This window comes from Epinephelus lanceolatus, chromosome 14, assembly GCF_041903045.1.
Source record: "Epinephelus lanceolatus isolate andai-2023 chromosome 14, ASM4190304v1, whole genome shotgun sequence".
In the NCBI taxonomy this organism is placed as follows: domain Eukaryota; kingdom Metazoa; phylum Chordata; class Actinopteri; order Perciformes; family Serranidae; genus Epinephelus; species Epinephelus lanceolatus.
In genome coordinates, this window is record NC_135747.1 from 33,604,101 (window position 1) to 33,665,048 (window position 60,948).

Consider the following 60,948-nt stretch of genomic DNA (forward strand, 5'->3'; position numbering starts at 1 on the left):
TAAAAATCAGTATCACTTTTCAAACACTCATTTTGGTTAAACCTGTTACAAGTGGCTCAGCATGGTGACAACATTTGTACAAAATAGTGTTGGTGAAATTATAGGCTTGTAGATGTAATGTCTTGTTTGCCTTTGATTCTTGGAGCATCAGGATAGTTTCTCCTACCTCATTCACCAGGCCATCCTTCCTCATACATTACCTGACATCCCTTATTAATTATTTACCTGCGACTCTGTCAGAGAGTCAGGCTTATTACATTTAACACTCACTCATAAAACTGTATCTCACAGGGCAGTGATACAGTCATTTATATGGATGTGAACATTTCCTCCACAGCTGAGCTCACTGAGTAAAAGGACAGAGGAGATAAAGGACAAGTGAGCAGGTCGTTCTTTGTTTTACTGCTTCATCAGTCGAGTTTCCACAACAAATTATCCAAATTCAATTCTGTTTTTCTGCCAGGAAGTAAAAATCTTTATTTCGGCTGGGCATTTAACATGAGGGTCTGTGAAGACTGACTTGCTTTTGAGCCAGCCTCAAGTGGCCATTCAAGGAACTGCAGTTTTTGCCACTTACATGTTGGCTTCATTTACCAACCCAAGATGTTGCTGCTTGATGTGAACGCTGCGCTGTGTTTGGTAGTACTACTTTAAAAGCAGACTGGACAGCCCGTGCATAAACGTGCTGCCGGGTGTTTCTGTTAATCAGCTTTGTCAATATTCCCCAGAGAAATAAGAAGGTTTTCTTCCACGGGGAGTGGACAGGTGATCATCGCCTGCTGTCATTTTTCACCGACCTACAAACCAAACCAAAAGCACCTCGGGCCTCGTGACAGACTTTTTTTCCCCGCTAGAGTCAATTTTCTTTCTCTAAGGAGAAATTAATCACCTCTTGGTGTGTATGCCTACTGTATGCTTGTGTGTGTGTAATAAGCCTGTGTGCAGACTTTCATAACAGTGTGTGTGTGTGTGTGTGTGTGTGTGTGTGTGTGTGTTGGATGAGTTAATATTCAGGTTGTGGAACGAATGCTAATTTAATCAATATGCTGTAAATCCGACTGGGTGCTTACTCATGCTGGTCTGAGAGTCCCAGCGGGGGGAAAAAAACACAGAAGTAGTGTGTTCAACACACACACACACACACACACACACACACACACACACACACACACTCAGTTCAGCCGCTATCAGATCTATATATAGGTCTTCCCGTCTCCTATATCTGTTGTCTCTCTGGTTCACGTTGTTGCTGTGTGTGTGTGAAGATGTGAAAAGGTTTCCTGGCAGCGAGTCTCCTCCATCACCTCAGACTCAGACAGACTAAAGCCTCATTCAGACAGGATTTATTTCTCCAGGGGAGGTTGTGATTTAATATTGCATGTGCTGATCGCTGATTTTAATCCTGTCCGAAGCACATGTGTGTGGGATTTTTCTCCCCTTACTCCAGTGCTGATAAGAGTACAAAATATGTAAATAATTCTTTTGCAAGGTCCACCAAAATTTTAAGCACCAGCAGTGATTCTGCATGTTTTAGCCCATTTATTTAAAAACTCACAAATACTGCAGCTAATCACCAGTTTGTAAAGTATGCTGTTATGTTTTAGGTCATAGATAGATAGATAGATAGATAGATAGATAGATAGATAGATAGATAGCTGAGCTGGGCGGAAACAAAAAGTCTTTGTTTCTGCCCATCCAGGCTAAAACAGGGATTGGCATACAATCATACAGGAAGCGAATCCTGACCTCCCAGTCGAAAGTTGGTGGTTGTTGGACCCATCCATCACACCCTACTTGGACTTCCACCCTCTTAACTTACATTGTTGTCCAGCTGTGTTTCCCCTTGACACCACAGGACACCATTAAACAATAACGGCATTGCCATATATCATACCGACGTGAAAGGATGTCTTTTTTCATCAGTGTCTGACACCGAATGTCACTGCCTTAGCGCCGGTATTCGACGACTTCGGAGTGAAACCGAGTTAGTCATTGACTGAAATCAGTCTAACTGGCAGTATAGCTCGGTGCACAAGAAGACAAACAGAAATGAGGAACGTAAACAAAAAGCTTAAGTCAAGAGGGCGTGAGATCTAAGGCAACTGATGCAACAGTCAGCCTTCATCGCTACTAGTTCTTTGATTCCAGTTAGGAGTGTCTGGGTGTTTAACGGCACCTGACCAAATATTGATATCAGATAAGGACGTGCATTCATTTGCTTTGTTTTTTCCTGATATTTGGGAATTATTTGGAAAATTTGCACAAGATGTGGATGCAAACCTGAACAGTCAGTATGTTTACATGACACTTGAAAAAAACGAATTATTGCCTTAATCCGACTATAACTGGACAACTGAAGTGCATGTAAACGCGTTAGTCCGACTAATATCGGAGTTCTCCAACTCCGATTAAGACACCCAGATAATGCGATTGGAATTCCATTTTCTCCGGCATGTATACGCCTTAATCAGAGTTAAACTAGACAATGCATGTGCACATGCTCCACACCCCCTGCGCTGGCGTATGACCCCGGAACAGACAAGACATGCTATTGTTGTAGCCCTCCAACAGCATACGGCGTTCTTGTCTGCCTCTCGAAATCACCATGACCACGAGGGATAGCATGCACCTTATCTGCACAATCAGTAACGTGTACATTACGTACAAGATGAACAAAGTTGTACGATTATCCATCTTGCTGTTGTTCGAAAATGCCGGTCTGCCGCCTGACTGCAGTTATTTATTATTAAGTGACGTAATAGGTCAACCGGAAAGGGGGCCGTATTAACCCGCTGCAACTACACATATCGCCACCTAGTGTTGAGGAGGAGGACACGTTCCCGTCAGTAATTCGATTTTCTCAGTTGCATGTAAACTGGGACAAGGACAGAAGTCCAATTAGACACCAAAATCGAATTTTGAGCATAGCTCGATTAAGCTGTGCATGTAAACATACTGAGTGTTTTCCAGCAGAGTGCCCTTGTCTCTCGCAGAACCATCTCCTGCAGCAGCACAGAATACTAAGTCTTTTCTTTAACATCCATTTAAAAGAAAATGAACCACAAATTTTACAGAGTACTTTACAGGGCAGAATGAAAACGCACACAATGAATCACACTATAAGCACTGCAAGATTTCACAGTCTCCTCTCAATTCTAAGTTAACAAAAGCCCAAATAACCTCAGGTCACTTCCCTTACCGACTCGCTGAATGAATCCATAGCAACAGGAAATGAACTGAGCCGATTCATTCTCCTACAATTATATAAATGGAGGTCAAGACGGACTTTACACTTCCTGTCATGGATCTGTCTCGCTGACTAAAAACCATTCTTCATAAATATGGCAAAAGGACACATTAACCTGAGGAGGGTCAGTGACCTGTGTCTGACTGTGTGACACTGTTATTAGATGCTCATTAAAATCAGATTTGTGTAAGAATTAATGTGAATGTGTTGAACTGTATCGGCGCGAAGCAGCAGCTCAGCCGTATGGTTTGTAATTAAATACTCCAACTGCCACGGCCCCTCCCACTGCGGACACACACACATTCACACCTGGACACACACATACACAGATGCATGCTGTAGGGTCAGGGGTAATGGTGTCACCTCTGTCTGTGTGTGTGTCCAGGTGAGGTGTTAAAGTGTGTGTTGGTGGAACCTGCTGTCACCTCATTACAGGACACCGCCGGCAACAACTCACGCTGACATCTGGGGGCCGTATTCACAGAGTATTTTATTTCACCACCAGGAGTTCTTCTAAATGGCACCGAAAAGTTCTGAGCTAAGAGTTTTTCCTCTTAAGACCCATTCACAAAGCTGCTGGGAGCAACTTTTACTGAGGAATGGAGAAAGCTATTAAAGACAGTGCAATAAAAAATAACTTTCACCATGTTTTTATCTCTACTCTCTCAAAAAGCAATTTCTGAGTATTTAAAGGAGCAGTGTGCAGGATTTAGTGGCATCTAGTGGTGAGGATTGCACATTACAACCAGCTGAAACTTCTCTCGTGCGCCAAGCATGAGGTCCTGGTTAGAATTCGTTCAGTGTTTGTTGTTCAGGAGGTTTTTACTGGGAGTCGTATTATCCACAGAGGTCTTCTCCTCTCCAAAACAAACAGACCTGGGTACTCGTATTATGTGTAGGAGCCATACTGAAAATGTACGTACAAACAAAAGCCAAAAAATGGTGCATGCCAAAAAAGATCTGACAATTTCTACAATCAGGCTTCCACCTCAACATCTGCATCGCCAGTTTCTGGTCTCCAAAATGTTCATAAGCATGAGTCTCTCCTATGAAGTCTGTTTTAAAACATCACAAGTTTTGCATGGGAAGTGGCGTGGGTCCATGTCATTGGTCCGACATCCCATTAGTCCGACGGTCCGCAGTGCTGAACGGCTCCTGGCGGGCGTATTTCTGCCTTGATGGTGCGCCGCGACCAGCTCTGGGTCTGCTGGGAAAGGCTTGAGGCGAAGCAGGCTCACAGCTTATGTGTTTGCCACTTTCTTTTTCATTTTAACCCACACCATGATCTTTTCCTAACCCTAACCAAGTGGTTTTTGTGTCTAAACCTAACCAGACCTTAACCACAGGGCATCATGATGATTTTGGAACAATGGGACTTCGGAACAATGGGTTTAATATGGTCGGACCAATGGGATGTCGGACCAATGGGCTATTGGACCAATGGGCAGTTCCCAAGTGGCGTACGCCTCTGTCAGGCCTTCCTTAATCCATATGTAATGTTAATAAATGAGACTCTAGGTGATTAAAACCAGTAAAATCACCTAATAAAGCAGTTTCAAGTTAAAAATCTGTGTTTTTCTGATGCTGTTCAGCTCGTCACAGAGGGGCTGCTAAATACAGAGGCTGACACGAAATGTGAATGGCCCAATCTAGAGCCAGAGTTTAGTTTGTCCATTTCGGAGTACTAGAGACACGGTGGTGCAACATGTCAACATCCATGAACAAGGACCCACTCCCTATGTAGATATAAATTATTTGAAGGTAATGATTGAAGGTAATTTCATGTGATTATACACCAAAGAAAACACTTATATTATATTCCCTTTCTGCCAATATATCCCCTAAAACCTACACACTGGGCCTTTAAATAGCAAAGTCCCTCTTTCCCTTCTTTTCACTTCCTGTATAAAGTTCAATAAATTTATTATCCAATTAATCAGATCAATCTGATTGTGGACAAGGTAACCTCTTGCATGGTTAAAGCCCGGTCTTCATGGGCAAACCAGTCACCAGAGGGAAATGTTTGCATTGAACGTTTCTGCAAAACACATACATGTTACACTTGTATGCTTCATTCATATCATGACAGTATCTTAGGTGACGTAGTACATGAGCTGAATTTGTCATCAGAGGGTGGAGAGCATGTTGGAGGTGGGACACCTAAGCAAACTGTTAGAAATCAACAAACAACAACACTAGTTGTTTGTTGCCAACACTTTGAGATGTTTCCACCAGTATTTGTGGCACCAAACATGGATGTTTTTCACTGACACATTACTGCATTTCCCAGAGTCATTTAAGACATCAATCTGGGTATGTTTCAACGACATATCACAGCGTTTCACAGCAGCATTTGAGCCACCGGATCTGGGTGTTTTTCACTGACCCACTCCTGTTTTAATAGCGGCTTTTGTGCCATCAAACTTGGGTGTTTAAAGATGAAACATGATCTTTTTTAAACCATAACCAAGTGGGGTTTGTGCCTAAACCTAACCACAGCTTCACCACAGCATTTTTAAAATATGTTAAGTTTCAACATATCCACTATAAAATCATTTACAAATGTGACAATCAGTGGTTTGCAGAAATGTACAATGCAAACATTTTTTGGGGTGATTAGGCTGTCATGGGTCCATTTGGTTCCCAGAAACCAAGGAACCAAACCCCAACCCAGACCTGATTCAGGCCTGATCCAGTTTATATTGTCATGAAATGGCTCACGTGGCTTCCTCCTTCACAAAGAAGGAGGAAGAGCACGCATGTGGTTTCAAACACAAGTAAAAGATCACTAATTACTTAAAGCAATATTCTGTGTGCAACGCATGCATGGACAAATGAAGAGTGTTATATGCCAGAAACTAAAAAGCAAACCAAACAAAGAGCACCATGCAGGAGCTGAGAAAGCGAGGGACTGCAGAGGCCAGCTTTTAAAGGCTTCTCAGCTCAGCAGCCCAGGTGAACCTACTCTCACTAACGACCTCCTCACAAGCAGAGCAGGTCATCACCATAATCAGTCTAATTAGGTCAGAAAGGATCCAGCCTGAATGCATGTGAATTTTAATGTTCAGGATTGAGGACATGTATTGCTGCTGTTTTAACTGCAGCTTTTCATATATTGATCATCATGCTGCTGCCAGATCAAGTGGGTTTTATTAACATCAGTGTTTGCACGTCAGGTTTGGGTAGGTTTTCCTTGGGTTCCAGTCAGATCAGGTCCAATATTTTGAGACCAAGTAGAACTTGTGTGCATTTCCTAAAGTGTTGTGGATGCACAGCAGAATGCCCCGTCACACCACAAAGCGGCAGAGTGAAGCTGGAAGCTTAGTGATATAGTGACTACTTGTGTTGCACAACATGACTAATATGATATCTGTCTCCATTCTTTACCCTCCAGTTCTCTCACTGTCCTTAAAGGTCAGCACTGTCAAGACAGCTTGACTTGTCAGTGGTGCAAATTTGTTTCTTACTATTAACCAAAGTTGAACTCTACGCGGAGGCAGAGTGTGAGTGTACTTTACCTTAAGCAAATACACTGATCATTGTAATTCAATTGAAATTAATAGATTCTGGCACAAAATGTTGCTGTTTTCAGTGTCGGCGTGACAAAGCCAAAAATACTGGATTTATTCATGTCTTCCTTCTGCACCACGTCCTTATCCAACAACATGGCTGAGGGAGGTGTGGCTGGAGGCGAATACCAAAACAGCTGTGGTTCTCTGGAGACTTGATAATTTATGCCCACATTTGAGCAATCAATCAAATTCCTGAACAGTTTCGTCAAATCCTTCCCAACACTATGATCTGTCCACATATCAGTTTCACTCAGTCATAAATGGTTAACTGCCAGTTAATATGTTAACACGTTAGCAAACAGCTGCCATCTTACATATCCAGCAGACTGGGTACAAAATTAGCATTCAGTTGGGTTGCATTTTTGTCCTCCTTGTAATGAAAAACCATTGTACAGGCGCTGGACATCAGGAACTGTATTACGCCTCGTTTCACCAAACTTAGCTAAATCCTGGACAGCACCATTCAACCAGGAGGCTATTTTTCTATCTGTTGATCTTACAGAGCAGAGGACTCTGGCGAGAGAAGGAGAGAAGGAGGTCCCTGCCAACACTGGTGTGTCGGTGGGAATGTGAGATGCTGTCCTGTTCCTGCGGCTCCAACTAGAAAACAATGTTTTGATGCATTGGATGTGCTGAATGTGCATATTAAGGCAGTACAGGAGGAGGTGCACATTAATAATCCTCCAGGACTGTAACATGCTCATGTTTAACCCAAACAATGTGTCATGTGACTGAAGTTGGTTCAGATCCAGGTCGGAACACATTCTCACCACAAACGAACCGCACCAGAGTTCATTTATGACCAGACTGGTCCGGTTGTTCTGGTGCAAACCTGAGTGTGATTGCTGTGTTCACACCTGCTCAAACGAACCACACTTTGGGGGAAAATGAACTTGAGTTTGATTGATCCGAACCAAACAGGGCAGGTGTGAAAGCACCCTAAGAAGATGCAAAAAAGGGGTCTAAATTGAAACGCACAAGTTAAAGCAGCTGATGGGATCACTGGAGGTGCACGTTCTATAATTCCATGTGACAAATAAATGATTGAAAAGCTTGGGCAATCAGTTCCAATTGTAATTTCATTCATTCTTTATATAAAAATATAGATTTTTGGGGCTTTAAACTGTGTAAATTCTCACCCAACCCTTTTGGGATTTAGTGATCTATTGTGTAACAACTGGGTTAGTGTGCTGTTGATTGTACATACATGTTCCGGTGTGCAAACATGTGTTTGTGTGTGACCGAAAGTGTAGGTGAACATGTTAATGACACAGAAGCTCGTGTTACTAGGCAGGATACACAGTGATTCCATTATCATTGATTAGGTGACAGAGTGTGTGTGCCAAATGCATGTCGGTGTGACACACACTGTAAAAGGATTAGAAATATGGGAGCCAAGGAGTGTGTGTCTGCGTGTGTGTGTATATGTGTGTGTGTGTGTGTGTGTGTGTGTGTGATGACAGAACATTAGTCAGAGTGCTTGTCCTATCAGATGGGGTATTACTGTACTCATGATGGAGGTCAATGGAACGATGAGTCTGTGTGTGTTTGTAAGTAAAGTGCCTCACTGTCATCTTCGCCACTCATATGATCATCTGCTCATATTAAAGGTGCAGTAAAATGTGACCACGTCTAATGGAAGCTGTGAGCTACAACTACACTGACACACTGTACTCTACACTGGGATTAGAGGTGTCCCAATATACCGGTACTGGCTATAACCGTGATATTAAACAATGAAATACTGATATCATGTTATTAATAGACATATGATAATATCATGCAAATAATCCAGCGCCTCTTAAATCATTTCCTTGTCTTTCTGTTGTCACTTTGTCTCCCTCCCCCAGCGCCATCTGGTTGCCTTTTCATTAACCATTAAGCGTAATTGCTCTTATTGTCGCTTCTGTGCAGTTATGGTCACAGACTCTGTCTCCACCTCCCTACACTCTGATTTTGAGCTTAATTCAGTCAACAAAAAGAGACAAAACACATAAAAAACAAAGTTAAAGGTGACTGTTGTTTATAGATACTGCCATAATATCGTTATCATGGGCTTTTTTGCTTAATCATGTGGTGAAAATCTGATATCACGCCAGACCTAATTGGGATTTGACCAATATTAATGTTCATTAGGGTATCGATTCATTAATCCAACACTTCAGTTTACTTTAAGCCCGGGATACACACAATTTTGGGCTGTCTCAGATGAGAGATGACCACCATTGTGGTTGGTCCTTCTTTGTGCAGTAAGAAGTTCACTGACTGCTGTTGTTACGGTCTTGTGATCAAAGACAGCCTGGAATAAAATTTTGGATGACCATCTCATTGTGTGACTGCTGTTACGATCTACGACTGTGAACCAAACTAAAGAAATGCTACATGAGATGACGCACTGCCGCTAAACCCAAACAAAAAGACGGACAGCAGCTCGCCATGGAGGCAAAATGCACTAAAAGAAATGTGTGGGATTCCAGCAAAGAGGAAAACCTTATCAAGTTGTGTCAGCAGAAGCCTTGCCTGTATGATGTGTCCTCCACCTCTTACCATGATCACGTAAAGAAAGACGAAGCATGGAAGGAAATAGAGGTGGAGTTGCAGCTGCAAGGTTAGCAAGCTAGCAGCTAACAAACACACATACACATAATGTGACCCTCTATGTTGCTTCACAGTTGGAGAAGTAATAACCAATGTAGTATCATATGTCGTAGTCTGTGACTCAGTAGGCACTGTCATCGCACAGTTTGCATACATCAAACTCGATGTCGTACCAAAGTTTATCAGATCCATGTCACACAGTGTAGCTGCACTAAACTTTTAAGATTGCTTAAATCTCACAGTCTGTAGGAGGCTTTATAGCCTATAAGGATTGGATGTCGAAACAGCCTAAACACAAGCACATCTACACTCACCAGAAACATGGCAAACATGAAAGTCAGATTCACTAAACAGTGTTCAGCTCTTACTTTAAAGTTTGGATTCTCTGAACTTCATATCGCCGCCACATAATGCAGTTTAAATATACAGGACCAGGCCATGTTTCCTTCATGCTTGTTGGCCTCTAAATTATAATTTTTAACCTGGAGGAACAGACATTCTGGCCACTTGGAGGCAGCAGAAACAAAGTTTATATGTCACAGAGTGAAATTGGCATTCATTTGGAGTCGATTTTAAGACAACCCATCACATTCTCACTCAAATTTCGTCACACATCAACATTTGGTCATGGGCTTTTCACGTCCAGATACAGAATCAGAATCAGAATCAGAAATACTTAATTGATCCCCGAGGGGAAATTATTTATGTTACAGGTGCTCCTTGCAAGAGAGGAAAGATACATGAAAATATAAGAAATTTAAACAATAGTATTAACAAATATATAGTTAAATAAACAGGAATAAACATAAACGTAAATAAATATATATATATATATATATGTACAGTACAGGCCAAAAGTTTGGACACACCTTCTCATTCAATGCGTTTTCTTTATTTTCATGACTATTTACATTGTAGATTCTCACTGAAGGCATCAAAACTATGAATGAACACATGTGGAGTTATGTACTTAACAAAAAAAGGTGAAATAACTGAAAACATGTTTTATATTCTAGTTTCTTCAAAATAGCCACCCTTTGCTCTGATTACTGCTTTGCACACTCTTGGCATTCTCTCCATGAGCTTCAAGAGGTAGTCACCTGAAATGGTTTCCACTTCACAGGTGTGCCTTATCAGGGTTAATTAGTGGAATTTCTTGCTTTATCAATGGGGTTGGGACCATCAGTTGTGTTGTGCAGAAGTCAGGTTAATACACAGCCGACAGCCCTATTGGACAACTGTTAAAATTCATATTATGGCAAGAACCAATCAGCTAACTAAAGAAAAACGAGTGGCCATCATTACTTTAAGAAATGAAGGTCAGTCAGTCCGGAAAATTGCAAAAACTTTAAATGTGTCCCCAAGTGGAGTCGCAAAAACCATCAAGCGCTACAACGAAACTGGCACACATGAGGACCGACCCAGGAAAGGAAGACCAAGAGTCACCTCTGCTTCTGAGGATAAGTTCATCCGAGTCACCAGCCTCAGAAATCGCAAGTTAACAGCAGCTCAGATCAGAGACCAGATGAATGCCACACAGAGTTCTAGCAGCAGACCCATCTCTAGAACAACTGTTAAGAGGAGACTGCGCGAATCAGGCCTTCATGGTCAAATAGCTGCTAGGAAACCACTGCTAAGGAGAGGCAACAAGCAGAAGAGATTTGTTTGGGCCAAGAAACACAAGGAATGGACATTAGACCAGTGGAAATCTGTGCTTTGGTCTGATGAGTCCAAATTTGAGATCTTTGGTTCCAACCGCCGTGTCTTTGTGAGACGCAGAAAAGGTGAACGGATAGATTCCACGTGCCTGGTTCCCACTGTGAAGCATGGAGGAGGAGGTGTGATGGTGTGGGGGTGTTTTGCTGGTGACACTGTTGGGGATTTATTCAAAATTGAAGGCACACTGAACCAGCATGGCTACCACAGCATCCTGCAGCGACATGCCATCCCATCCGGTTTGCGTTTAGTTGGACGATCATTTATTTTTCAACAGGACAATGACCCCAAACACACCTCCAGGCTGTGTAAGGGCTATTTGACCAAGAAGGAGAGTGATGGAGTGCTGCGGCAGATGACCTGGCCTCCACAGTCACCGGACCTGAACCCAATCAAGATGGTTTGGGGTGAGCTGGACCGCAGAGTGAAGGCAAAGGGGCCAACAAGTGCTAAACACCTCTGGGAACTCCTTCAAGACTGTTGGAAAACCATTTCAGGTGACTACCTCTTGAAGCTCATGGAGAGAATGCCAAGAGTGTGCAAAGCAGTAATCAGAGCAAAGGGTGGCTATTTTGAAGAAACTAGAATATAAAACATGTTTTCAGTTATTTCACCTTTTTTTGTTAAGTACATAACTCCACATGTGTTCATTCATAGTTTTGATGCCTTCAGTGAGAATCTACAATGTAAATAGTCATGAAAATAAAGAAAACGCATTGAATGAGAAGGTGTGTCCAAACTTTTGGCCTGTACTGTATATATACATATATATATATTGTAAACAAAATTTACACAAACAGAATATATACAGTCAGGGTGAATGGGATTATTGCACAAGTTAAATTCAATTATTGCAGTGTGTGAAAAAGTCTCAGGGCCACTCAGAGGGAGGAGTTGTACAGTTTGATGGCCACAGGCAGGAATGATTTCCTGTGGTGCTCAGTGGTACATCTTGGTGGTATGAGTCTCCCACTGAAAGTACTCTTGTGCCTGACCAGCACATGGTGGAGTGGGTGTGAGACACTGTCCAAGATAGTTCGTAGCTTAGACAGCATCCTCCTCTCTGACACCACCATCAGAGAGTCACACTCCGTTCCCACAACGTCACTGGCCTTGCGGATCAATTTGTTGAGTCTGTTGGCATCCGCCACCCTCAGCCTGCTGCCCCAGCACACAACAGCATAGAGGATAGCACTGGCCACCACAGACTCATAGAAAATCCTCAGCATAGTCCGGCAGATGTTGAAGGACCTCAGTCGCCTCAGAAAATAGAGACGGCTCTGACCCTTCCTGTAGAGAGCGTTAGTGTTCTTAACCCAGTCCAGTTTACTGTCAGTGTGTACCCCCAGGTACTTATAGTCCTCTACAATGTCCACACTTCACTTCACTTCACTTCACTTCAACTTTATTATGTCCCAATATGGGCAAATTGGGTTGCCGCAGGCACAGGCATTATAAACAAATTGCAGAAAGTACATTTGCAAAAAGTACATTTGCATGAGAAACAAAACACACAGATAAATAAAAATAAAAACCTAAGAGCATACGTCAGTCAGACAAGTATTTTTGCATGGGGGTGGGGGTGGGGGTGGGGGACAGAGTTCATAAAGTGCAATTCAAAATGCTATGTGCGATTTGCATACCAGTTAGAGAGAACCCATGGATCAGGCTAGGTCTCTCCGAGATCTAACGAGATCAGGCGTGATCAGTATCAGTGACCCCTTGGATGGAAACAGGGGTCACCGGTGTCTTGGTCCTCCTCAGATCCACAGCCAGTTCCTTTGTCTTTGCCACGTTGAGCTGCAGATAGTTCTGCTCACACCATGTGACAAAGTTATCCACAACAGCCCTGTACTCATCCTCATCACCCTTGGTGATACATCCAACTATAGCAGAGTCATCAGAAAACTTCTGAAGATGGCAGGTCTCAGTGCAATAGCTGAAGTCCGTGGTGTAGAGGGTGAAGAGGAAGGGAGAGAGGACAGTCCCCTGCGGGGCCCCGGTATTGCTGACCACTCTGTCTGACACACAGCGTTGCAAGCGCACATACTGTGGTCTGCCAGTCAAGTAGTCTACAATCCAGGACTCCAGGGGGACATCCACCTGCATTGCTGTCAGCTTGTCACCCAGTAGAGCTGGACGGATGGTGTTGAATGCACTAGAGAAGTCAAAAAACATGACCCTCACAGTGCTCGCCGGCTTATCCAAATGGGCGTAGACACGGTTGAGCAGGTAGATGATGGCGTCCTCAACTCCAAGTCGGGGCTGATAGGCGAACTGGAGGGGGTCCAAAAGTGGCTTGACCATGGGCCGGAGCTGCTCCAAGACGAGTCTCTCCAGGGTCTTCATGATGTTCTTCATTGATACGACGTGCAAGGTACCCTGTGTGTGTCGGCTGTAGATGTTCTGGGACGTTTACATACAGTCTCTTTCAAAATAAAAGCACTACCTTTTTACAACACTGCAAATTGATGTTTTTTCCTTCAAGAACTAACGCACATGGTTGGGTTTAGGATAAAAGAACAGGGTTTGGCTTTATAAACTTACAGGATCTCTTGGGTGAAAGTCTGTGTTTGTTGGACCTATCCAACACCCCTCCTGCCCGCCCCACTCAGACTTCTGCCGCCTTAACTTTTGTTCTTGTCCTGCTGTCCTGCAACCGGCCACCATGCCAATGTGAAAGGACGGCTTTGTTCGTCGGTGTCTAACGCTGCAAGTCACCGCTCAAGTGCTGGATTTCAACACCTTCGGAGTGAGACCGGGTTGGACAACCATATGACTGTAAGTTTGATATCAGCTCCTTTTAGCTCTGATTTTGGTCTCCACCATCTCCTAAAGGAAAAATATCTTTAGCCACCCAGGCTGTTCTCGTGCACTGTTTGTACATTGTATTATATGCTGATTTTTCCATTTAATGCGCAGACACTTTAGTTATGTCAATTAGGCCTGAAATGTCTGTGGAAAAATATTAAAATACAGATCAGGCCTTTAATAAAACACTACATACAAGTATGGTCTCTTAACATTTTAAGACAATCATAAAAAAGCCAAACTTATCCAATGTCTACCCATTAGGCATGTACGTACATTTTTTGCTATGGCATACTTTAAAAAAAGATGATGCAAAAATTTTTAGTTTAAAAATTCAAGTGGCTATAATCAATATTTTTATATTAGCAATGGATAACATTACTACTGGTATTTGACAGGTGTTGCTCATGGTGATAAAACAACAGTCAAACAACAGTTCGTATGATTTCCTACGAATTAGCACCCCTCAAATGACATCATGAAATTGACGTAACATTTAGGAGAAACATGGTGATGACAGATGTTAAAACAACTCAAAGATCACACTGTTTTGAACACCAGTCTCTTGGTTATGTGGGATTTGTACAAATTTTGATGTGTTACTTTTTATGAAAACCACCAACTCCTAAAGAAAAAATATCTTTAGCCACCCAGGCTGTTCTCGTGCACTGTTTGTACATTGTTGTTTTTTTATAAAAAGTAACACATCAAAATTTGTACAAATCCCACATAACCAAGAGACTGGTGTTCAAAACAGTGTGATCTTTGAGTTGTTTTAACATCTGTCATCACCATGTTTCTCCTAAATGTTACGTCAATTTCATGATGTCATTTGAGGGGTGCTAATTCGTAGGAAATCATACGAACTGTTGTTTGACTGTTGTTTTATCACCATGAGCAACACCTGTCAAATACCAGTAGTAATGTTATCCATTGCTAATATAAAAATATTGATTATAGCCACTTGAATTTTTAAACTAAAAATTTTTGCATCATCTTTTTTTAAAGTATGCCATAGCAAAAAATGTACGTACATGCCTAATGGGTAGACATTGGATAAGTTTGGCTTTTTTATGATTGTCTTAAAATGTTAAGAGACCATACTTGTATGTAGTGTTTTATTAAAGGCCTGATCTGTATTTTAATATTTTTCCACAGACATTTCAGGCCTAATTGACATAACTAAAGTGTCTGCGCATTAAATGGAAAAATCAGCATATAATAATATGTAATTTGAAAATATGTATTTACATACACACTTGGTATGAAAAAACATCTTTGTACAGCACCAGGAAACATTAATTATGATGTTTATATGTGTGAGTCTTTGTGTTTAAACACCTGCCAATCAATTTGGAAATGACGGCACGTTGCTTCCTGTGTTCTGATTTTCATTACTGCGGGACTGGATTGGTTATTTGAACAAATCTGAGGTCTGACTGTGTTTTGAATGACTCTCTTACTTTTAAATAAAATTATGAAATATAAAAATTCACCAGTGAGTGGTACACGCACACACACATCCAGTCCACTGACTACTGATCGGCTCTGCAGTGGTCAGCTCAGCACCTACCCACTGCTAACCAGACACCTCCTGCTGAGATCATTCACTCTCTCTCTCTCTCTCTCTCACACACACACACGCACACACACACACACACACACACACACACACACACAAAGACAGCTACAGCAGCCAGTCAGCTCTGGACTTTGAGCTGAAGCCACATTGCCCCCTGCTGGTTGATACAAGAACATTTCCTCTCAGCATCAGAGGTACTTAGAACCTTTACTAAAATAAAAATAACTCTTAGAATAATGTAGCTAAATAAAATATAAGATACTCTCCTCTGAAATGTTGTGAAGTTGAAACAAATTTACATTCATACATTAACAATAAAAGTACAAGCATCTCTGAATTTAATTTAATTACAGTGCTTCAGTAAATGCAGTTACTTTCCACTGTTGTTTACTGGTGTCTCGCTTGATTTCTTTTGTGTGATTGCTTTTTAAAATCTCCCACCATAAGGATTTGCTTAACTCTCTAAGAAAATAAAGTAATTTCAGGGCTCTGCCAAATTTACTTTTATATTCCCCTCATACACGTCATGTGCGTACATTATATGTCATTGTCTGTAGAACAAATTTTACACCTGTACTTTATCTGTGTGATCTTAATGTGGAGGGGACAATTATCACTACTACTTTTCATTCCTTTTTTCAATTACTATTTTTTCTTTTTAAATTTAGCTTTTTCTCACCAATAGGTTTGACAATAAACACTTGTTTGGGTAATTTCTGAATATAATGTGTATAAATGTTACATACAGCTGTAAAAAAAAAAGGTAATGTATACACTGTATTGTTGTTGATGAAAATTAAATAAAAATAAGGTTCTAAAAAAATTAAGTTATTTCATAAAGCCTGTTCCCTGGTTTTACTGGGAGTCAGAGCAGCAGCAGCTCCCAGTCGCTCCAACTATCTGATGTGTCTTCAATTTTGTTCTGTATGATAAATCAGGAAAGCTGAGTAACAGCACACACGAGCTGCAAAGCTGTTGCATTCTTACATTTCTACAGTTTTGTGTTAATAATTCTGCAGGTCAGTCAAGATCCAGCCTTTTCCAAACTGCTGCCACAAAGTCAGAGGCCAACTTTTTTCTGAAATATAATCGTATGTACGCTCTAGCACAGTGGTTCCCAACTAGTGGGTTGCAGTACAGAAGTGGGTCTTGGTCCATTCTAAATCAGTCACAAATGACTCGCAGACATGTCAAGTTTGTAAAAAACACTTAATTTTGAAGTGCAGCGAATTTCTGGCACAGAGCTTTTATTTTGAAGGGATGTTTCCTGCTGTGGACTGAGTGAATAACAGACTGCTACCTAAAAGAGACAGCAAACTAGCTCAAGGACATGGCCAAACGCAAGTATGACAATGAATATATTAAACTGTGTGGATCTTAAACTAATGACTAATGAGATATCTAGACCCTTTGGCTGGACCAGTTGGGAACCACTGCTCTAGCATAAAGATTTCTCCTCCATTTCACAGAAATGGAGCGACTGGAGACAGAAATACAGACCAACAGAAGAAGCCACATCCAGTGAGGATAGCTGAGTCATACTGGCTCCACAGGCTCCCTCTCAACTGGTATTGATTATACATTTCTCATTGACTGTGCACATGTTGGAGAGTGAAACTGCAGAGGCCTGACGACAGAGAGAAATCTATCATCCATTGAGTACGGTGACATCTGAACTCCTGATGTCCTGACGCCAGTTAATGAAAGCAGATTTAACAAAAGTATGCATGTGTATGTATGTTTATGTATCAATTTGTATTATTTGTAGTCAACAGGTTTGAACGATACATGCATTTTGCCAAGTGGATATGCTAAACTTAGTCGTCCTAACATAATCACCTCATTTCCAATCAACTAGTTTCTAGGTTTGCTAGCTGGGTCAGTATCCTCCTCAACAATAAAACCTGGTGAGCATATTGTTTCCTGATAGGAACATTTCAGAGGTGGAGAGGATGTGTAGGAGCCATATTTAAGTTTATTTGTAATCACATAATTTACTGATATGTCTCCGTTTGTTGCTATATTATCACCAGATAATGCCAAAGTCAGAAATTCCATAGCTAGAATAGCAAGAATAACAGTCTTGACTGGGGTCCTGTGGGACCCAACACAAATCTCACAGGGGTGGTTGGTTTTAACTTTGTCGCAGGTAGGTGTGGGCTGTCAAAAACTGAACTGCAGGTCCTGCCATTTGATGGAATACAACAAGTCTGTCTCTTCATCAGATGCACAGGAGGAGGCGCACATTAATAATCCTCCGGGACGGATGAAAAGTTAAGGGATCAAGGAAGTCACTTCAATTCATCCTGAGGGAGACATGAATGTTTGAACCAGAGTTCATGGCATCTTCTAGTTGTTCCACTCAAAACCACAAAAACCAACCTCATGGTGGCGCTAGAGGAGAGGTCAGAGGGTCACTAAAGTCAGTAGTATTCATCCTCTGGGGACTACGATTATACATCCTAACTCTCATGACTGACGATCCGACAGTTGTTGAGATACTTCAGTTTAGACCAAAGTGGCGGACCAACCAACCAACCAACCAACCAACCAACCAATCATAAAGGCCATCCACAGAGCCACGCTGCCAGCATGGTTAAAAACAGACTTTTACCCTTTGCTGCAGACCCAGCGACAAAAGATTTCACTCTGTATCTTCTTTTCTGAGAGTGTTGACGCAGCTCAGGGCGTCCCCAGGCTTCACCACTGACGTAAAGCTTAAAGATAATTTGACTCTGTGGCTCATCTGTAACTGAGTGAAGATTCATTTGGGAGGTGGAGAGTGAGCGAGTGTTTTAGTTTTAGAGACAGGAAGAAAACACTTCTGTGAGTCTGACTGTTAGAGATAGAGTGTGTATTGTGGGCCCCAGAGGGTAGAGTGGAAATGACTTTGTCTTTGACAGCAAAGTACTGTTGAACAGCCCGAGGCTTCTTCCTTTTCCCGTCTATCTCTCTGCTGCTCCGCGCTCCCTCTCTTTCATTCATCTTCTGTCTCGCTTCAGTTTTGTTACACATCAGAGGAAAATAAGAAAACAGTCTGATTAAGAAAACTGGCAGAGCAATAAACAGGAAGGGATAAAGGAAGGATGCAAAAAAAACACTTCACTGTGCTCAGATCAAACGTCTTTCAAGATTTAAAGATGTTTGGATTGGTTTTAGTTTGTGGCCACTGGTTGCACTGGACAGCTCCCAGTTTGGAAAATGTCCCACAGTGTTTTAGCTAATTAAATGGAAAATTAAAGACAATTAAAATAAAAATGTGAGTCACTTACATGACTTTATTTCAGTGTGAAGTGGGTCCAAACTACATGAAACAACAACATGTAATGAAGGCTACACATGTAAAAATCATGCTTAAAAGAAGCACTCCACCGATTTTACACATGTAGGTCAGTTTACTGGTCATGGTTTAGAGTTAATGACCCTATTGGTTGCATTATGGGAAATGTGGGATCCAGTGTGTTTGGAGCTTGACCCATACTAGGGACTAGATGTTAGAATATCTCACCCTCTGCTTCACAGATTTTGACTGTTGCACACAAACAAACATGAAGCTCTATTAATAGCTGCAGCTACATGCCCATTAGCCCACAGCGTCATTAACAGGCGGCTCGCTCAGTGTGTGACGTGCACTTGTAGATAAAATATAGGCCTATATTAATGAAGGTTCATTAGTACGGTTTTGTATTTCTCTGTAATGTAGCACAGTGTTAACAATGTTACTGATACTATTCTTCCTCACACCTTCAACTCAAACCATTGTGTTGCCCCGCCCAAAATATGTAGTAATTAAATTAATATCGTAAACATGCGGGCGACTAGTCGACTAATGGCCCTAAATGACGACTATTGGTTGACTAAGAAAATTCTTAATCACGGGGTTAGCCCTACTAACCGGAGCCAAAAGCTCACAGCTGCAGCTTCCAGTTCATGTTTATGTAGCTAACGTTAGCTTGAGCCTTGAATCACAGTGTGTCCTCCACCGTTTTCCGTGTCGCTACAGACCACCTCGCCAAAGGAGAGTGTGCAGCAGTTCCAGAGATGGGCCACAAGTCAACAACCGCAGCAACCCAAATCCAGCCTGCACAAACACCAGGACCAGACAGCCTCAACTCCCCACCTGATCAGCAAACTTTCTGTTGCTGCCGTTACACAGGTTAGACCCAGCACTGTCACTGGGCACTAGCCCACTGTGACACCCAGCGCCGGGGCGTTTGCACTGGCCGAATTCGAGCCGCTACAGCCTCCAATTGAAGCGCCAGTGCTGCCGCCTCCTCTCCTCCAGGCAAAGAAGTCCACAGTGGCGGAGAACAAGGTGGAGGGACCGTGGGGTGGCTAGCTAATTCTTGTCTCATTTGTAGTCTGATAAACAGAAAAGAGTGCGGGAAAAGAGGGGGGGTTGAATGAATGAGCTGTGCGACTCAAACATTACATGAAAAAATTTAAATTAAAACTAAATAAAACAATGTATGGTAAATAAATGGTTACTGTATGAAGCCCTTGCGTATGTCTGTGGTCTGGTGGGAGGAGCGGGATGTTTGTTTGTTTTTTTCTTTTTTGTCTTTTTGAGATTTTGGTCTACCCCACATTTATATGTGTCTTGGAAACCTGACAACCTGGGACATTTGTATGAATGATGCTTGCGTCATCTACAATATTTCCATTTGCCATAATTTTGTAGCAATAAAAAGGTTTCCTCCCATGTTGGGTTTGAATATTTATGTCAGAATTTGAGTGTTAAAAACCCAGCAAAATAATAAAATTTAAGGAGAAAATTAAGTTTACCTGGTCAATAATGTTCTCATAAGGTGGGACAGAAAGACAAAACACTGACAACAAAACAGGATTTTAAAGTGAGCATAAACAAAACGTATTGGGAACGTTAGGGGAACCTTGTGGGAGCCAAAAAACTGCTCTGTACTTCTCCTCCTCCCTCCTCCTTCACACCCCAAACTCTGTCTCCATTTCTCTGCCACTAATTACTACAACCTGTCAGCCTCTCCCGGTTGCTGTGGCGACCGGCCGTTGTCATGGCAACCCCAGTGGTCTGTCTGGCTGGGTGAGGGAGGGAGGGAGAGAGAGAGGGGAGGTGGGGGTGTTATCAGGCAGGAAGGTGAGATAAGAGAGTTAATTTCTCCTTTAGTAGATAAAAGAGCGCCTGGTCTGCGTCTGTGAAACATTGAAACCAGCGGCGACACGTAAAGACCGAGACTTACTGAATATTTGCTGATGTGAATATTTCTGTCAGTATTGATTTTTGTTTTTACGCAACAGTCCACAATAAGCACTAAATACTACATTCCACGATGTAATAAATCTGCTAAGGAAAATATGCTTGAATGAGGAGTGTATTAAAGGACAAATGATCCTTTGTTAGTTCTCCAGGAATGAAGAAGCCTCTTGGATGAGAGGTGAAACGACTTCAAGAAACTCAAGCAAGTCCAGTTGCCTACGATATAACACCAAGATTACCATGACCTGGATGACTGAGAATATTCACCGTAATACCACAGAAGGCCCTCCTCTCAAATCATCCAACTGGACAATGTGAAAAAAAGAGATGACGTGAGTGGTTTTGCACTCTTTGATGAGTTCAAAGTCTTCAGGCAAAAATGCCATGCACCTAGAGCTTGTTGAAACGCTAAAACAGCAAGCGAAAAGCTTCAGTCTCATTAAAAACAATTTCAAAAGAGCCGCCTCCAGCTACTAAAAAGCTTTCTGGCCTTACTCAGTTTTAGATTTGCCCTGATATAGAGACTCTGTATCTATGGATAGCTGTCTAACAGAACTTCAACATCATGATTTTTATTTTTTTTCAAGGAAAGAATGCTGAAAATATGAACTCAATAGATACTAGGCATTTTTTGTGGTGACAGAAAGCACAGAATGAGGTCATTAAAGTCGGCACAAGCCATGTATAAATGATGCAGGATTTCTTCCTCACTCAACAACTGGAATTGCTGCTCAAAAGCAGGGCGCTCAGAGACGTTACACAGTTGAAATTCTTGAAGGAGAACAGCTGAATCTCTTCCACCGAGTCTTTCATGGGCCCACAGGAGAGAATAACTTGGCCATATTTAGACCCATGCTCTAAAGTGTGGACTAAAAAGGAACAAAATTAGTGAGCATTGCTGAAAGTGAAATTATTACCAACTCTGCATTGGTGCAGCTTCAGTAGTGTGGAATAAACTGTGGCGTCCTGAATGTTTTATGAACAGCCCCGGACTTCTCAGACTCTTTTAGTGACTTACCGCTCAGAGGGAACTCATTCAGCGGCTCCTCTGGCAGCAGCACAGCGTCTCTCCCTCTCCTCTGTCGCTGTGTCATCAAGTAATTTTGTCATAAACCTTTCGTAATGTAAACCTATGTGATGCTTGAGGCTAAGAAATTATATATGTGTGATAGTTGTGGTATCATAACAGCCTGTCACAGGTTACAGCGTGATGATTAGAGGAGAAATGGCAGAGCATAAAGGTCCAGGTGGAAAAAACAATCATTTAGGATTTTACTAAAAGAAGGAATCACCTGTTGATTTATATATATAGATCCCAGGGGACATTTGTTGTATTTGGGAGCTGCTTAAATGTGTAATTTGTGGTAGATTTTATTTTGTTGAACTATTAATATTGTATACAGAATCTGAATCTCAGATTTTTGGGGGGCGTATTTTTGCCTTTAATCGATAGGAAAGTTAAGTGTGAGGTAGGGAGAGAGAGGGAGTGACATGCGGCAAAGGGCCACGGGCTGGTATCGAACCCGGGCCGCTGCAGCAACAGCCTTGTACATGGGGCACCTGCCCTATCCACTAAGCCACTGACGCCCCGATTTCTGTTTAGTTTTTACTGAATATCCGAAGGCAAACTGTAAAACTATATCACTTATTTTGTTACAATTCTTTTTTCTTGAATTAATAATACATATTTTTTTACTAATCTGTCATATCGTCAAGAATATCGTTATTGCAAAATATCGTGATATTATTTTAGGGCCATATCGCCCATCCCTACTGAAGAAAACTTCAGTCCTTCAGTGTGGCTTTATTACATTTTTTATTAACATCAGCTGTCATATTAAAAATATGTCAAAATTTCTGTGAGAACGAACGATTACAAATTCTTTAAAAGCATCAATTGTAGAAATATTGTACAAGAAAACCTAATCTGACAATCAGAAAACATTTAATCACAGTAAGAAAATAAGACTTTGGAGCAAGAAGCTTAAAAACGACCTGGTGGACATGTGATAGTCAGAATTTTCCACCGACCTCATCGACACCCGCACTCGTCCACCACCATGTCCTGGTAATGTCGCAGCACCACGTTGTCGTTGTTGTCGTAGTAGAGCATGGAGATCGGAGAGAGGCGGATGGGCACGCAGCAGGGTTGCGGTGTGCCGTGTGGGTCCAGGGAGTGCACCAGTGTCTGCAGGATGGCGTGGTTGGTGCCGTTCAGACTCTCGCTGAGCGGAAACGGGCAGTCTCCGTGGCAGTAGTTGGCCATGTATCCCTGCGGTGCGATGATCCAGTCCTGCCAGCCCACGTCCTTGAAGTCGATGTAGAGGCGGCGGGCCTTGCACACGTTGCTGGGTGTCACAGGGAGGTGGATGGCGCTTCTTCTCTGCCTGGAGCGACACTGGTGTGGGTTGAGGGACACTGCGACCAGCGAGGCCTGGATCAGCGGCAGGGTGAAGGCCGGGTCTAACGGGAGGGAGTTCCCCGGGTGAAAAGGAAGAAGCTCTTGTGGATCTGCGCTGAGAGGCAGCAGCTCTAAAACCAAACCGTAGTTGCGTCCCGGTTTGCGCCAGCTCTCTGCCAGCGAGGTGAGGTCCATGGTGACGGAGGTGGGCTCGGGCTGCAGCTGGACCGACTGGGACAGCAGGAGCCTGCGGTTAGCTTGGGGATTGGCTCCCCTCAGCGTGGCTCGAATCACTTTATACAGGGACACACTGAGGGCCCGGGGCCCCTGCAGGAGCTCCGCTGACCTGACGGGCTTCCAGTGGAACTTGATTTCCAGCTGAGCCAGAGACAGCAGCTCCACAGGCTGCAGGACGGACATGTTGAAGAAAAGCTGCTTCTCCAGACAGGCCTGACAGCTGCTGCTCCAGCCAGACACCAGCCTGCCTGCAAAACATCAGCAGGGAGACCAGCCTTTAACAACAGGGGTTTATTTGGCTTCTTTATTTAAGTGGAGATGAGGTGCGTGATAACCTAAATCACAGAGAAGAATCATTTGTCATGACCAATTACTTTTTCTCTCAGACTCACACTGTGGTCGCACTCAGTCTGCATTTTGAGCAGGTCTCACTGAGGCACATTTGCAGCATGATTTAGTGCGAACACCTTAAAATAACAAGCCTTTTGTTGTCTGCTTTAAAAGAGACGTTGACCAAAACAATTAGGCTGATGTGTTTTGATTGTTCGAGTACTGAGTAACACTTTGTTCAATAAATAATAGTGTGTATTCTCTCTCTCACGTAACTGTGTGTAAACGTTGGCTGAACCTGCTTCTTACAAACAAAGATGTGCCAAGTTTTGCACACAAGAAGAAGCACTGTAGGGCCTGTTGTACTTTTTAGCTACAGATCTTATGATTATTAAAACCATTCATTTTCAACTGCGTATCTAGAGTCAGGTCACAGGGGCAGCAGGCCGAGCACCCCAGATGTCCTTCTGCTTGATGACATCACAAGTTTGAGAGTTACTTTCCATGTTTACAAATATTGATTTAACTTTCTATGGAAATGACATATTGTAATTCTTAATTTTAGGTGGTGTTGCCCTTTAAAGTTAAAGTTAGGACAGTGGTGTCTGCAGGGCCTTTTAATTAGAACTTTAAAAGACAGAATATACATCTTATTTGTCTCCATCTGGTAAGGTCTAATTGCTGGACTCATGAGCACACTGGGTCTTGCAGCCATTCAACACACACACAGACACACACACACACACACACACACACACACACACACACACACACACTGAATAATAATGATGACCCACCTTGGTCCTGCACGTATCGGATGATGTTGCCGCGCACTCCGTATTCAGACACCGTGCAGGGGTCGCTCTCCTCGGCCTGGATGTTCTCTGACCTCCGGAACATCCTCCAGAGCGCAGAGGGGACGCGGCGCCGGGTCTGGTGGCTCCCCGGCGGCCGAGGCCTCCCGGAGAGCCCCAGGGAGCTGAGGAAGAGCCGCTCCTGGCTCTTCATCTCCTCCACATGTGAGAGGGCACACACACCGAGGACACACACCGCTAACAGCAGCACAGGGGACACGTGTGGCCTCATGTTGGATATGTTCCAGCTCTGTCTGCTCCTCACCTGTAGGGTTTCTCCTGCAGACAGCGGTGCGTTTGTTTTAAAGTGTGAGACCTCCCGGTGTGCGGCTGCTTAATTATGTTAATGAGGAGCCGGCAGACAGGCCGGAGATAAGGTGAGGGGGGCGGGGTCACATGGAGGCTGATCTCAGGTCAGGCCCTCAGCAACAGACAGACAGACACACAAACAGTCTGTAAAACTTTAACTTTAACAGACTTTAACAGTGCTGATTAATGTTGTAAATAAATATTTTTTGTATCACAGAGTTTCTCCTCCAGTTATTAGCTGTGTTAATGTTCCCTCACCTGCCCTGAAATGACCCCAGTTTAACCCTGAAAGGCCCAGATCAGTTAGAGATGATGATGTTTAATTCATTAAAAGCTCACTTCACCCAAAGACAGTTTTGTTGGAGGAGGTTATAAGACACCACAAGAGAGTTCTGCAGGGATGACGTGTTTTTGGAGGCCAACTCCGAAGTTAGCGTCACCCTGGTTCCCTCAACACAAAGTAAATGGGTTTTTCCGTTTCGGATTATTGCAGAAAATAATTACGGAGTAAACAAAGGTTTATGATGCTTACACATTTTTATTTTATTTTATTTCAATTCAGTTCAATTCAATTCAATTCTAGTCTATTCTATTTTATTTTATTTTATTTTATTTTAATTTAATTTAATTTAATTTAATTTAATTTAATTTAATTTAATTTAATTCAATTTTATTTTATTTTGTTTTATTTATTAACCCAGCTCCCAGTGGGACATTTTTCCTCACATTTGTTTCATTTTATTTTTTTTCTTTCTCTTTTCTTCTCATTATTAATGTTATTCTAATTATTCATCTTTTTATTTTGCTTTTCTTTTTTTCACTTTTTTTTCTCCATGTAGAAGTGGAGCTCAGTGTACGCGGGCGGCGATTCCATACACAAACAAACAGCATCACTCCATCGTCATAAAAACAGAAAAAACAAACTAAAAAAGACAAAAACTAAACAAGGTACCTCACCCAACATTGGGGCAAATAGTCATACAACAGAAATTTCATACTGGCATAATAATATTCCAGACTAGTTCAACTGCAACAAAAACAAGTTGACAAAAAAAAGTGAGGCCACATATCTTTTCTCACCACCCTCAGCTTCAATAAACTTTTCTCATCTGTCTAAATAACCTTTGTTATTTGTATAATATCCTTCCAAAACTGGTGTTTAAGGAAGCTCTTAAGTCTGTAGATGTTTAAAGATTCTGCAAGAGTTGCCTGATAAATTAACTTTTTCCCTAAGAATATAATTAAATTAACAGTATTACAGTAGTTAAGTCTTTGTTCCTGTAACATCCTCCAACATCACAGAGAACAGATCCAGCTCCAGGTGTAAACTCATATCTGAACTCATTTTTTGAACCTCACCCCAAAATGCAGACACAATATGACAACACCAAAAATGATACTTACATATTTTGTTCAGCAAGATAATCTTTACACATGAACACCACTTTAATGATATTTGAAGCATACGTGTAGTCGCCAGGAGCAAAAGGCACACAATAGTCGCAGGAATTTAGCGTCTCCACCACAACATGGCTTCAAAGCTGTGTTCAGCATGATGACATTGTGTAGTATCACTGAGCCACTTGTTAGCAACTGCAACTTTTAAAGACAGGTTAAGGTTTCAGATTTTACAGGTGGGGTGTTTACTGACTTATCTAACGTCGTAGAACAAAACAGGAAGTCTCTTGAGCTTGTGTGAACTTGTGCTTGTGTTGGGTGGCAGTAGCAGCAGCAGCTCAGTCCATAGGGACCTGGCTTGGGAGCCAGAGTGTCGCCGTTCAAGTCCCTGTGTGGGCCAAGCATGGAGTGTGGACTGGTAGCTGGAGAGGTGCCAGTTTGCCTCCTGGGCACCACTGATGTGCCCTTGAGCAAGGCGACCATCCGAAGCAGCCCCCTCGCCCTGATATCTCTCCATTTAACACATGTAAAGGTCCTGTGTGTGCATGTGTGTGTATATCTGGCCTGTGTGTGTATGACAACAGAGTGAATATAAATTGACTTTCTCTTCAGGGATTAATGAAGTTAAATAAAAGTTAAACACTTATGAAAACACTTTGAAAGAATGAGACATAATCTTGCATTTCATGTCTTGTCAGGATGTCACAAGTGCCTACGTGACGTTTAATCTGCCAGTGTGTCACCAGCTGTGAGCGCTTCACTTTATGACTGGATAAGTTGGCCCAAACTGCTCTGTCACCTCTCTGACGATGCCTGTTAAAGACCCCTGACCTCAGCTGCTGTCACTGAGTATGAGTATCTGACGTCTCCTGACTCCATGTGTTCTGTCTGGTAGAAACTGCCACCACGCCACAAATGTCACTCTCAAATTTGGAGACAATCACGTCATTTGAATGATTGCAGCCTCCCAGCTAATGTGACTAAAAATGATGAACACATGGCGACAACACACACTGCCAGAGTCTTTTCCTCTTTTCCACCTGCATTTTATATTTAAAATAATTTATCTGCAACTTTAAGTTTCCCTCTGTTTCACACTTTTACAAATTCAAACCACTTTGGTCAGATTATAGTGGAAGAAAATAGAAAAAAAACACTTTGGCTCCCCCCAGTGGTGGGCTGAAGCATGACACTGTTGCAGGCACCACTGCACACGACTGTATCAGCGTCTCTACCTGCTGTCTATCCACAACCAGAGAATACAGAGCACTCACATGAGATGAGGAGACTGTTGCTGGACATACACACACCAAACCTAACAGCTAGAGCAGCAGAGTCTGAGTGGTGCTTGACTCTGAGCTGTGAATCTGCAGTGTGTTTGAGGAACAGCACTTCTTAAGTTTGTTACGCCATCTAGTGTCCATGTCAGGTACTTCATACTGTAATTATACAAACTGAGAGCGCCCAACAACCACACAGCCCCAACCAGCAACTGATCCAATGTGTGTTTCACTTTTTGGTTTCCAGCATTTTTGGCTTGTGAAAACTCATCATAGGTTATAGTTCAACATCCCATTCAGTGTTGTTTGAAGGATTTTTTGATGACTGAAGACTACAGTTATCCTCATTGTCCCTTTTCTGTTTCAATATAACAGAGTCTCCGTGCACAAAGTCAGGACTGTAAAATTAATTCTTTTCTGAGCTTGGTGTGGAAGAACTTGACTGACCTGCACAAAGCCCTGACCTGAACCCCATCCAACACCTGTGGGATGAACTGGAACACAAGCTGTGCTGGACCTCAGTAATGCTCCCACCTGGTCCCCAGAGGAAATGTTGGCACTGTTCATTTCTTCAAACCACAAATATGCAACATTTGTACGTTTTAAACATGGCATATCAACATATCTAATGTGACATAGTTCAGATTAGATGTGTATGAGCTGCCTTTGTCATCGACAGGTGGAGGAGATGGTGGATGGCATGAAACAGTTGCCAAGCGCTAATTGTGGCCCCAAGCCCTGGTGTTTTTTAGCGAGATGTTGCAGCAATTCCAGCGCAATTGTGACACCAAGTTGTTAAGCAAGACACACGCCTCATTTGTGGCACCAAATCCAGGTGTTTCATAGCGAGACATCGTGGCATTTCCAGCCACAATTTTAGTATGTTTGATCGCAAAACATCAGGGCATTTCAAGCTGTGGTTGTGGTACCAAAACGGGGTGTTTTTTGCGAGACATGGCAGCGTTTCCAGCTGCAATTGTGGAACCTAAAGTGGGTGTATTTTAACGAGACATTGTGGCATTTGTGGCACCAGAAAACAGGTGTTTTTTAGCAAGACATCAAGGCATTTGTAGCTGCGACTGTGGCACCTACACCGTGTGTTTTTAGCCAGACACTGTGGCATTTCTAGCCATGATTATGGCACCAAAACTGGCTGACTTTTGACGAGACATCGAGGCATTTGCAGTGGTGATTCTGGCACTTTTTAGCAAGACACTGGGGCATTTCCAGCCGCGATAGTAACACCAAAAGCAGTTGTTTTTTGAGCGAGACATTGCAGCATTTCAAGCTGTGGTTTTAGTGGCAAAACTGGGAGTTTGACGCCAAAACATGATCTTTTTTTAACCATAATGAAGTGATTTTTGAGCCTAAATATAACCAACAAATCAACAAATCTTCAACATATGAAACATACATGTATTTGTGGTTTGCAGAAAAGTAAAGTACCAACGTTTACTTTGGCGACTGGGTTGAATGGGACAATATTTTGAAGCCAGTTTCCACAGTTTGGTGGTACACCTTAAACCAGAAGAGGAGGCTTTTACAGCAGCAGATTCATTCTCCTGGTTTTGAGTATATTTAACAATCACCTCTGTGTAAGGAGACCTCCTTTAATGACGGCGTTGTAGCTAACACGTTGTCATAAACACCAAACATCAGGTCAGTTCCAGTGATTTTTTAATATAGTTGGCAATCAAAGATGATTTTGATTTGAATCATTATTTACAGATCAGTATGTACAGTGGTCAAAGAGGAGCAGGAGGCTGTAGTTACACTGTGTGTGTGCGCCAGGGGGAGGAGAGGAGGAGGAGGAGGGGTGAATAAGACATTCATCCTTTCAAATAAACGAACGAATCGATCCAACACCGACTGACTTCATTCATCTATTCAACACCCAACGGTATGTGTGCATAGCTCGGACACAGATTTGGCGACGCACACACACCTCCCAATCACACACACTCACACAGAATAAATATACACACACTGTATATGAACAATCCACTGATAAGGTAAGACAATAGATAGACAATAATGTGCACTGCTTGATCTCACCTGATCACACACACACGCACACACATTCGTACAGACACATACAAGTAGACCCCCACACATACACACAACTACAGCTCAACAGATACACACGACACACACCGCTAGACTGAGTCTGAGACTCTCCCGTCACCAGTGATTCCCATCTGAGAGTTTTGTGCTGATATTTGTGTTTGAGTCAGAGAATGAAGTCACTGTTTAGTTAAAAATAAAGTCATTTTAAAGATGTATCCATGACAACCAGACGCTTCCATCCTGCAGGTACATGAACGATTCTCTTTGCTGTAGACTTGTAATAAAACTGACATTTTTTTTAGTGTAGTAATACACACTTTCATCAACAAATTTTTATCAATTTGTTGATGAAAGTGTGTGATTTTTTTTCCCAAATGTTCACCAGAATCCTGCTGTGAAAGGGGAACAACATTCTGTAAGTGTTTCACTGCTTTATCCAAATAAACCTCATTGCAGGAAATAGTTTACGAACATTTTCTAGAATTATTTTTATTTCTGTCTTTTTAGGCAAAAAAAAATGCAGCCTAAAAAGCAGTTATGATTGACTGTGTTTATGTTCATCAGTGAGCGATTAACAAGAACTAAATGAGTTAAAACATGGCAGCATTATTTTTAAAATGTGGCCAAATTCTTATTTTATCCATTTGGAATTGTTTTTATGTCGTTAAGAAAATACAAAGATGAATGCTTGATTTCACACGACAACCTTACAACTGTCTAAATGCTTGTGGTCATTTTAAGACCATTATCAGGCTGATATTATGTAGTTTGACCCCAGCATTAATATTCTACTTCAACATTAACAACACAAAGGCCTGTCATGATCATTTCCGTATTGTCTGATCAAGATCAGCAAAAACTGACCGAGGTCATGTCCATATATCGTAAGATGTAGCATAAAATGGTCTGAAAATGACAGTAATTTAGTTTATCACTATTATTTCAGGTTGAAGATGTCGTCCAACAAAAGTACTTATCATGACAGGCCGAGTGTCTCAGGTTGGGTATCGAACTGTTTTTAAGGTTACCACTGAGTATGGCTTTACTCAATTAGTGCCAAATTTTGGTACCTGGGAGCACATGGTTGAGAGGGGAAAACAAAGAGCCTGCAGCTCGCTCAAGTTACAGAGTCAGGGCGATGGTGTGATATGAATATTTGTAAAGCGAAATGCAGAGCTGGTCTTAACTACACGCTCTAATTCTTGTCTGCACGAGTTTCACGCTGGCTTGTATCTCTTTCTCACGTTATGCCCTGGTGACATACTGACAGGCTGGAAGTTCTAGGGACAGGTTATATTGTGTGTGGTTGAATAACAATGTATAAATTGAGAAGGTTGGGCTTATTTTTTACACCTGAAATTACATATTTGTTATTATAGACAGTAAAATACTGAAAAAAGGTGCCACTGGGTAACAGTGCCCAACCCTACCAGTATGACAGGACAGAAGAGTCTGTTTAGGATCGTGGATATTTCTCCAAGGATGAATTTTGACGTCTTGACTTTCATAAAAGGCAAAAGTCTCAAATGTAAAAGCGATGACTTGTGGAGAGGCTCAGAACAGCACGTACAGCAGGACACACTCAGTCAAAGTTACAGTACTTGAGTAGCTGATCGAGGCGTACACACATCTAGGGCTTTGGTGCATCATGGGACAATCAGGACTGTTATTCTTCAGTTCGAAGGAGCACGACAGGCGCCGATCTGATCGATCAGTCCATATATATATTTATATATTTATAACTATAAATCCATCCAATGAGCTATGTACAAAGTATGGCAAAGAAAAATCTTTATTTAAATTTTATCAGCAGATGTCATCGGCTCTTCACTGCGTCTAGTCCGTAATGTCTCCAGTGATGTGAACGTTTCATGCGTAGGGGTGAGTCCATGCCGGCAACCTGCAGTGAGCGGTCTTCGACATGGACTCATGGACCCGGTCTGCCCCAGAGCAAAAGCTCAGCAGAGTCCGTCCAGGGCCGGGGTTCAGTTCTGTAAGAAGGGGGCGGGCACTCTTGCCACCAGGGTCATGTAGCGTTGACCTCCATGATGTGGTCGTCGGTGGCGGGCAGCACCAGCACCTGCCGCGTGTGGGTGTGGTTGAACACCTGTCCGGGGCTGAAGGGCTCCAGACGTGGCATGGCCACGCCCTTCTGCTGCTGGTCGCCGCTGCCCACGGAGTGCACGCTGCCCCGGCTGCGGATGCTCGCCGTGTCCGCCTGGTCGTCCAGCGTCTTGTCCAGCAGGGAGAGACTGTCGTTCTCTACGCAGCTGTCTGAGGACGGCAAGAAACAAACTGATGTCAGCAGATGAAAGAAAAATACTGCTGCTCATGAACTGCAGTCAAACTGTCAAACTAGGCAGCGCTGATCAAATACGCATCAATATTCTGTCACTGTATTGTCTATTTCTCTCTCTTAAATGTTTTCAGAAAATATTTTAGTGTACTGTTTCACTGTTAAATAAGAAAATGTGCTGTGTTCTGTTTTGGCTCGACTGTTCTCAACACGACAACCAACTATCGACACAAAGTTCCTCGCTGCGCCCTAACTGCAACAAAAACATGGAGGTAACACCACATATAACACTGTCGAGTGACGCTTACTCATCGCAGAGGAAATTCTTTCACTGCAACAGCCCTAGCTCTACGTGAGAGGTCTTACCAGGGTCTGGCTGAATGGCCACAGCTGCAGTGTGAGGAAGGTACTTCAGCACTTTGATCTTGGGGAAGGGCAGGTGTCCAGCGAACAGAGGCATCACCTCAATCTGCACCTTGTGGGTCGCGCCGGCTGCCATCGGCATCGACACCATCCCTGAACTCTTCCCACACACGGCCCAGTTACTGCTGCTGTCGGCCACTGTAGACACACACACACAGACATGAGATAAAGGGTAAAGTCACTGATGTTTTGTCTGTTAACTCTACAGTCACGACTCTAAATATGAATATGTCTGCACAAAGTGATCGCTCTATTGTGTCTAGAAATATTTGTGTCTGAGAAAATTGCTAAAACTGACGATGAGGCGTATCTGTGCTTACAGCAAACAGCTGACATACACACTCAGATTTTTTTTTACACTCAATCTTGTTTGCAACTAATGAACTAATTTTAATTGTTTATTTTTTACTCTATGATGTAATGTCTGCTAGCGTGGACCCCAGGAAAAGTAGATGCTACCCACTGGGGATCCAAAAAAATAAACAAATATATAAATAAATAAAAAAGAGCTTAAATTTGATGTTTTTATTCACATTTATCACAATAATATTTGTTTCCTGCACTATTATAATCCCCATTCTCTCTGCTTTTGTTTATCCATCCTTTTAGAAACCCAGGTGATGACCTATTGTCCCGACATACCTTCATACATGAGTTTGGTGGTTTTGAGGCCATCAGAGTCGGTCTTGCTCTCCTCTGCCATTTCTCCCTCTGCAGGTTCAGTCAGTCGTGTTATACACACCTCCAGCCCGCAGAGCAGACCGGAGCGACAGTGCTGCTCCCCAGCAGGAGGCAGGATCTCAGCTTTCACACTGTACAGTGTCTGACAATGACAAACAGTGGTTATTTATGGAGGGGAAGTCTCTCTAGGAACCAGGAACACAACAGACAGCTGACCCTTGTTTGAGACATGTTTATTTTGCCTGTCCACATGTTTCAAAAACATCTAGATATTTAAGCTGCTGACGACAGGATTACAGCTCCACTTATCAAAGAGCAGAATAAACTCTGAAGTGGACTCACAGTGACTCTCTCGAGCTGGAACTGGTAGTGGAAGGGTTTGAAGGCAGAGACGTCTTGCTTGAGCGGAGCGAAGTTGGCAGAGAAAACACACTGGAGACACGAGGGCAGGTCGTCCTTCCACCTCACCTCCCACAGGCAGAACACACTGTGCTTACTGCACAACAGCTACACAAAAATACATCAATATGAATTAGTTTTGGTGTTATTTTAAATGAAACCAACACAAGAGGCACGTGGTAAAGAATGGATAGATCCTTTTGACAGACCTACCTATAGTGCTTTTTATCACTCTAGATCGTTTTGGTGTGAGTTGCAGAGTGTTGGGGATATCAGCTGTAGAGATGTCTGCCTTCTCTCTGATATAATGGAGCTAGATGGCACTCAGCTTGTGATGCTCAAAGTGTCAAAAAATACATTTGAAAAACTCAACAGCAATGTCTCTTTCCAGAAATTGTGCCGTGGTTATTCAAGATAATCCACAGACCTTATTGTGAGCAGTTTCATGTAGGACCTATTTTCTTTCTACCGAACTGCACCGACCAACTGTATCACCACAAAAAGGTACCGTCCATCTACTCATGGACGAAAGGGTCATGCTAGTGACAGTGCGAGATGTAAACACTAATGATTTTATATTGTGTACATTTCCTCTACTCATATGAAGCCAGGGACAACAGCAACATTTAACAAAGGTAACGTTACAAAATTCAGCTCCATTACAACTCACAAGGTTCAATGACAAAACAACTGTCCTATACTAAACTTGTTTTCCAAACAAATATAACATGCTAATGTTATTAGCACAAGCCTATGGCATTTTACATTGTATAAATTAGCCTAGTGACGAGCGGAGATTTCCTCTGCTCATATGAAGCCAGGATAAATCACACACAAGACTTAAAATGCTGTTTTTGTGGAGGCTTTATTGTCTTCGAAATTTATTGTTTATTATCTGTGAAATGAAAGTAAATAAAAGCTTTGTTTCCACTGAGGGAAATGGTTTCAGCTTAAAGACAGGAGGTCCGCGTCGCCGCAACGTGTAGTTACATTTCTGGGGAGGTGCACGTCAGGCTACAACGCTGGAGTATAAATCCCGCTTGATGGCGTCCTCCTCGGCTGAGCTGTAACATTAGCTAGCTCTCTGATACTAGTGAGCTAACAGTAGATGCATGCTTCCTTCTGTGCGGTGATATGGTTGGCAAGTGTAATCTGGTAGAAAGAAAATAGTCCCTACATTAAACTGCTCACAACAAGGTCTGTGGATTATCTTGAGTAACTGAGTCATGATTTCTGCAAAGAGACATTGCTGTTGAGTTTTTTAAATGTAATTTTTTGGCAATTTGAGCACCACAAGCTGAGTGCCATCTAGCTCCATTATACTGGAGAGAAGGCAGACATCTCTACAGCTGATATCTCCAACACTCTGCAACCCACACCAAAACAATCTAGACTGATAAACAGCACTTCAAGTTTGGGGAAAATATGTTTCTGATTTTAGGGTGAACTGTCTCTAGAAACCATAAATAGTTCCCTCCACATATCTGAGCTCCTCAACCTCTCTGTGGTTCAGCACACATGAGGAAACTAATTTGTGGTGCTTGTTAACACAATCATTATTTCTGTCACTACCCAGCAGAGAACAAATGGTGGACCAAGGCTCAGCCCCCTCTGGAGGGGAAGGCTGAAACTAAGGAGTAAAAATATGTATCCTCATTAGTGTGATCTTTCTATTTTTTATATTCCCCCATATTTTCCAATACATATTATAACCTGAATCTATTTTTTTACAAACACTAAACCTGGACACTACCCACTGATCCATCCTGTCGTCCCTGACATTTGTTTGGTCATTTTTTTTCTGCTCACCTGTTGAGTTTTAGTGTTGAGGGACTGCAGCTCCAGCGACGCATGCTGCTTCTCTGTCAGCTTCACTTCTGCCAGTGTGAAGTTCACATCTGACATGTTCTGCACACACACCTGGATGTACTTCCTGTGGGGTCAGGTCAAAGGTCACAGGTCAGACGTGTGTATAAATGAGTTGGGGTTAATTAAATAAGTAAACTATAGTTTCTTGCATTTTGAGGATTGTCTGTGAAAGTGCACATCTGCCAAAGATTTCTATGGATAAACTATTTGTTCAACAACAAAAAACAGTAACGTGATTTTTCTTTTCATTAGTGACACGTACAGATATTTCAGTGAGAAGAGCAGCTCACCTGTTACCAGCAGAAAGCAGTGAGTGTTTGGTCTTGAAAGGGATGTAGAAGGTGAGGGCGAGCAGCGTAGAGTAGATGGACCACGGACAGTCGATGGACATCTGCAGACAGACGGGCACAAAAATTAAATATCAAATCTCTTGAAGTATCGTGTAACAGCTCACAAGTCCAAGTACAAGGAGGGAATATTTATCTGGTTAATGATTGTTATCTTTCTGACACTTTTAGGGCTGCAACTAATAGGGTTGGGTCGGTTCTCGGTAATACCAATTCAGTTCGGTACTCCATCTTGGACCCGGGGTTGGTTTTTTTTTTTTTTTTTTTGAGACTGACCGGACCGCATACTCAGGCGGAACGGACTCCATGGAGGTCCACCTGATAAAAGTGGACATCCACAAGCCCTGTGCGCGCAAAGCACGACCGCGCAGAATCCGCTCCGCGCACCAGTGTCACACAAAAGACTGTTCGGAATCTATTTTTCACATCGCAGGGATTTTTCACGGACATTTTTACACGGAGTCCGCTCCGCTTATAGTACGCCCGAGTCTGTGGGCACCTGTGTCTGCCTCTTTGCCAAGCACACAGCGAGCAGGAGAGAGAGTGGGGTGGGGGTGGGGCGGGGACTGAGGTAGGGGGTGTGAGTGCACATGCGCCGAGGCCTCTACTGTAGCCTGGAGTTTGTTTAATAGTGACGAGGAGTCGATAATGGCGGACAATTTAGTCTCAAAGAAATCAAAGAATGCGCCACTATGGCAACACTTTGGCTTTGAGCCAGACGAAGGAGGCAACCCTTGTTTGCACTGATTGAGTAAGCTGCAAAATTTATTTGTTAAATCAGTCAATTGAGCCCCCAAGTGGCGAAAATCCGGTATTTCCGACTTGATGTGTTTTTGTTTTTTGTTTTTTTACAAAAACCGGACCGTGTTTTTTTTTTCTCATACCAACACAACCCTAGCAGTTAATGATAATTTTCATTACCAATTTTTCATTACCAACTCAATCTCTATTTGGTCTAAAATTTGTTTCTACTGTTTTATTAAAACATTAGAAAGCAGTGAAAAATGTCAATTACAACATCCTGGAGCCCAAAGTGACTTTATCAAATGTCTTATTTTGTCCCGAACCTAAAAACGTTCAATTTACTATAAAGCAAGACCAAGAAAAGCAGCAAATTCTGACATTTAAGAACTTGGAAATAACACATTTTTGCTTGAAAAACGACAAACAATAAATCTATTATCAGAGAAGTTGCCGATTAATTTACTCAATTTAGACATTCACCCTCTGGTCGATGGCGGTCATGGGTGTGTCGGGATGGCTGTAGCTGCGTGGTCGGTGGCGGACCTCCCCGTTGGTCAGCCTCTCATTGGTGGGCCGGTCTGACCCGGACGGGATGACGCACAGAACCTCCAGGTGGAACTCCAGAGTGTGGTACGGAGGGGTGGCAGGCAGGCTGATGCTGGTCACCTTCTCAGAGGACTGGATGGACAGAGTGTTCTCACCCACCAGCTCTGAACACAGCGAGGGGACAGAGAAGGAAGCTGTGAGAACTTTAAAGCTGTTTTTGTGTCAGTTAGTTTCTTCAGGAACCAGATTTTATAAACATTATGTACTAAAGAAAATACAACTTCATGCAGGCGACTAAGACACAATCAGGGAACAAAGGTGGATCTATTCTGGAGGAAGCAGTGCACTGACCAGCTGTGGGGTTGCTGATGCGGGCGGTGCAGCTGGTGGAGGGCAGGATGGGCATAGTGTCTGTGTTGCTGAGCTGCAGAGCGTCTCCTTTCTTTACAGCGTAGTGACCCGTCAACAGAGTGAACTTCACCATCTGAGGCAGACCGGCCAGCAGCGGCTCTGAAAGCACAAACACACCTACAGTGAGCACCGCCCACACACACACACACACACACACACACACACACACACACACACACACACACACACACACACACACACACACACTGACACATGCTGCAATTTGGTTTGTAAATAGTCATAAACATGATATCATAGTAATGAGGGCAGCAGAAACTAGAGATGCACCAATTTATCGGCCGCACAATCGGTATCGGCTGATATTCGCACTGTCGACTGGCATCGGCCTATCGGCAAGTAAGTGGCTGATGCTTTTCTGTTGTGTCGCATCAATTCTGTGCAGGCTAAAAAGCAGGGCTTGAGACTAACAGCATCCCATTGTCCCCACATAAAAGGAAACATGATTGGGATGAAAAGAAAATTTCCCCAGGTCATCCTCAGGACAGAGGGACGCAGTAAACTTATCATGGACGTGTCAGGTGATACACCCTCTGATACTGCTACACTGTGAACAACAAATCTGTGTTGACATCGGCAGCAGGAGAGCAAGTTAACGCACCAGAAATGACAGCTAACAGAGGCTGAATCATGTTACATTATGAAGCATTCAAGGTCTATTGGGCAAAATTAGAACATTTTCACGATGTGTTCAAATCTAGTAGTTTTTGGTGAGAAACTTGATAAATACAGCTGTTTAAAGAAAAAATGTGTTGATGTTTTCACAGCACTTATTTTTAAGGGCTTTAAGGATATTTTTCATGTAAAAGCTTATATTAAAGGTCGTTTTATAAATGTGTATGAGTGTATTTATGCTCATTAAGATAGTGTAATGAAGGCTGGATGACTTTAAAGCAATTCAGTTTTTTTTATAATGCTATTATTTATAATTTCACAATCGGTGCATCCCTAGTTCAGTAGTATGCCATACGGTACTGTCAAGGCTCAAGAGCTGCTACGTGAGCAACTTATTCTAAACAGCCATATAGACGCTCAGAACATGGTAAACTGAAGAGGGGTCAGGGACTTTGTTGTAATGTTCGTCCAATAAAAGAAATCTGTGAGAGCAGCTCCTGATGAAATTAAGTGATATATCGTTGTCATGAGAAATCAGTTTGCTTGATTGATTCATTCATTTTCCGACACTGCTTATCCTGTGAAGAGTCACAAGGGGCTGGAGCCTATCCCGGCTGACACTGGGTGAGAGGCAGGGTACACCCTGGACAGGTCACCAGACTATCACAGGGCTGACACATAGACAGACGACCATTCACACTCACATTCACACCTACGGACAATTTAGAGTCACCAATTAACCTGCATGTCTTTGGACTGTGGGAGGAAGCTGGAGTACCTGGAGAACACGCAGACTCCACCGTGCCGTCCTTTATTCTTTCATGTAATCTACTCAATGTTGTATGAGCAAACAGACTTGGAACTTGCAACCAACACCACACCCTCATTTTAATCATACATGTCACCAATTATATAAAAAACTGAGACCTGAGAGAGGCTCCACTGTGAGTTGGGGCTCCTGAGAATAGACTTCATACTGGACCGAGGGGTAGATGTGAGGCAGCACAAACTGCACCTGACCCACGGTGGCAAACAGCTGGCGCAGTGTGTAAGTACCTGGTTGTCCACTCTACAGAGAAAACACACGAGTGACAGAGCAAAAGATGGAATGTAAGAAAACGACGAAAGTTTTATCAAACAGAAAAGCAAATGTTTAGAGAGAGAGAGAGTGAGAAAAGTGTTCCTTACTGGTGCTGTGAATATGATGCTGTTATTCCCAGGCTCTAACGTCACATCCTGCACCTTCAGCATCTGTGCTCCTTCCTTCATGGTGACAGTAGGAGGGCTGACACAGTTGGGTGTGTCTGGCGGCGAGCTGCTGTCATGACGGCGCATGACCAGATGAGTGTTTTTACACACCACTCCTGTGGAGTTGAGAGAATTGTCCGAAGGACTCCTGTCCTGAATCTCATCCAGCTCTAAAGGGGGGCCCGCGGCTAAGGAGAAGGGCGGACCTGCTGACGAGCTACCCTGGCTAAACTCTACTGTCCCTGGGTTTGTTTGTCTCTGAGTGCCCTTAGACCTTCCGTTAGTCCCCGCACGCTCCAGGTCAAAGTGAATGCTCGCGGCGAGTTGCTGTATGCGCACCGACACGGGCATCAAACATCGCAGAGTGAGCTCCACCTGCAGGACGGCACCAGAGTGCACCGAGGCTGTGGCTGGGTGGAACTGGAGCCGTGTGAGCTGACAGAAGACGCCCATGCTGAGAGTCACTTTGTGAGCTGAGGAGGAAGACAACAACATTTGGTATTAATGGAATACTGCAGTTTATGACGACAAGAAAAACACTGTAGATGTTTTCTAACAATTCAAAACAGTGGATTAACTGTTACAGGATGCCTACAGGTGTCAGACACTTAAATTCAATGCTTTTTAAGAAGCTTTTCAAGATAATTTTAAACCAAATTCAAGACTGTTTTTGAACAAATCAGATTTTTTGTGGTCAGATAAGTAGTTTTGTCGGAGAGGTAAACTTGTAACAAACACCATCACTTACACTGATCTCCAGACTTGCCGGCAAATGTCAGGATTTCTTGACAAAAGTGCTTCCTCTCCTCTGTGGTCAGATTCACATCACCAGCCAACAAGGCACTGGTTTGCAAGTAGCTGCAGTGGGATGTTAAGGAAACCAAACACTACAGTGCATTGGTGCAAGAATATCACCTTTATCAGGTCAGCACAGGAACCTGCTGGTAACCTTAAAATGCCCGAGCACGTTGGACATGATCTTTTCTTCTTTAACTTACTCACCCCTGACTGAAAAGATGACACAGTGTGACGGAAGTTAATAAAAATGCAAATAAAACATAGTGTGTGCAGTTATACAATGGATTTAAATGTGTTTGCATATCTATCTGAATTGCAAGTGTACATTTCTTTATTAAACAGCACCTGAACCATCACGCTATATATCTATTTGGTAGTACAAACTAAATGCACACAGCTCCATATAACATCCTGCATCCTTAAGGTTATTCTTTTATCTTGGCACTACTGTGAAGCTGACATATTTGGCCCTTTACTGGTCTAATGGCTATTCTTAGTGTTGGTGATTTGAAGGATACTCTTCAGTTCTGCCCAGCAGTTTCTGACACTCAGCAATCTGTTTCCTGGTGTGAGTGACGGGGAGGCTCCATCCCTCTGACACGTATGACTTCAGAGCTTCCTGTAAGAAGGTTTCTGCCCGCTCAGGGTCGCCCTTCCTCCTGAGAAACACAAACACATCAGGTTGGTTTTAATAATGAAACAAAAGCATAGAAATTACTGACAGAGTGTGTGCTTGTCCACAAATATTTCTAAGGGGGTGAGTTCAGTATTTTACAACCTGGATCCTGTTTTTCCAAGTTATTTTCTCAAGGTTACTAAAAGGAAGAACATTTCTGAATCTGAGCCAGCTGGCAGCAGCGAAACAGGCTGCAATGTAACCGGTTCTGCCATGTTTACAACCACTAACCACTAATTTACAAATATTAAAAGTGGTTGTTTTTGCCACTGACAGGCTCAGATTATTATTCTAAGTGTCTGACAATATTAAGGAAATTATCCCTACAGAGATAAGATCCTTTTTGTTAAAGAGTAAGAGTAAAGAGTTTGTTTAACCATAAACAGCCCTGAAATCGCTACCGTCACACCCACCACACTCCATTTAAAAAAACAATCGTAAAACACACTTCAGAAACAAATAAAATTTAGAAAAACCAACTTGGTGTGTCTTTCCACTTTTCCAACATTCACCATCTCTTGTTTGGTTAAAACAAACCCTTAAATCACAGAGTCAGATGTGAAAATATGCTGACTCAATACATACTAAAATTACTGCTTATTTAAATGGAGTCTGGTGGGTTTGACAATAGTGATTTCGGGGCTGTTTAAGGTTAAACAAAAAGGATCTTGCTCCTTAACAAAAGGTCGATCTCTGTAGGGACTACTTCTATACATTTTCAGACATTCAGAATAACAATCTGAGCCTGTCAGTGGCAAAACAAACACTTTTAATAGATGTAAATGAACAAGTGGTTACACTGCAGATTATTTTGCTGGTCTCGCTCAAAGCTGGACCAAGGTCAAAAAGTGCTGCTCCTTTAATGCTATTTAGAAGTGAAACAAACCTTTATATAAGACCCAAAGTCAGGACAGACAAAAAATGGTAATTATTGAAGTGTATTTTGTCTCTATCATTCGTGCATGTACGAGGCTGTACTGTCACTGAGCATAAACAAACTTTACTCTTTTTGATTAAAGTCTTTTCAAAGGTCCCATTTTGTAAATCACAACATATTTAAAGGCTAGACTGATGAACTATGCTTCAGCTTCTGGCTGGTGTTTGGCATCAGGTGATGTTAAAATCTGTATTTAAAAAGAGTATTACCAGCAGCATAGAAACAGCAGAGACCCAGTTCACTTTGTCTTCTCTATCATAAGCTGTCATTCCTCTTTAAAGCCATTCCAATCTACAGTTTGTCTAAATGCAGCAAAAAGAAACCCGTCACCGCGTGATGACTCTAATGAATGTTTTCGAAATGTTACTTTAACTGCACTTTTATGGCTTCCCATTTATTTAAAACCCCGTCACACCCCGTCGTACCGCATTAGTGTTTTCATTTATTCTGCCTGATTAGCCCTCTCCTCAGGAGTGTGTGGGTGTTTACAAGCAGTGACTGATTGACAGTTGTGGAGAGGAGGGCTAATCAGCCAGAGCAGCTGAAAACACCAGTGTGGATGTGCAGGGGGGCTTTAAGATCATTTCCAGACCCATGTGTGTACCCCAAGGGAAATAGCAGGTTTCCTCACATGTAGAACTCAGCCAGGCTTTTTCCCACCAGCCTGGCAGACCTCAGCCTCCCGATGGCTCTGTACATCTCCATAGCAGCATGAGAGAGTTCCTGATGCAAGAAGTGGCCAACAAGATGAAGGAGGAGGAGGAGGAGAGGGAAGGGAAGAAGAGAGGAGACAGATAATCAACTGAACTGTCTCCGCTGAGGTTTCCAGGAGATTACATCAGAAATAAAAATGATTTAAGTTTTTGGACAGGAATTCAGAGAATGTCTGTTAACTTCCTGCTCTGCCAACTACTGAAACACAACACCAAGCTGCGGCGAGAGACTGACTTACAAGATAGTGCCTTTCAAAAGCTTCCACAGACGACAAGGCTTCTTTCAGCTTTTTATAAGGGCTCTGCAAACTGCTAACTGTGGAGAGAGACAAAGGGAGATTAACACAAAGCACAGACTGCTTATTTAGAGTCTTCATTACACCTTCATCAACACGATTGTGGAGCGTGATGTATTTGACAGTGTTGGCAGTTCAGCATGCCGAGATGCAGTAGAAAATATGGCGATACCACACTCCTGTGGCGTCTGCTGGTGTTTTACACAACTGAAAGCTTCCACTGAGATGACGGGTATCAAATGAAGTCGGAAGAAAAGCTATCAAATGAAATACCCCTACATGTGTCTGATTGAAAACTGGAACTAGTACTGTTTTACTTTACTGGCATTTTCAGCCGATGGTCATCTGTTTGAGGAAGAAGAAAGAAAAGAAAGACACAAAAAACTTCAGAGAAGCTGCACTGAACGGGTGAAGTCATGAATCAATCAGGCTGTACAGTCAGTATTGAATCAGCTGAACTGCTGCTGATGAGGGCCAATCAGAGCTGAGCAGGGTCAGCAGCACAGCACACTATAGATAAAAGATGACCTCACATGGCTCAAGATGCCCGACTTGGTGTCTTTGGGCTGGTGTTGTCATGATACTGGAATTTCTCACTCTAAAGATATCAGTATTCAAAACCTTTTTTATTTTTATAAAATGACAATATGTTTCTTTTCTTGGTTCGTGGCAGAGAACAGCAGAATAACTGTAGCACACATAAACAGTGAGAGAGCTACAAGCGAAGCTTGATACTGCATAAAGTTAGCATTGAAACCATTTTAAATATCTGGTATCAATAAGTATCCGTAAATCAATATTTTTGACACTAGTCAGGGCCCTGAATCACAATCCATGTTGTGTCAGCAATACAAAGGGCTGGGACTTTGGGAGTACCTGTAAAATTATAATTAGCTTTTCATTACCACCTTGCAGGATGTGATCATGTTTTTGAAAATGACACTGGTTTGATTTCACAGCAGAATCTATAAGCTCACCAGTCTCGGGCCTCTCATCCCCCAGTCCGGCCAGCAGATCCACAGTCCTGTTCAGGTCCTCAGACGTGGGTCCCTTCTCTGACACCAGGCCACAAAGTTCCCCCAAGGACTTCAGCTAGAAGAGGCAGACAGGAAAAATGAAATAAAGACAACACTTTTTTTTTAAAAAAAATCAGATTTTGACGGCTCGCTATTTAAATGAATGAGTAAAAGAATGAGAAATTTTAGGCGTAACTTTAGTTTACATTTTTCTCTGTTAATGCCCCTTTAATTTCTAACCATGAATTTTCCCTCTTCTCTAGGATATGGTGCATTTTTTTGTATGGTCCAGTGCAGATGTGAAGTCCTTTAAACATTGCTAATGTTTTTGAATCCTTTCAACAGCTGTCTGACCTTTTTTCACTTCCTTAAGAACACTTTTTCATATACTACCTTGAGATATTCCAAATCTGCCAGAGGGATTCACCTCTTGGTGATTTTTTGATTCCATCTCCATCTCTGAAAGGGGCTATTTCTAGAGTCTACAGCCAGATTCATAACTTAAATATAGACTCATTTGATTTAATTAAGTCATCATGAGAAACAGATTTGTGGCAGGAAATACAGCGTGACGTCTGGGGCGAGATTCTGAGAAGGGTGCACAGCTCTTTTATTTGTGCAAAGCATGGTTTGATTCAATGTAAAGCGGTGCACCGTGCTTATCTTACCAAGTCTCACCTATCTATCTAAAAAGATTTTTAATTCTGTGTCTGACTTACTTGGCTGAAAGCTTGACCCTTACACTTCCAGTGCTCTCTCTTTGGCATGTCAACCTCTTTACCCTCTTTCTCTTTATCCCAAAAGAACGTAACCATTTTCACCACTTAACTGGTTAGGAGACTGATCCGGATAAAGTGAAAGTCCTCTACACCTCCGTCATACACTCATTGGATTCGAGACATGTTATATTTTCTTTTGGACAGTCTCTCCAAGGAAGGTCTAATGGTCTCACATATATAAAGAATGCTACGTGTTTGGATATTCAAACCTGGGTAGAGGCACAACCTTAATGTAGTACTGAACATCCTCATTATGTACGTGTGCTATTGTTTTGGATCTAGCGGGGCTGGTACCCACTTCTATATAAAAATACATGTATTTGTTCCCTGATGGTACACTATAAAAGGTGATTGTATTTGTCTTCGATACAAACGTTGTATAATCCTGTAAAAGCCAATAAAAAAGCACATAATTTCCTCTTCTGAAATGTCAGTCAGAAATGTATTCCTGCTATGTGAAGAACTGGGCCCTGGTCCACTTACGGTATTGTGACACATCCTGGACGTTACACAACTGATAAAAGCCAAAGCTACATAATCAGTATATTTCATTACCTTGTCAGTTGCATAGGCCCACAGCCCGACAGTATGGGAGCAGTTTGCAGCTAACTGGGCCTGATCACAGCAGCCTTCGATCCTGTGCAGAACCTCCAAGCAGCTGAGAAACACCCAGCAGTCCAGCGCCCCCTCCAGCACTGACACCTAAAGAGCAACATACAGTATTACGATGAGAGACACATTCCAGGAGTTTAGGTTTCCAATACAGGTTTGTGTAGGATGTAGAGCAGTCCATATTTCAATCCTTTTTCATTTTGTTTTTTCTATAAATGGCTACAAAATTTGAAGAGCTTACATTCTAGAGTCTAAAGTACAAAGCACATGAGAAACTGTCACAATAGGAGTCTGTTTACCTCCAGCAGGCGTAGCTCCTGGACACAGTTGTGCAGCAGCTCCAGGGCTCTCTGCGTGACCTCCCAGGGCCTCAGGAGGAAGATGAGTAAGGTGCACTGGCGGGAGAACAGGTAGCTCCTCAGATCTAACAGGCTGGCCTCTCCGCGCTGGATCCCGTCCCTCTTCTCCATGTCGATGGGCCGCCGCAGCAGCAGGCCGCTCCAGCTGCGGACCGGGGCGCAGAATGAGCCGAGCCAGTTGGCTGTATCTGTGGACAGAAACAAACCACAATTAGAACAGACCTTTGATCTTGGGGACAGGAAATACATGCACAAAATGCTCATTTTTATTATAATAGACCAAGTAGTTTATCAGGTGGTGGTTACTCACCTCCAGCTCCAAAGTTAAGGACATATTGGGTAAAAAGAGCATCTAGTTCATCATACTGGACCAAGGCATCTTCAAACTGCTGCAGCATCTCAAAAACAAAGGCCAGCTCCTCCTGCACACACAGGAGTAAGTAAATATTAAAGCTGTAGTTTAAATGAAGAGGCAGGTACATTTTTATGCCCCGTCAATCCAGTCAGTTTCAATATGACAAACCTCTACCTCTCTGTCTTTGCAGACACATGCTACTTCCATCTCTACGTACCTGGACCATGAAGTATTCACAGAAGCTCCAGCCAGGCTGGGTGCGTTTCTCTCGGAGCGTCCGCATGTCGTCTTCAAAGCGGCCCAGGTTCTTGGTGAAGGACATGAGGAGGAGAGTTCGCAGCTTGAGCAGCAAGGAATTCCACGATTCCTGAGACCGAGACGAGTCCTTCAGAGGATCTGACAGCACCACGCACCTGCGTCACAGGGAAATGACCTTTATACGCAAGTGCAAGTTCACATTTAAGGTCACGTGAAAAGACAAAACAATGAAATGCTTGTGCTCGGTGGCACACACCCCCAGACAACAAAAACGCTACACACAATTCAGTGATACATCACAGCAACAATGTGCGGTGTGTAGGAATGCGTCAACTGTTCAGCAACCTGAGACAGAAAGCTGTCACTGAGACAGATGGTGAGTGATTTGATGCTCAGGTAACATTTTTTTTTAGATGGAACAAGGGAGAAGAGAGCATGAGCATGATGTTTCGGACTTTTCCTTCTACTCAGGCAAGTTTGAATCAACACAGTTTCTTATATTCAGCAGGTACTGATTATGTTGCCTCCTGTGAGAACATATGAAAAGACCTCAAGTCAGTGTTTGAGCTGTTCTTCTGCTTGTGTCCTCACCTGTCGTTTTGCTTGTTGCAAAAGTCGCTGCGGATCTTGTCCACGATGGACGACCGAGGCAGGATGTTGGTCTTGTTCTTCTTCTTGGTATCGTTGGTCTCCACGACGATGATGACCCAGTCTGCTGAGCCGTGCGCCCGCAAGCTGTTTTGCCAGCGCATCATGTCCTCCTTCACCGTGCTCTTATACACCTCTGTGTCCTGCAATGAAGATGATACAATGAACAGACCAAAGTCATTATCGTGACAGGCCTAGTGAACACCCAGAAACAATGATAAAACATGACAGTTATATATATGAAGGGATACTACATGTAATACTCTTGTTGATACTGACTTTGGGGACATGTGGGTGAGTAAAAACATTGGAAGAGGCAAAGATTTTTCTCCTCTATGCGACCTGCATGTTGCACCGGACGAGGACATTTCCACATCAGCACGGAACTACAAGAAAAACATTTTATGATAACTCGTGGGCTACTGAAAGTTGTGACAGGAATTCACTCTGTGACTGGAGGGTAGTGTCAGTTTTAAACTGGCTGGCTGGGACTGAGTAGAGGAGGGAAATAATAAGACGAGTCAGTTATTATGTAACAGTGTCCAGTGACAGGGAGAGGAACTGAAGCCCTGGTGTTTCACAATGTTTTGGAAGTGACCTCGTGGTTACAGTTTGGAGGATTTGGGGGTTGTAAATCTTGGCGATCAGTTAAGAGACGCTTCACATGCAATCTCATGATCACAGAAATCACTTATTAGCCCTCAACACCTTTAGGGTATTTTCTTTAAAGCCCTTATTCAACTGTGCCACTAAAGGTCTGGAGTGATTTTTGTATAACTAAAAGTTTGTCGAAGACTGCGCCCTGCACACCGATGAACACTCACACACATGTTGTCAGTGACTGATCAGCTCCGTCTGTCTGTCTGTCTGTCATCTCAACGGACAGCCTGACTGACCTTGACAGGAGTGCCACAGCCGACAACACTCAGCTGATGGTCTTAACTGCACTTTACGTTCACAAGTTAAACAGGTCAGCACAGAAGCTGCATTTGAGCACAGTTTTCTTTAAGCAGTAAAATAATTGCCTGTAATTTACTTTATTTACATATAAATACAGATGTGACGAGTTGGTGCGCCGTGATTTCATAGTCTGTTCAGGTCACAGCTCACTGTTTGTTTACTGCGCAGCCCACCTGTCCTCGCCATCTGCGATACTGTCATGCTGTGTGCACACTGGATTTACTGTTCCTTGTAGAATAAGACGGGGATGCTGCAGCCCCGACTTGCTGCCACGTTCAGTCCGCTTGTGACTACCATACACTAGAAGACTTTGAAAAGACTTTGAAAGAGTAAAGTCTGACACCTTCTGACATCTAAAGACACTGTGAGTTTTAAGTCACAGTTCCCATCCTGCACCTAGATGAAAATATTACACCAAAATCCCTTAAAGAAATATGACATTTTTGCAATCTCTTACATGTCTGCAAAAAGACATGAATCTAGAAACACAAGATAAAAAGTGTCATATGTCGACAGTATTCTTGTCAATTTGGCATCAATATACATTTTGGATTTTGTCACCTCAGCTTGCACAAGCCTCCTCTGGTTAGCTGAGCTATATTAGCGCGAGGGGACAGATCCAAAAATAAGATTTCTCACTAAAATAAGTGCTGGTCGGTGGATCAGATACATACAAAATTAAACACGTACTCCTGTTCACTCCATAAATCCACCACTTTCTCCTCTGTTTCCACAGTACAAGAGAACCGACATGTTTTCATGTTCTTGCGCCTCCCCAGAATCCCCTCCGTGTTTATCAGCTACCAGGTTTGCTGCTTCCTGTTTGGTGCTGGAGAGAGCTCAGCTATTGGTCGACAATGTTCTCGTCACTGAACTTCAGTATTTGTTAGTTTTATTAGTAAACTGTAACTATAAAATGAAAGGATGTTTTGCTGCCTCTCACAGCAGCTGGAGTCGGAGAAAAAATAACTTCATTCACTGTCCGGCGACTTTTAAGGTGGAACGTTAACCTGTAATGTTACTCAATGCATGAGTTGACGACGTGAATCCATCAACACACCTTAAACTTCCACCATTACTATAGTTTTTATATGACATACGCTTTTAGTAATGAGTGGATCTTGAAGTGTTTATATATTTTAATTTCAACCGGATTATGTGAACTCCAGTGTTCCTGTGGGCTCCAGCAACACTAAACCCCTGAGCTTGCCTGAGAAGGACTAAATGCACAAACCAGCTATCTTTAAATATCCCATGGAGAGAGACTCTCACTGCAGCCTGTTTTATTTTGTTCTGAAAATGTCGGCATGCAGCCTCGTTCTGTGGACGATAAATGAGGTGCAGACTGATAAAGGAGGAAACACAGTGAGTGCTGGACAGAGCAGTGAGTGACAACAACCCCGCCCACATTTAAGAGTACTGTTTGCAGTGGAAATGCTAGGGTCTAGGTACCATGACTGAAGGGTTACTTTTGGTTCCAAAGGTACCATACTGAAAATGTTTGGTGCAAACGGGGCTATAGGTCGACATTATACTGTCCATATCGTGTGGTCGTGGACAGACTCTGAATCTCTGTTTACCTTTGTTATACCTCTTCCAGCAGGACAACCTGCACCTGTTTTCATGCCACAGTTTACCTCTTTATTTACACTCTCCACCTTTAAAAAGGGAGGACACGCTACTGCTGTGACTGTGACCTGATGGTTTATCTCACAATCTAACTGTAAATTTTACAAAGGTAGTTTTCAGGTCAGGTCTATTGTAATGAATTAGTAACGCTGCACAGGTGAAAGTGTTACTGTGTTCATTGTGCAGCAGACACATGCAGGCTCACTGCTCCCACACTAGAGGCATAGTCCTTAGGAAATGTCATGAGTCACGCGCTGATGACAGCACTTCCTTAAACTAACCAGCTGCTCAGTCAGCAGCAGCAGGTTCCTGCTTCCCTTCTTGTTTTTCTCCCGTCTGCTCTCCCTGAGCAGCAGCAGCAGCAGTCCATGGATGTCAAGTTCAGTTTAGGCTGGTGACAGCAGGCTCCTTAAAGTGCATCACGTCAGGCCATGTGCACAGTAATGCAGATGCATATGAAAACATATTCTTGTCTTTATCTATTCACATGAAGCTGATTTCAGTCCTCCACAGACATGGAGTTTTGCCAAAATAATCTCAGTGAACATGGATGGATATCTTATCTATCTATATCACACACTATGAGTTTGCATATCTTGCATACAGAGCTGTCTGCAACCTATTTTTAATCAGAAAGGATACCCAAAAGTATAAATCTATTCTTAGAGGGTATAGGAGCACACATTGCCTCTCCTCATGGAATAAACCAACTGTGCTGTGAGATTTCTTGGACAGAAAACGTCATGTAGCAGCAACATTAAAAAGTAGACTGCATGTTGCTTCCACTGCTCTCTATGATTATTTATTACAATTACTGTGGGATCAGTTTCAGTAACTGATCCCACAATAAAAGTGTTCTCACTCATGTGTCTTTATATTTATGGTGTCGGACAGCTGAATGGTAATGACCATAAAACAGTCATTTAATCCAAACCCTCACTGCAGAAGCATATTTTTCATTAGTCTTAGTTGACAGGACGTTTTTACGACCACAACAAATGATTCATGCAACACAGAAAACAAAAACCAAGAGAGTTCACTTTGCTCCTGATCTGCCAGCAGGACAGAGCAGAGCGGAGCTGAATAGAATTTAATAGAGCAGCTCTTTATTGTTTCACTGGAACAGGAAGTTTGTGAGTTGCCAAATCTTGAAACAAGCCTCCATTCTATCTAAACACAGTCTGATAACACACAATGTGATAATTAATGTTTCCCAGTATTGTTAATTAAATTACTGAGTGGCTCTTTGTGTGCTTGTGAGTGTGTATGTGTGTGTTTACAGCTACTCACACAGCAGTCGGTCCAATAGATGTGGAGGAAGGGGAAGGTGAGGAGAGCCTTGTTGCCCTCCTTGGGGAGCAGCTCCTCTTTAAACTGGACAAAATTAGCTTCAAGGTGGATCATTTTTGGTGCACGGCCGTAAGTCCTGCACAGAGAAGACAGAGAAGACGTTTCACAGGAATAATTAGATGGTGTTGACAATGAATATTATATTTAGTGCCCCATGGCCACATCTATGCAAACACAGTTGAAACAAATAGATTGGAAACACCAAGTAGCTCCTGCTCGAAGGATTTTAATGCTGTGTGTGATGGTTCTAGCACCAGGCTCTTTGTCAGACCTCTATGACACTGGGATTTCCGTGTCTTCTTTATTGAATCTTGCATGTCATGCCAGATTTTTTCCTTAACATTCAACCCCATAAAACAGGCAAAACGATGACAAAACAACCCAGAACGTAACTATCCATATTTTAAAGGGGACCCAATTTGCTTTTCCTTATTTTCTGTCGTATATATTATGTCACAATGTCGGATGTTCTCCTTAAATGTGGCCAAAGTTTCCAACAATGAGATAAACAAATGTTAAAGTGAGTGACAACCTCAGGCTTCAGACTGTTTGAACACTCTGTTTACAGTGTTTTTTTCTACTTTGGCTACAAGCTGACATCAGCTCTTGACAGATTTCTTTAAATAGGCCTCTGCCCCAAGCACATTACTGCAAGTGTTTATATTACATACACTGCTACATGTAGCTACATGCTAACGTCTTGGGATTCTTGGCTGCTGATCTTCTTCATTTTCCTGCTGAAACATGTCTGATTACATTTAGAGGCTCTTATTGGTGATTTTTTCATGGTAGAAAACACTGCCACACTCCATTACTGTCATTGTGCAACTGCAATAACAATGCAGCGATGGCAAGATCCGGAACAACAGGAAACACTGAGTACGTTTTCATGACATTAGAAAAAAAATGGTTGTGTAAGTTCGACTAAAACCGCACTTTTAAAATACCTATAAACATGAAAGTCCGTCTTGTCCAACTATAATGAACCCGCTTTTTACGTCTTTTTACGTTAAGCTTGAGACACGCCCTCATTGAGGACTTGGCCCAGATTCCGGAGCTGCTTCTTATCCTGAAGCAACCTCTTGCAACCACATGCCTTTGCTGACGTCGACCCATGCGGGATTCGGACCTTCCGCGTGGAGGATGAGTGCTCTAACCACTATACTAGGGAGGCACCCAACCATAATCTTACTATATAATGACGAAAACTCTGTCTGTAGGTATGTCTGTTCCACGTTTTTCTCCTCACTGACTTGGTCAATCCATGTGAAATTTGGCACAGTGGTAGAGGGTCATGGGAGGATGCAAATGAAGCAATATTACATCAGTTGGCCAAAGGGGGGCGCTATAGCAACTGATTGAAATTGCAAACTTTGAATGGGCATATCTCATGCTCCGTATGTCGTAGAGACATGAAACTTTGCACAGAGATGCCTCTCCTCATGAGGAACACATTTGCCTCAAGAACCCATAACTTCTGGTTATACAGATTTTCCGCCATTTTGAATTTTTTGAAAAACACTTAAAATCGATCTTTTCCGAGGAAGTTTGACCGATCTGCATGAAACTGGGTGAACATAATCTAGGGACCAATATCTAAAGTTCCCTCTTGGCAAAAGTTGGAAAACTTACTAAAACTGAGCTTCTATAAGGCAATGAATATTGCGGAGGGCATGGCTCATCACATAAAGGTGTATAACATCTCAAGGGTTTCACCCATCACCACGCAACTTTGTAGGCATATGACCACACATAATCTGAGGGGACCCCTCCATTGTTGTCCCCATCAAACAAAATGGGGGCGCTAATTTCTTATCTAGGCCTAACCCCCATATGGATTTTTACTAAACTTGGTAGATATGTAGAACAGGACGCTTCAAGGCAACTGGAGAAATTTAACTCTAATTGGCAACTGGGTGGCGCTATAACAACAGAAAAATGCTTAAAAATGGCTAAAATGCGACCGATCGCTGTGGCTCCCCCTGTGGACCAATGTTTTGGTTTTTTTTCTAATTTTTGGTATGACTAAGTCATGGTATGGTATGCTGTACATAATCACAGAAACTGTCAGTGTGTCATTCTGTCAGTCAGTCATTCTGTCTGTCCCACGTTTTTCTACTCACTGACGTGGTCAATCCATGTGAAACTGCACATACAGTAGGCATTGAGGATTGGCATAGATAGAAGGTGACAAAGCTACCAATGGGTATGGACTAGTGGTGATAAATTGAATTTCTCAAAGTCTGACTAACACACACCGATAATGCAACTGGAAGTCAAATTAATCCTGCATTATACAGACAATCAGGCCCAAACTGGCGTAGACGCTCTGCCCATGTTCAACAGTGTCTGCCCTGGGCTTTGACCCAGAAGTTGAATAGCATTAAATGCGTAACAGAAGAAGAAGAAGAAGAAGACAGTGACAACATGGTGAAATCTACATCTAGAGACATGCATTTTTGGACGGACGAGAAGACACAGTTCATGCTGTGTCAGCTGCATTTTAAAATACATGTATGGGAGAAAATTTCAGAATGGCGATTGTTTGGTTGGTTTGTTTAACTAGAAAAAGGTCCAACACTAACAAGCTAAGAGGGGGTATATCGCCATCGAATGTAGCAGAGTCGGACATATTACGGTCAATAAATTGATTCCCCTGCCATGCTTGTACACTGGGACAAGGACAGTAGTCCAATTAAATGGCCTAGTCAAGCTGTAACCATAGTTCGACTTAACTGTGCATGTACACGTACTGAAGGACCTATCAGAGCAGACCATGCTTTTTCAGGAGGGTTGCTTAAAGTGACACAGGCGCTAAAAAGGAGCCTTGTCACACAGACACAGACAGAGAGCCTTCCAGCACAGACAGTATGAGGAAAAGAAAGTGTTTTTGACAAGAAAAGCATGTGAACGTGTTCTGGCAGGAACCGAAAATACAAGTATGAACCTGAAAATGAGCATAATAGGTCCACTTTAACCTTCAGCACAAGAACCCCCGGGGCTGCGTTCACTCACTGCTGTTAATCTCTCTCTTCAAAAAACACATCACAGAACACAGGTGAACAACAGTGTCCAAAATTAACTATACCTGACCCTGGTCAATAATCTCCTTCAAGCATGTCACTTATCAAAACTCTAATATTCATTTCGGATATGCCTCACTGACTCACTCAAATTTCTTACTGCGCTGAATAATAACCTTCAATGGAATATCAATACGGACATCGTATAAAAAAGCTCAAACATTTGACTTATTTCAACTCATAAAATTCAAGGTTGGACAGTTTCTCCTGCTCATAAAAAGCATTCTTACATCATACACAACAGGGTATTATTGCAGCCTGGATTCTCTGACCTGCATGAAACTCCGGCACATTATCAATAAGTCATCCAAGACCACCTGCGCTCCCATCCTATCGTTCAATGTCTCTATTATAAAGTCAAGAGGATGGTGAAGAGAGTGAGTCTCTGACTGTGCACACCCAGGTACGTCATGATTTCTTGCTCACCACCACAACTATTCATACTATTTATATTTGTGTCAGCCTGCACTCATGACTTCCTACGTACTTCTTGTCTTTTTAGTGAATGTTTCATGCATGTGATCTTGTGTGGTTATTGTTGCGAGAAAGGACCACCTGTACAGAAAGCACTGACATTAATGAGAGCAGACAGAAATTCAAGAGATGCTCATCAACCACATCCTCCAAAATAGACCTCTTGGACACAATGTCAAGAAAACTTTAAAGCTTTACAATAATTTAGCATTCTCCATTCAGCAGGGCAGTACTCACCTCCTCCATTCCATTGGCTCCCTGGGAAGTTGTTGGGCCAATGAGGTATAGAGAGACGTAAACAAGCCCTGGTCTCCAGCACCTGTGAAGAAAAGGGCAGATCAGAGAGCATTTAAAATGGTGGGTCATAGAAATTGATATGTAATATCTACCCATTCTTATGCACTTATAAAAGTAACTGCAGGCAAAATATACGGTGCCCCAATCTCTCAATACTCAAGGCTGCCCTGTCGAGGGACATGGGATCTTTATCCAGATGTTTTCACACTCAACACAGTTAAGTTCCAAAATAACAGTGAGCCTTGAAGCAATTATGGGATTGTGAGGCGTCTTTCTATTCAACAGCCTTCTCAAGAACAAGTAAAGGCAGTGGTTCCCAACAGGTTGAGCCACCTGGTCCAAATTTCTCCTTAGTCATAAGTTCAAGGTCCACAGTTTAATTCAGTCAGCGTCATACTTGCGTTTGGCCATGTTGTCGAGCTAGTTTGCCCTCTCTGTCGAGTAGCTCTCCATTAGTCACTCACTCCACAGCAGGAAATGGCACTTCAAAATGAAAGCTCTGTGCCGAAAATTCACCATACTTAAAAATAAAGTTCTTTAGTAACGTTTGTGGGTCACTTGCGGTCCATTCAGAACGGACCCACGACCCACTTTTGAACCGCGACCCACCAGTTGGGTACCACTGAGTTAAGATGAACCACTTCTCCACAAACAAGCAAAGGGCGAGGTATGATTTTCATTTTTGAGAATGTAATAAAGGACTTTGAGCTTTTCCCAGGATGATCTGATTTGCTGCAAACGTCTCATCTCAAGCCCAGAGTCCATTAGACCCTGGAGGGGTCAACGTTCTGTGGTGCTCTCTGTCTCTTTACCTGCTCCCTCCTGTTTAACAGCGCTGTGGATCGACAGTAAAGGCTGATGGAGGTCTACGTCAGGGTTTGCATAATTCTCATCTATTTCAAAACACACGATACTTTTCCCATTAAACTCTGTTGAACTTTCTACTTCTGTTTTGTGTGAATGTCTTGAAGGCAATGGATGGATATGACTTTCTGATGTACTTGTTTTGGCATTTAAAACATAATAAAGGCTCCAGATTGACTATCTAAATGTCACTGAGGACATGTGCCCATATTTTGGGGAATCAATTCATTCTGTCGTCATAGCACAAGACAGTTAGAATTGTAATTGTGTAACTGATTATTCACTCATATTTAAAGCTGTCATTTCTGTCTGCGTTACGTTCGATTCAAACGTCTGTGCACATTTCATGCTTTCTATTGTTATTGTGTGTTCAAGTTGAAAACGTGTCGCTGAACTGACAAACACAGTTTTCTGCACAGCGGTTTAAAACCATCGAGTTTGTCACAGTTTGTCCCAGAGGCCTTTGCAATCTGCACAGCTTACAATATGCTCTATCCTTAGACACTGTTTCATCACAGTGTAATATCAGTGCAGAGTCTGACTGATCCTACCCTACATAGAAGCCTGCAACAAAATAAAACACATCAGCTATTCTTATCGGAAAGACAAATATTTGGTCATTTCTACCATAGCTGCTCACACCTCATCATGACTTTTGAGTAAAAATCCACCTCTCAGATCAACTTCTAATTCTCGATATGCGGAGCAATCCATTACTACTGCAACAGCTGTGATGTGACACGACACTCAAGTATTGAATTTTAAAATGAAAATACAATAATGAGAATAAGATGCTGATGTTCAGCTTTAATTTGAGGTTTGAGGGTTTTACGTTGTAGTAGCTCAGCTGTCGAACTTGTAAATGGTAAATGGACCAGGACTTGTACAGCGCCTTTCTGGTCTTGATCACTCAAAGCGCTTTTTACACCACGAGTCACATTCACCCATTCACACACTGGTGACCGAGGCTACCATACAAGGTGCCACCTGCTACTCGGTTTTTAACACCCTCACACACTGATGGAACAGCCATCGGGAGCAAGTTGGGGTTCAGGATCTTGCTCAAGGATACTTTGACATGCTGACTGGAGAACCAGGGGATCGAACCATCAATCTCCTGATTAGTGGATGACCTGCTCTACCTCCGAGCAGCCGCCCAGATGATGAAGACGGATGAAAGCAGAAGCATTTGCCAAGAATGTTTTCATTAATCGAATCGAGATCAGGGTCGGAGGTTCGAAGATGATCAGATACCATCGTAGTTCTGACCATTAACAATGCCAACTACCGATCCAGTAGGGTAATTCCCATGAACCACCGGGAAACCAGAGTCTTTGGGTTCTGGGGGGAGAATGGTTGCAAAGCTGAGACTTAGCCTAAAGGAACTGATGGGAGGGCACCACCAGGAGTGCAGCCTGCGGCTTAATTTGACTCAACACGGGAAACGTCCTCGGCCCGGACATGGAAAGGATGGACAGATTGATATCTTTTTCTCGATTCTGTGGTTGGTGGTGCATGGCAGTTACTAGTTGGTGGAGCAATCCCACTGACAGACATACGGCCTTTAAGCTGTGCAGATCCACTTTTCAGGTCGGTCCATCCTCAAAATCACCACCAGTCCTGTGGACCAGGTACCATCACTGGTACCCTTTGTCCACCAACATGGAAGGAGTTCCCCTCCAGTTCATACACCTAAGTTTGAACCATTTGGAGCATTTTGATCAAAAATAAATTGGTATTTGGGGCGTCTGTGGCTTAGTGGTAGAGCAGGTGCCCCATATACAAGGCTGCTGCTGCAGCGGCCCGGGTTTGAGTTCACCCTGTGGCCCTTTGCTGCATGTCTCTCTCTCCCTCTCTCTCTCTCTCCCCCCTTCACACTTCACTGTCCTGTTAATTAAAGGCAAAAAATGTCCTAAAAAATATCTTTAAAAAATAAATAAATAAAATAAATTGGTATTGAACCTGAAAAGTTGTTTCCCCAGCTGGAACCAAAATATGCGAGGCTTTCCTTGACCTGAAGGGCGAACCATGATGACTTCAGCGGGTGTATCAGAGCAGTGTTGCCTCTTGCAAAGCCCTGCGTTGATAATGCATCCTTGATTATGATATCTGGGCTCAAAACTGGTGGAAAAGCAGGCTGGTTCACAAAATAGCACCAAGCAAGGCTCCAAGAATGTGGTGGAGAAGGTGTATGCAAGAATCCTCAGTCAGTTCAACAATAAAGTGACTTCAATGTCATCGCCGCTGCCCCATTTCAGAAAAGCCCAAAGTGTCATTTATGGTTAGCTGTGTGTGTTCTGATAAACAGTGACTCGTAGGGCTGAGGTAACAATTCAAGCTACGCTGGAACTGGGCCACTTCCAATGAACCACGTAAAAAAGCCCTATTTATGATCCCCCCTCCCTCAAGGGGAAACAGCACTACTCCTACACTGTTCACCCTGTGTTAATGTAAACATGCTCAAACATCCTGAAAGATGAACGTCACCACTTCAATCTTATAGTGAGGTCTATGTGGATCCAGTGTGCTGGAGTTCAGCCAACACATTTCCCTGTGCTGACAGTTTGACTGCACTGTAAATCAATTAGTAAGCGTTCTTTCCCACTGTTTAACACCTGAACAGATACAAGACCTCACTGGATGTGGAGTATTGCTATGTGCAATATGCCATATGTAAAAATATCTGCATGTACAATACACATAAACTATAAACTGCTCAATCTTACAGCTTGATGTCAGTCAGAGTTCACGTCTGAAACTGGAAGCCAAATGTCATTTTTAAAGTGCAGCAGTACGCACATTTAACTAATGCGTCTGTGTGCGTTAGTTGATGTCAATCATTTTTCCAGGATATTAAATCTCCAGCAGTATAGTCCAAACAAAACTGAACTTTGAATGTTCACAAAGCCTATCAAAAACTGTTATCAAATACAACCCTGCAGAGCAAACACCAGTATAATCCCTGTGACTGTGTGAGTCAGTCTCACACACACTGGGTCAGATATTAGTGAAAGTAGTAACTGCTCATCCTGCTGAGGACACCAGTAAAAAACAGAAGGAGGGAGCAGACTTGCACACTCAGATGCAAGCTTTTAATTCATAGATATATAAATCAATATTTCAGCACATGCTATGTATTTTAGGACAAAACTACACTTGGTCTGAGTGTTACGTACAGTACATTCTGCAGGTGATTTATATCAATGATTAAGTAAATAAAACAATATATTTTTTACATATTTCTGATTTGCAAGTGCACTTTTCTACCTCAGCCTTAGAGAGTGTGTCTACATGTATCAGACACTAAAACCTAATGCTTTTTCAACTAAATTTAAGACTGAATTCTTGGGCAAATCATCTTTTTCTTATTCAAGCATTGCAGGTAAGGATATTGTATATTTGTGGTTCTGTGCAGAGGTAGTTTTTTTGCAAGAATATGGTTATTAGAGTGTGTAAGATTAATCTACATTTTGCCAAAAGGCAAGTCCAAGTGTAAGGTTTATAAACAGTTTTAGGCTCAGTGGTAGGTTTAAAGATTTGTGACATCAGAAATTTGGTCTTTTACCCAGGAGAGTTTGGCTCACTTTGACAAAAAGAAAATAAAAAGATAGATGAATTAAATTAGATAAAATGTTTGTGGCAATTGAGACCTACTAAATTCAAATTTAAGACTATTTAATATGCATGATATTTATGAAATTAAGACATCTGAAGATGTTTTAAGGACCTGCAGACACTCTGTTAGATTATGTCTCTCGTGTAGTAATTAATTTTACATTAAATCCTTTAATAATTACAACGGACTCTTAAAAATAAACCACTGTGTAAAAGACCTGGCAGATTTTTCATAAAACTCACTTTGCATTTATGTGCATAATCCTATTTTTTTTTAATCTCTCCACAAAATAACACTTTTTCTCATTCCTTGACCAAATGAAGTTGACTTCTGGTTACCATCTTTGTTCAGATCAGATTACGGATAATTTGGAGAAATAGACAAAACTTCTACATCACTGAACACCATGGATACAGACTCTTTGGGGAATTTGGCGTGCCCTATAAATCGCTTTTTTGTTATGCAACTTGCAGGTGTTATTTGTAAATTTGACATAATCGTGAATTATTTCTGAATCTAATCACTGATGCAAAAGTCACATATGTTACAACCATGGCCGTAGTACTGAACAGGCCTACTGTGCACAAGCCCAGGGGCTGCAAGTGCTTCACCTGTAAAATTAACTTGTACCCACCAGCCCAGGCATGACCTCACAGAGACACAAAACCGCTACACAAAGGAGGCAAACCACTTCAAAGCCTGTGTATGACTCATGTGTAGGAGAAACAGTGGGGCCTTTTGCATATCTGCACCCAGGGGCCCAATATCTTCTAATTCGCCCATGGCTACATGAATGAGCTCTGAGGCACACACCTGAGTTAGGACACCTGACAACCCCTAAGGAAACTTGGGGCAACCTGTGACTTTGAATCCACGACTCAATCCCACCTGGCAAAGGTCACACCTATGCCTTTCTTTAATATTCCCTCCTCTCTGTGCCTCTGTCCACTCCTGTACTTGGACACCTTTGGACGTCTCTGTCCTAAAAATGGAGCAGCCTGCGGTGTGAGATGAACCTGGCTCCCGCTGCCAGAGTCGGCTCCTAAAATAACCCCTCTTAGAAGCTACCCTAGGATTCCTGGGGATTTATGAATGGCAAACTGACCCCACCGCCTCGACATCATGTGGCGGCTGCAGTGTGAGCTGCTAACGGAGGAGACCGTGGCTGTCCACCGGGGAACAAGGTGATATCCTTCCCAAAACTGCAGCAACTAGCCGTGACGTTATATCGTTAGCTAACGTCAGGCCTGTTAATCAGTGTAGCTAATAGCTAGCTGAGAGAGAGAGACACCATTTCCCATGTGAACATTTATCACACACAGCACTGCAGCATGTTAAATAAACTATTATAGCCGTGACAAATTAAGCCGCACATCACCACACACACACACACGAAGCGTCTGTGAGCTGGTTAACACGAAGGCACCAGCTAGCTTAGCTAAATGAGCTAATGAATGTAGCCACCTGGCTAACTGTCAAGAGCAGAAAAATAAGACTGCACGTCTCCTTTTAAAAACACTCACATGTCACAATCGGCTTGTTTTCCATAGTATAGATGATCGGCTTTTCCTCTTGACACTCCATATGTGTTAGCGGTAGCACTCCATGAAAATTATATACAAACCGAGCTTTATTATTAGTAAATGCTTATGTATGCAGTTGTGTTGAATCGATGGGGCCTGTGTCCCCACTGCACTTCCGGGAAGTGCGTAATTGTGCGTCATTAAAGGGCCAGCCTGTGCTTTTATGTGACAGCCGGCACAGGTGTTTTATTTAAGAGACTGACTCAGAGGTGAAGCGTAAGATACTATGTTTGTGTTATTTACTTAAAGGAATAATTTGTTTATTTATTTTTCCTTTATATTCATACATTTGGGGTTGGGGATGGTGGGAGTGGATTACATGTGTTTTAAATACTCAGCAGTTACTCCAAGATTTTGTTCAGGTGTCCTTTTCTTTTGTGTGATTGTGGATGTATATATACACACACTGGATG

The 60,948-nt window shown here is 42.6% G+C and overlaps 2 protein-coding genes across 2 annotated transcripts; both read right to left on the minus strand.

Moving 5' to 3' along the window:
* Positions 1–22,562: 22,562 nt before the first annotated feature.
* Positions 22,563–24,970, minus strand: gdf3 (growth differentiation factor 3). Its single transcript, XM_033618148.2, has 2 exons — positions 24,525–24,970; positions 22,563–23,645 (listed from the first exon to the last, which is right to left on the minus strand). The coding sequence occupies exons 1-2, from the start codon at positions 24,811–24,813 to the stop codon at positions 22,792–22,794; spliced, it is 1,143 nt and encodes a 380-aa protein (XP_033474039.1). The 5' UTR covers positions 24,814–24,970; the 3' UTR covers positions 22,563–22,791.
* Positions 24,971–29,228: 4,258 nt separating this feature from the next.
* trappc10 (trafficking protein particle complex subunit 10) lies at positions 29,229–60,647 on the minus strand. Its single transcript, XM_033617693.2, has 23 exons — positions 60,476–60,647; positions 54,413–54,494; positions 50,559–50,694; positions 46,623–46,822; positions 45,991–46,186; positions 45,729–45,840; positions 45,359–45,606; positions 45,003–45,149; positions 43,630–43,744; positions 42,596–42,672; positions 42,275–42,366; positions 40,549–40,689; positions 39,981–40,090; positions 39,173–39,705; positions 38,912–39,053; positions 37,292–37,450; positions 36,875–37,104; positions 35,594–35,694; positions 35,244–35,367; positions 33,378–33,542; positions 32,997–33,177; positions 32,298–32,492; positions 29,229–31,909 (listed from the first exon to the last, which is right to left on the minus strand). The coding sequence occupies exons 1-23, from the start codon at positions 60,534–60,536 to the stop codon at positions 31,662–31,664; spliced, it is 3,795 nt and encodes a 1,264-aa protein (XP_033473584.1). The 5' UTR covers positions 60,537–60,647; the 3' UTR covers positions 29,229–31,661.
* Positions 60,648–60,948: the final 301 nt, after the last annotated feature.

What these genes read in the sequence shown, in the direction of transcription:
- gdf3 (XM_033618148.2), bottom strand. Translation starts at nt 24,813, where the DNA reads ATGAGGCCACACGTGTCCCCTGTGCTGCTGTTAGCGGTGTGTGTCCTC. An exon ending in CCGATACGTGCAGGACCAAG is followed by an intron (nt 23,646 to 24,524) that starts GTGGGTCATCAT and finishes GATGTTTTGCAG; the next exon opens with GCAGGCTGGTGTCTGGCTGG.
- trappc10 (XM_033617693.2), bottom strand. Translation starts at nt 60,536, where the DNA reads ATGGAGTGTCAAGAGGAAAAGCCGATCATCTATACTATGGAAAACAAG. An exon ending in CTGCTTTCTGCTGGTAACAG is followed by an intron (nt 35,368 to 35,593) that starts GTGAGCTGCTCT and finishes CTGACCCCACAG; the next exon opens with GAAGTACATCCAGGTGTGTG. An exon ending in TCCAGCTCGAGAGAGTCACT is followed by an intron (nt 33,178 to 33,377) that starts GTGAGTCCACTT and finishes TGTCATTGTCAG; the next exon opens with ACACTGTACAGTGTGAAAGC.